This window comes from Hemiscyllium ocellatum, chromosome 31 (assembly GCF_020745735.1).
Source record: "Hemiscyllium ocellatum isolate sHemOce1 chromosome 31, sHemOce1.pat.X.cur, whole genome shotgun sequence".
In the NCBI taxonomy this organism is placed as follows: Eukaryota; Metazoa; Chordata; class Chondrichthyes; order Orectolobiformes; family Hemiscylliidae; genus Hemiscyllium; species Hemiscyllium ocellatum.
In genome coordinates this window covers 35,705,630-35,763,781 of record NC_083431.1, presented here as the reverse complement: position 1 = coordinate 35,763,781, position 58,152 = coordinate 35,705,630, and the positions used below count along the sequence as shown (strand labels likewise).

The window sequence follows — 58,152 nt, the reverse complement described above, 5'->3', positions numbered from 1 at the left end:
TAAAATGTCATTTACTCTCTTTAATATAGCAGTAAACAGCCAAATACAGTGTTTCCTTGGGTTAAAAATGAATAATGTTATTATCCTGAGTGAAATTATAAAGATACAGCATCAAGTATAAGGCTCTGTGAAATTACATAGGGCTTCAAATGTGCAAAATACAATGTGTTCAATATAAATCTACAACTTAAAGCCATGAGGATGTCCTGAAGCAAAAGGTTTTATCCTGAGAACACATTTATTTAACTGGTGCCTTGAAGCAACAACAGTTGTGAATATTGTAGTTATTGCTTGAGTTCTCATGAGAGAAAAAAAGAGTTCAGACCTATAATCTTCGTTTTATCTCCAACGTGTGGGCATACTTATAACTTATAAATTAAAACTTGAACACCTTTTTGTACCTCCTAAGACATGCTTGCTGGCTGGTTTAATTGGTTTTAGGTAAAATGTTGATTTTAACTCACCTATTGGCCGGGGGGTTGGGGGTGGGGTGTGGGGTGGGGGGTGGGGTGGGGGGGTGGAGGCGGGAGAGGTTGAGCCTTGCGAGGTAAGCATGGTACTTAAGGATTGTAGTGTTGAACTGTTTCCTGTGTTTCTTTGTTTTTCAACATGTTAGTAAGAAGGAGTAAAATGTTTAATTTCTTAACTTTCTTTTCTTTTTTTTTGCTTTGTACCAAGATTCTTTACAAAGGTACCTAGGCACTGGAAGCAATGACTTGTAAATTTTCACTATACTCACAAATTAGAAACAGAACTAGAATCCCTACAGTGTGGAAACAAGCCCACACCAACCCTCTGAAGAGTAACCCACCCAGACCCATTTCTCTACCTTTATCCCTGACTAATGCACCTCACCTACACATCCCTAAACTATGGAACCTTTTGCTACCCTTCTCCCCTGTTTTCCATTTTGCCTCTGCTTCATCCCTCCCCCCCCCCATCCTCCACGTATTTTGTCGCACAGCACTGGCTTCAGTCTTCGTCATTCACAGCTCCTAATCGCCCTATAATCGCTCTATGCACTGTCATTATCATCTCTTTATTGCTACCTTTACTTCTGGAGCCATGACTCACCTTCTCCCTGCTTCTCCCCTGTTTTTAGCTTTGACAAAGGCTCAGTTAGACTCGAAACATCAGCTCTTTTCTCTCCTTATAGATGCTGCCAGACCTGCTGAGATTTTCCAGCATTTTCTCTTTTGGTTTCAGATTCCAGCATCTGTAGTAATATGCTTTTATAGAATTGTTGGACATATTGGTCAGCTTGCTAGAGAGCCTCTTGTCTCTGCTCTGAAGCACCATTTACGCACAGGGCTTAGTTCACAACTTCAAGCATGTTCTTTCCAGGGAGAAAGTATTGATCAGCTCCATGAGAACTCTGATCGACCCAACCATGATGAAATCAAGGTCACAGCTTCCATTGGTGCTCAAGAAGCAGACACACATTTCAGGTACCATTGCTGCGCAAACATTGGAAAAAGGGCACAAGGGATAAAATTGGAGCTTCAGCCAAAGAAAGAGAAGATGAAAGAAAACAAAAGCATAGCATCTGTGTGTTGCTGAATCTCCACACTGAGTAGCTTCATGAATGTGACACTACAAGTCCTTTACGCATTGGTAACTTTTGCAAAAGACAGGGAACATCAGGAAGATCACAACAATTATCGATGTGAGTTTAGGTTCTTTTCCAAAACAAAGGATGGAGCTTTTTCATCACTGCACAACAGGATAATTGGAAACAAGAGGTTGCACCGAGTGAAGGCATCAGACCTGTCTGAAGAGTACCAAAGAGGTCATGTTAAAGGCTGAACTTCTAGGGCTAGATCATTGTAGACAAGTAGTTGTTGCAGGCAGCACTCACAAGAATCAATTGATCAATTCATCAGCAGCTGTTGTGACAAGGCCAGCGAGTGTGATTTTTTCGACAATAAACTGTCTGTGGGGATAATGGAGCTGCTAATAACTTTAATGCCCATTAAAGCTTCCCAAAAATATCCTCTTCAAGAAAAAGATAGATCATGACATTAAAACATTGTTAAAAGGTGACAGAAAATATGAAACTATTCAAACCAGACAATTTCTGTAAGCATTAGGTGCAACTATCATCCTTGGGATGAGAGACAGGGCATACAAAGCAAACCAACCGTTAGGAAGTGCATTCTGTTATACACAACATAAAGCTGCCCGATGTTCTAAGATTTTTGAATTCTAAAAAGATTCTAGGCTTGCCTACACATGAAATTGGTTTTAAAGTTACGAACAGAGGTTCCAGTCAAACTTAAATAAAAACATGTGCAAAATGTTGGCTTCACCAACAGGGAGTGAGCCAAAAATCTGCATAAACAAAAGCCCATCTATGAAGTTAACAACATGACATGCCAGGGTCAAGATTTATTGTGGAAAATAATCAGAAAGTGAACAAACTTCCACATTGTGAATGTGACATGCTGTATGAACAAAGTCAAGAGTAGAAGTTTTTGCCACTGCTAATATCAGCACGGTGGCACAGTGGTTAGCATTGCTGCCTCACAGCGCCAGAGACCCAGGTTCAATTCCCATCGCAGCCAACTGACTGTGTGGAGTTTGCACATTCTCCCTGTGTCTGTGTGGGTTTCCTCCAGGTGCTCCGGTTTACTCCCACAGTCCAAAAATGTGCAGGTTAGATGACTTGGCCATGCTAAATTGCCCCTAGGGTTAGGTGAAGGGGTAAATGTAGGGGAATGGGTCTGGGAGGGTTGCGGGTCAGTGTTAGGACTTGTTGGGCTGAAGGGCCTGTTTCTACACTGTAAGTAATCTAAAAGAAAATTGACAAACACATTCTCAAAAGGCTAAAGCTGATATGGGAGCCAGTGCAAACATCTTCCCAATCGGAATTCTGAACTAATTGGAATTCTGGATCATCGGAAGTATGGTCTGACATGATACAAGAAATGCAAGACACACTCAGGTATTTTGGGTAATATACAAATGAACTAAATAGCTTAAGATATACATTTTTAAAGAAAGAACAACTACTTGTCTACAATGATCTTCATTAAAAATTCTGTATTGTAGACAGAAATAAAAAACGTAACTGAGAGGAAATGGAGGCATGCTCGAGTCACAGCAAAACAAAGAGCTTGTCCACTGGGGGTCTTCAACATGCCCCAGGATCTTGAGTGAATTTATGGGCTAATATTCCTGTGTTATGAGGTCCAAGTCTATAACATATGCTGAGGAATATTGGGATTTAAGCTGTATGATATTTTAAAATATCAGTTGCTGTGAATTTTGTTTTCTAGTTTTTTTAAATTTATGACTTGTGAGTTTTCTGAAATTAATAATTAATTTTTAAGTATTCCTGTAGCAATGGTGATTTTTTAAAAAACAGTTTCTGAGACTTGGCTTTAGAATGAATGGGTTTAACTGTGCCACTGATGGATTTTTTGTTTATTTTAGATTGCTGAGACCCAGAAAGATAAAGGATGCAGCCTCAAGCTTTGTTAGAGACGTCTGAAAGTTTTATTTTAAACTTAAGTGAAACATCCATTGTTTAGCGAGGAAGATTTTTGCTTTCAGGTTTCCTTTGAATTTTGGGTAGTCATCTAAAGTCTTTGGAATAGATAACTGCACAGAGCCATGCTCCTGAGAAGAGAAGTGAAACAGGTTACCTTACAGTGAAGAATCAGTGTCAGGATAAAACCCTGAAGAGGTTATTTAAAGATGAATACATTTAACCTCAGGTGGATTATTGCTGTCTGCTATTCTGCAGGAAGAAGCTGCCTGCAGTTCTATTCTAAAAGTTGAACTCACAAGTGACTTAAACATAGAAAGAAAGAAAATAGGGGTAGGAATAGGTCAAGGTATAGATTTGCTCGCTGAGCTGTAGGTTTGATATCCAGACTTTTCATTACCTGGCTAGGTAATATCATCAGTGGCAACCTCCAAGTGAAGCAAAGCTGTTGTCTCCTGCTTTCTACTTATATCTTTCTCCTGGATGGGGTTCCTGGGGTTTGTGGTGATGTCATTTCCTGTTTGTTTTCTGAGGGGTTGATAGATGGTATCTAGCTCTATGTGTTTGTTTATGGCGTTGTGGTTGGAGTGCCAGGTCTCTAGGAATTCTCTGGCATGTCTTTGCTTAGCCTGTCCCAGGATAGATGTGTTGTCCCAGTTGAAATGGTGGTTTTTTTTCATCCGTGTGTAGGGCTACGAGGGAGAGAAGATTGTGTCTTTTTGTGGCTAGCTGGTGTTCATGTATCCTGGTGGCTAACTTTCTTCCTGTTTGTCCTACGAAGTGTTTGTGGCAGTCCTTGCATGGAATTTTGTAGATCACATTGGTTTTGTCCATGGGTTGTACTAGGTCTTTTAAGTTTGTTAGTTTTTGTTTGAGAGTGTTGGTGGGTTTGTGTGCTACTAGGATTCTGAGGGGTCTCAGTAGTCTGGCTGTCATTTCTGAAATTTCACTTCACTTCCGCTCAGCTCTCACCGCTCCCTGATACGAAAAGACCGTTGGCGTCGATGTAAGTTCTTAAATAACAATCACTTACCTTCCTGACCAGCTTTGCGCTCCGGCTTCACTTCCGCCCAGCTCCTGTCGCTCTCTGATGCGAAAAAAAAGATAGATAGATCTAGATGCCAACTATCAACCCTTCAGAAAACGAACAGGAAATGACATCACCACAAACCCCAGGAACCCCATCCAGGACAAACATATAAATAGAAAACAGGAGACAACAGCTTCGCTTCACTTGGAGGTCGCCACTGACGATGTTACCTAGCCAGGTAATGAAACGTCTGGATATCAAACCTACAGCTCAGCGAGCAAACCTACACCCTAAACCTCAACCTGAGTTACAAACCTTCACAAACCTTGCAGGAATAGGTCATTTGTTTCTTCGAGCCTGATTTATCATTCAACATGATCATGGCTGATCATCCAATGCAGTGCAGGCACATAATCCTTTATCTGAAATTCCAAAATCAAAAAAGTTCTGAAATCTGAAATTTTTTAAGTGAAGTGTGGACTGTCATTTTGGTGTGTGAACAGGTGACCCAACTCCACACTCACTTGAACCACGACACAGATATGACGTGGCGGCGTGGCCACTGACAGGTGTCAATTGTGTCTCAGCACTTGTACTATTCACACATGTGTGTTTGCTGTTAGCTTTTAAAAATTTCATTGACTCAAATCCGAAAGATTCCAAATTCTGGAAGACAACTGGGGCCAAGGATTTTGGATAAAGAATTGTGTATCTGTACTTTGTTTAAACTTTCACCACATATCCTTTGACCGCTTTCACCCTAAGAGCTATAGAATTCCCCCCAATTGTTCTAAACTTGAGTAAATATAGTCCTAACTGATCCAATCTCTCTTCATATGTCAATCCTGTCATCCCAGGTATCAATCTGCTAGACTTTTGTTGCACTCCCTCCATAGCCAGAATATTCTTCCTCAGAAAAGGTGGCACTGTGGTTCAGTGCTTAGGACTGCTGCCTCATAGTACCAGGAACCCGGGTTCGATTCCAGCCTCAGATGATTGTCTGTGTGGAGTTTGCACATTCTCCCTGTGTCTGTGTTGGTTTCCTCCCACAGTGCAGGTCGGGTGTATTGGCCATGCTAAATTGTCCATAGTGCTTAGGGATGTGTAGGTTAGGTGCATAACATAGGGCTTGGGTCTGGATGGGTTACTCTTCAGAGGGTCAATATGGACTTGCTAGGCCAAAGGGCCTGTTTCCATACCGTAGGGATTCTATAAAAGTGCATACAATACTCCAGGTGTGGTCTCATCAAATCCCTGTACAATTGCAGCAGATATCCCTGATCCTGTACTTGGATCCTCTTGCTGTGAAGGCTAACGTAACACTTGCTTTCTTACACCAACAGAGTTGTCAGATACAGGGACTTTGGTAAGAGTATTGTATGAGCATTATTTTGTGTACCATACAAAAGCTGATGTTTTTTCTTTGCAATTTATAAAGAACAAAGAACTTTGTGTATGGAAGCGGGAGAAGTGGGCGAGGTCCTTAATGAACACTTCAGATCAGTATTCACCATGAAGAAGGACCTGAAACAGTAAGATTAGGGAGAGCTATGTTGATATTCTAGGACAGGTCAATATAAAGAAGAAGGAGATATTGGCTGTCTTACAAAATATTAATGTAGATAATAAAAACAGAAATTACAGGAAAAGCTCCGGAGGTTTGGCAGTATGTTTGGAGAGAAATCAGAGTCAACGTTTTGAGTCCAGTGACTGAGGAAGGGGTCGCTGCACCTGAAATGTTAACTCTGATTTCTCTTCACAGATGCTGCCCGACCTCCTGAACTTTTCCCATCAGATTCTGCTTTTGTTTCTGATTTCCAGCATCCGTGGTTCTTTTGGTTTTTATTAATGTAGATGAGTTCCCATAGGGGTTAATGGGACCCATCCCAGGATACTGAGGGAGGCAAGGGAGGAGATTGCTGGGGCCTTGACAGAGAGCTTTCTATCCTCTTTAGCCACAGGTGAGGTCCCAGAATCGCCAATGTTGCTCTTTTGTTGGGTAACAAGGATAATCCAAAAAATTGTAGGTTAGTGAGCTTTATATCAATGATAGGGAAATTATTGAAGAAGATTCTTAGGGACAGGATTTACTTGTATTTTGAAGTGAATGGACTTACTAGAGATAGTCAGCATGGCTTTGTGCAAGGGAGGTCTTGTCTCACAACTTTAGTTGAATCTTTTGAGGAAATGGCAAATATCATTGATGAGGGAAGGCAGTGAATATTGTCCACATTGACTTTAGTGAAGTATTTGACAACGTCCCTCATAGTAGGCTTGTCCAGAAGCTTAAGTCACATGGGGTCCACAGTAAGTTGCATACAAACTTGACTTGGCCAGACGAAACAGAAAGTAGTTGTGAAATGGTGATTTTCTGACTGGAGGTCTGTGACCAGTGGTGTTCCATAAGGATCAGTACTGGGACCTCTGTTGCTTTTGAGTTGAGGTTCTGGGTATAGGTTTGCTCAGGGAGCTGCAAGGTTCATTTTCAGATGTTTCATCACCATACTGGGTAACATCTCCACTGAGCCCAAGGAAACCCAAATATATAAATAGAAAGCAGGAAATACCAGTGGCTGTTACAACTGAGTGACTTGCCAGATTATTTCAGAGGAACTTAAGAGTCAACCGCTTTGCTGTGGTTCTGGAGTCACATATTGGCCAGATCAAATAATGGTCACAGTTCCCTTTGCTGAAGCCCATGAGTGAACCAGATGGGTTTTTACAAGATTTGATAATGGTCTCAAGGACATTTAATTCCAGATTTTTCTAATTCCACCATTTTCGGTCATGGGGTTCCACCCCAAGTCCCCACAACACTACCTGAGTCTTTGGATTATGAGTCCAGTTATAATACCATGGGGCCAGTACCTCTCCCTAAGGTAACGGGAATCAGTGCAGACCAGAGCAAAGGACAGAAGAGCCTGCCTAATTTCTAATTGAGATTGTACTCTGGCATATGAGTACAAAGAAAGTGTTGCAATGTTTCAAAAAGATAAAGCATTCTCCTGAGGTCAGGACTATGTCTGTACTATAATTCTAATTGTCCACATATGTTACTGCAAAGACATTCTTCCTCAAATCTATCAGGTTCTCTTAGGCCTGACTACATTGTCTCAGGACTGTTCTGGCCTCTTCAGCATCCTCAGCGTTAACATTGACTCTCTCAGCATCTCCATCGGACTCTGCTTCTTCCTTATCTGGGGAGACAGTCCGCTGCCAATTCTGGAGTGCCATCCCTCCTTCACTGCCTTAAAATCCCCCCAGGCCACCCATTCAACAGCTATCTCTGAATTGACCAACTGGCTGGCATTTCCTTACTGTCCTGTAACTGGACAGGAGCTGGCAAGGCATGAACTCCCGTTACTGCACAACCTGGCATGAAAGTTCAGCAAGGGACAAACATGAGTAAGGCAAAAAGACCTTTCGAGCACCTTATCAATTTACTTCACCATCTCGAAGGGTCAGTTTATATTAACAAAAAGGTTTCTTTGTTCATTTACATTTTCCATACGTCATTCATCAGTTGGATGTGGTCAACAAACACTTCTGATCATTTTTAATCCCAATGTAAACATACTGTGATGTATAATAGATTAGCTAACCAGAAGGGAGCAGCAAGAATTCTTGTAAATCAAGGTGAGGTATAGCTCAGACCCATGACATGTCTGAACTTACCGCAAATGAAATGGTAGCTAAATATTCATGAATGATGAGGACATTGTTAAGACACCAGTTTAACAAGTTAGTGATTTAAAAGCTTCCTGCTGCAGATTTATCAGTAAAAGTACATAATTTAAGGAATGGTCATGTTTCCCAGAATCAGTGACACAGTTGTAGAAATGACAGATGAAGGAATTTGATGCGGACAAGTGTGAGGCATGCATTTTGGGAGATATAAAGATAAGGGAAGTATACAATAATAGCATAATACTTTGTAGCATCAACATACAGAGGGATCTAGCCATTCAGGTCCATCGTACCCTGCAAATGACAACACAGGTAGATAAGGTGGTCAAGAAAGCATATGGCATTAATGCCTTCATTGGTCAGGGCAGAGAGTATAAAAATTGGCAAGTCATGTTGCAGCTGTATAGTATTTTAGCTTGGCCATATTTGGAATATTGCATGCAGTTCTGGTCACCACACTACCAGAAGAATGTGGAAGCTTTGGACAGGCTACAGAAAAGGTTTACTGGGAAGTGGCCTAGTTTGGATGGCATTAGTTATGAGGAGAGATCGGACAACCTTAGTTTGTTTTCACATGAACGTTGAAGGATGAAACCTGATACAGATTTACAAAAATATGACAAACATGGATAGAATGGATGGGCAGAGTCTTTCTCCCATGGTAGAAATGTTAATTACTGGGTTTAAGGTAAAAGAAGGCAAGTTTAAAGGAGATGTGAGAAGAAATTTTTTTAACACAGAGGATAGTAAGTGTCCAGAATGTGCTGACAGAGAAGCTGGTGGAAGCTGATACAACAACAATGTTTAAGAGGCATCTCTGAATTGGCATAAATAAGCAGGGATTAGAGGCCTACAAAGGTAAAAGGTTTTCAGTTTAGAAAGGTAGGCTTGGAGGGGCAAATGGTCTAATACTATGCCATACTGTTCCTTATTCAATGTTTGTACTCAAAATACTAAGAGAAGCATTAATATTCATCTCATTTATGGGTTACATTTGGTTCACTTTATTTCTGTCAATGGAAATAAATACTTGCCCTGATTTTCCGAAGGTCAGATAATTGTTTTTGAAGTGCATATGGGGATCTTGCAGAATTCCCTGAATACTCTGAACAAAATGCCCAGGACGTTGAAAATTCCATTGAATAATTACTCTGTACCTGCAACTCATTGAAAATATCTATTTAAATCAGGGAATTTGGAGACTTCTGCACCAGTGAAGGAAATACTTGCTCAGTTACAGGTAGACAGTGACAACCTTGTCTAATTCCTCAACAACAGCTACCCAAATCTGCCCAACATCCCCCGGAACTTGATCCAACATCATCCTGCTCCTTTGAGACCCACTTCCTGTTCGCTGGACCTGCCCCCACCCACCCCTCGCTATCAGACCAGATCATTTCACTATGAATCCGAGCACCGCCCCCACAGGATCTGCTGCACCCATCCTGTCACTGGAGCTAAAGTCCCCACCACCATACCCAAATGCATCCCAACCCATCACCCCCGATCCTCCTTCCCCTGGGGAGGGGGCTGTTTCCTTATCTCTGTCATAAATGGATGATCCTTTATTTTTAAACTATAATCTCTAGTTCTAGATTTCTCACAAGTGGACAGATCCTTTCAATTTCCACCCAGTCAAGTCCCCTCAGGATTGATATCTTTCCATTAGGTCCCCTCTGGCTCTTTTACGTTCCAGAGGATACAGACCTTGCCTGTCTAGCATTTCCTCATGAGGCAATCTGCCCATTCCAGGTATTAGTCTAGTAAACCTTCTCTGAACTGCTTCCAATGCATTGACATCCTTGTGGAAGTACACAGACACACAGAAAAATCCATATGTGACTCATTCTAAATGCAAAAGTCCAAATTTAAAAATAAATAGAGTTTAAAAATTGCACATCCTACATCACAAAATGTATGAATTGATATGGGAAAGTACGTGAAGGTGAATTTGAAGTATATGTTAACTTCTTTTTATAACTTCTTCTCTGTTACTATGTTTCTAAATACATAAGTCCTGTTCGCTGGACCTGCCCCCACTGGGGCAGATTATGAGAAATCTGCTGGTTTTCTCATAATGTATATGTCTTGTTTACATTATTTTATTGTATTCCTTACTTTTAATTTAGACTTTCTTGCAAGTCTGAGTCATCGCACTCCCTTCTTATCAGATTAAAACTTTTTAAATGTCAGATTGTCATAACAAGACCAAAGCATCCCAATGTTGCCCCATTCTCCCCTAAACATCAGTGTTCTGTGCCAACTGCAATGGTTCTGTGACTTGTTTACTTACTCTAGAACATCCTAACATAATGAATGCAGTTAATTTTGCAGGTATGTTTTAAATCTTGCATCATGTATGCCCAGTGTACATGAATGACTATCTACCAATGCAGAGGACAAACATTTACTATCAATAGAAGTATGTCAGCTTGGATTCCAATTAGAGTCAAAAACGGAAATTTCTGGAAAAGCTCAGCAGGTCTGGCAGCATCTGTGGAGATAATGTTGGTCAAGTGACCTTTCCTCAGAGCATTCTTTACTTAAAATTAAATGAAATTTTTCAAGCAGCAGGTATTTGTCACAGCAGAGATATATTGTGACTGTGTACAATAGCTGCTGTTTGTGGAATGCAAAATATTGGATTTAAAAACTATTTGCACTTTTCATTCTAATTCTTTATTCTAATAGCATAAAGTTAAAAACTGAGGTTGGAAGAAATTGTTCGTAAATTTTACAAGAGAGAATTCCTTGCATGTCCATCGTACGTGAACTAAATGTTAACTCTTTGCCTTCTGGTTTGCATTTGTTTTTGATAGTTGGCTGTTAAATGTCATTTTGTATAACTTGTGTTTTCTTTTCATGGAGCTTGATATCTGGAGATTTGAAATTGTGGTGTGTGCCTTTGTTATTTTTAAACTTGTAAAGTTCAGTTGTGATCCAGATAAAGTATTTGATTTCACCCAGAGAAGGAAGAGGATTCCAGGGAAATGCAAATTGATTAAAGGAATATGTGGTTTGATTAGATTCCCTACAGTGTGGAAACAGGCCTTTTGGCCCAACTAGCTCTTCAAAGAGCAACCCATGCAGATCCACTTCCCTCTGACTAATGCACCCAACACTATGGGCAATTTAGCATGGCCAATTCACCTGACCTACACACCTTTGTGACTGTGGGAGGAAACCAGAGCAGATGTAGACACAGGGAGAATGTGCAAACCTAACACAGACAGACGCCCAAGGCTGGAATTGAACCTGGGATGCTGGTGCTGTAAGGCAGTAGTGCTAACCAATGAGCCACCACGCTTGTACTACTATTTTCCTTTCAAGAAAATATTAATTGTCTGAAGATAGAAAACCTGTTATGAAATGTTTATTTGGGATCTGTTACTCAAATTCTCCGTTGAATATATCTCTTAGAATTAATTAAAGTCATATCAACCCAGTTGAAGAAAGAAGAATTGAGTGAATCGACGTAACTTATTTCCTTTTTCCTTAAAATGCTGCTGTATTGGTGTTATATTTCGTTTGAGGAAAGAGTTTTGTCGAAATGATTAACTTCAGAACTTTTATGGTTCAATTATCATGTTTGGAATTTCATTTTCTGGCCAGAGTGAAATTCCAAATATTATTTAACAAATGGGTGAATCATCAATTCTGATGATAAGATCTGTTTGCATTAAATGTTCATTGGGGTGAATTGGTGCATTAGAGAAAAGAATGGAGAAAAGTTTGAATTTTGAATCATCAGAAGAGAAATTTTCTTTGACCAAATTATTTGAAGAGACGTTCTTAAATCTGAGAAAACCGATATCAGAGAGTTGAAAAAAAAACCAGAAAATTTCAATAAAGGACATAGGCTGAACAAAAAACCCAAAGAACTGTGGATGCTGAAAATCAGTCACAAAATCAGAAACAAATTTGCTGGAAAATTGCTGGAAAAACTCAGCATCTGTGGAGACAAAGCAGAGTTAACATTTCGGATCTAGTGACCCTTGTTCAGAATTGACGTAAGTTTTCCCTTTGTTCAGAAAAGAGCCTGAACACATTGCTTTTACCTTTGTTGATATAGTTATGTCCATGAACCTTTACTCCCTTAGTCTTGGATCAACAGTACACTATCTGCATAGCTTGGAGAATTTATAATACTTAATGTATTTTTTTTTATTATAGAGATGATTGAAGTAATTAGCCCATTTTTCCTGAAGAGGGGTGGATGCATACTGACTTGTTTTTCAGATAATTGCAGATACAGACGGATTCTTCAACAGCTTTGAATTTCTGAAATAAAAATAGAAGTTGCTGGGCAAGCTCAGTAGGTCTGGCAGCATTTGTGAAGAGAAATCATCATTAACACTTCGGGTCAGGTGACCCTTCTTCAGGACTGATGGTACTTGTCACTTTAATGCAGAAGATTTTGTGTGTGTTTGTATGCACATGTGTATGTGTATTTGTGTGTGCACACGTGTCTATGTGTGTGTGTGCGCACGCGTGTGTTGAGTGGTAAGGCATAAATAATAGGTGGGGATGGAGCCCAAACAGAGAGAAAAACCATTGGACTGACAAAGAAGTGGGTAGCAATCTGGCTAGGGGAGTGAATAGCTGTTAATGGAGACCGTTAGTGACGACCGTTAGTGGCGTTAGTGTGCAATGCTGAGTGTGATAACAAGGCCTGGTGTGTGGAATAGGGGACTAATTATTGAAGTCCATATTGAGACCAGAAGGCTGCAGGGTTCACAAGTGGAAAATGAGGTATTGTTCTTCCAGCATGCGCTGAGCTGTGCTGGAACACTGCAGCAAACCTGAGAGAGATGTTGGCCAGGGAACAGGGTGTTTTTTTAAAAATTGGCAGGAAATTGGAAGCTCAGTGTCTTTTTTGCAGACAGAACATACGTGTTCTATGAAATGGTCACCAGTCTAAACTTTGTTTCCCCAGTATAGAAGAGACCACATTGTGAGCAGTCAATACATAGTCATAGACTCATAGAGATGTATGGCACCGAAACAGACCCTTTGGTCCAAATCGTGCATGCTGACCAGATATCCCAACCTAATCTAGTCCTACTTGCCAGCACCTGGCCCATATTCCTCTAAACCCTTCTTATTCATATACCCATCCAGATACCTTTTAAATTCTATAATTGTACCAGCTTCCATCCTTCCTCTGGCAGCTCATTCCATACACATAGGGGGATGTCAGGGGTAGGTTCTTTACCCAGATAGTGGTGGGGGCATGGAATGCGCTGCCTGTGGGAGTGGCAGAGTCAGAATCATTGGTGACCTTTAAGCGGCAATTGGATAGTACATGGATAGGTGCTTAAGCTAGGACAAATGTTCGGCACAACATCGTGGGCCGAAGGGCCTGTCCTGCGCTGTATTGTTCTATGTTCTATACACATACCACCCTCTGTGTGAAGAGGTTGCCCCTTAGGCACATTTTATATCTTTCCCCTCTCACCCTAAACCTATGCCCTCGTTCTAGACCTCCCCACCCGAGGGAAAAGACTTCGTCTATTTATCCGATCCATGCCCCTCATGATTTTGTTAATCTCTATGAGGTCACCCCTCAGCCTCCGACGCTCCAGGGAAAACAGCCCCAGCGTGTTCAACCTCTCTCTATCGCTCAAATCCTCAATCCTGGCAACATCCTTGTAAATCTTTTCTGAATCCTTTCAGGTTTCACAACATCTTTCCAATAGGAAGGAGACCAGAATTGAATTCAATATTCCAACAGTGGCCTAACCAACGTCCTGTATAGCTGCAACATGACCTCCCACCTCCTTTACTCACTGTCAAGAGTGTGGTGCTGGAAAAGCACAGCAGGTCAGGCAGCATCCAAGGAGCAGGAAAATCGACATTTCGGGAAAAACCCCTTCATCCTGTACTCAATGCTCTGACCAATAAAGGAATGCATACTAAATACCTTCTTCACCATTCTATCTATCTGCAATTCTACTCTCCAAGGTCTCTTTGTTCAGCAACACTCCCTAGGACCTTACCATTAAGTGTATAAGTCCTGCTAAGATTTGCTTTCCCAAAATGCAGCACCTCACATTTATCTAAATTAAAGTCCATCTGCCACTTCTCAGTCCAATGGCCCATCTGGTCAAGATCTCATTGTAATCTGAGGTAACCTTCTTTGCTGTCCACAACACCTCCAAGTTTGGTGTCACCTGCAAACTTACTAACTATATCTCCTATGCTCACATCCAAATCATTTATATAAATGATAAAAAGTAGTGGACCCAGCACCGATTCTTGAGGCACTCCACTGATCACACGCCTCCAGTCTGAAAAACAATCCTCCACCACCACCCTCTGTCTTCTACTTTTGAGCCAGTTCTGTATCCAAATAGCTATTTCTCCCTGTATTCTAACCTTGCTGACCAGTCTCCCATGGGAAGCCTTACTGAAATCCATATAGATCACATCCACCACTTTGCACTCAACAATCCTCTTTGTTACTTCTTTAAAAAACTCAATCAACTTCGTGAGACATGATTTCCCATGCACAAAGCCATATGGACTATCCCTAACCAGTCCTTGCCTTTCCAAATACGTGCAAATCCTGTCCCGCAGGATTCCCTCCAACAAATTGCCCACCACCGACGTCAGGCTCACCAGTCTATAGTTCCCTGGCTTGTCCTTACCACCTTTCTTAAACATTGGTACCACGTTAGCCAACTTCCAGTCTTCTGGCACACCACCTGTGACTCTTGATGATACAAATATCTCAGCAAGGGGCCTAATAATCACTTCCCTAGCTTCCCATCAAACTGGATTGTGTGAAGTGCAGGCAAAGTGCTGCTTCACCTGGAAGGTAAGTTTGGACCTTTGGATACTGCGGAGGGAGGAGGTAAATAGGCGGGTGTTACACCTTCTGTGGTTGGAGGGAAAGCTCCCATAGGGCTGTGGGGGTTGATGGGGGTTGATGTTGGGAGTGAAGGAAAAGTAGAACCAGGTGTCCCAGAGGAAATGCTTCCTGCAGAAGGCTGACAAGGGAGGGGAGGGGAGGGGAGGGGGATATGTGTCTGGCAGTGGCAGCTTGCTGGAGGTGATGGAAATGCAGCTGATGATCTGGATAAGGAGACCCTGAGCTTCCAGTTGGCTGCCACTTTAACACACTACCCTATTTGTTGGCCAATGTCTGTGTCTCAGGTTTGCTGCATTGCTCTAATGAAGCTCAGCACAAGCTTGAAGGACAGCCCTCATTTTCCACTTAGGGACCCTGCAGTCCTTTGCACTCAATACCGACTTCAATAATCTTAGAGCCTGAACTGGTCTGAGACCTATGTCCAAGCCCACAACCCCCCCACACCAAGCTTTGTTATCGCATATCGAGTCAGAAAGTGTGGTGCTGCAGGTCAGGCAGTATCCGAGGAGCAGGGGAATCGGGCATCAGCCCTTCATCAGGAATGTTGGTGGGAGGGCACGCAGAGAGTTAAGTGGGGAGGGGTGAAGCTGAGGGGAAGTTAGCTGGGAAAGTGATAGGCAGATGAAGGTGGGTGGGTGATGGTGATAGATCAGAGTGGAGGGTGGAGTGGATAGGTGGAAAGGAAGATGAACAAGAAACACAGTTCAAGAGGGAAGTGCTGAATTGGAGAGTTAGATCTGGGATGAGATGTGGGGAAGGGAAATGAGGAAACCGGGGAAATTAACATTGTTGCCATGTAGTTGTAGGGTCCCCGGGCAGAAGATGAGATGTTCTTCCTCTGGGCGTCAGGTGAGTGGAGTAGGTGGTGGGAGGAGGCCCAGGACTTGCATGTCCTTGGTGGAGTTGGAGGGGAGTTGAAGTGGTCAGCCACAAGGCAGTGGAGTTGTTTGCTGCATGTGTTCCAGAGATGTTCCCTAAAACGTTCTGCGAGTTGGCATCCTGTCTCTCAACCTAGAGGAGACCACATAGTTATCCTATTTTCTGCCATTACACACTACCTCTTGTTAGCCACTAACAGTCTCCATTAACAGCTATTCACTCTCCTAACCAGATTGTTATCCATTTATTTGTCTGTCCAATGGTTCTTATCTCTCTTTGGGCTCTATCCCTACCTATCATTTACTCATTAACCCCTCCCCCCACCTTATCTTCTGCATACAAACTGCCATTTTCCCAGCTATCATCCCTCCGGACCCGAAATGTTTCCTCTGATTTCTCTACATAGAAACTGCCAGACCTGCTGAGCTTTTCCAGCAACTTCTGTTTTTATTTTGGATTTAGGGCATTCACAGTTCTTCAGCTCTGATTCAGATTTCTGAATTTTCTGCAGACTTTCAATGTCACAGCACTGTGATGGACAAATCATCCTTAAGCCATTAAACCATTTGTTAATAAAGTATACAGGATCCATCGTAAAAACATTAAATACATTAACCATCAGGCGTTTTAAAATGACAAAACCTGAAAACACTAAAGAAATTATATTCAGACATTCTAAAGCATTTAAAGGGATCAGTTACCTGAAATTTAAAAGGATTATGGAAAATAATAGAGAGTGTGCAGACAGTCTCAGTGGTTTCAATTCACAGAAGTAAAATGAATTACACTGCAGTGTCTTTCAAAGAAATAAATGAAATATTGAATTTGGATAATTCGATATTTTTAAAATATATCCAGAGTGATTTATCAAGTAACTTTTTTTCAAAAAAAGGCTTCTAAGGGAAAGAATGAATGTAGCATGCTGTTACTGAAATCAAACATGTCTGTTTGATTTCAGTTTTTAAAATATTATCAGAATATTTCATTAGACTTTAAATTTTTCCAGGGCTTAGGAATGAGATAGGTTGGTAATTAGTTGAATCACAAAACTGGATAAAAGAAGATGATTATAGGTGGAGATTGGTGACAGGAAAAGCTCAGTGGCAAAAAAAATTGGAATTAAGTAACAATGTCAATTGAGGTTAATACACATTCTAATGAAAGTGAAGTTTAAATGAGAAAACTAAACTGATAACTTTCTCCTTGACATGTTTGTGTCCTTTTCTTTCCTTTGAAGAGAAATTAATTTGACAATTGTGCTAGTGAATGCCTCGGGACTATATATGGAGAGGTAATTTAAAACCCTCACAGATCTTTTGATACGAGAGTCAAGAATATGTGACATTGTATTGGGATGTCTGTGTAAGTGTGCAAGACTGTGCCAAAACCAGGCTCAGGCGCAAAGGCTGGGAAATATTGAAGATTGTCTTTCAATCGTCTGCACCCACTTTTCAAAAGCTTCATATGAAATGGCGAATGAGGCCAGGAAACTAAGTGAACATGTTTATCAATAAAACATTGACACTTACTCGTTAGGAAACTGACTTTAAAACAACTGGGATAGTGCTAAACATATTGTTACCTATTTAACTGACCAACATTGCGAAAAAGAAGGAAACATTTAAATTTGAACAACCAAGAGCTTTGGAATTGGAACACTATGTGGACGGAGACAGAGGAAGGAGAGCTGGTGAATTTTAAGTACAGTACATATCTGATGTTATTTTACAGTTACTGAGTAAAGGGATCTGCAGATAGTGAACTGGAGATTAATGAACCAAATTAAGGAGCATAAATCTGACTCTATATTATTCAGAGGCAAAGCACAGTACAGTGTAATGAAGATTGGAACAAATTACAGAAATCGATAAACTGAAAAAAAATACAAGTATAGAGCCAAAAACAGCTATTGCTGGAAACAATCAACAGGTCTGGCAGCATCTGTGGAGGGACATCAGAGTCAACGTTTCGGGTCCTGTGACCCTTCTTCAGGACTGATGGTAGCTAGGAAAAAAATGTTTTTATGCTGTCATTGGGGTCAGGGCAAGGGGAAGGAGTAAACAATAGGTGGAGACAGAGCCTAGCTAAAGAGAAAAATAACTGGACAGACAAAGGAGTTGATGAAAGACTGCCTTAGAAAATGTATTGCTGCTAATGGGGACTATTGGTAGCTGACAATAGGTTGTGTGTGAGTAGCAGCCCATGAGATGCCAAGACTTGTTCTGAGGGGCTGGGGAAAGCATTGGGATAGGTGGTCAAGTCCAAAAATTGTTGAAATCAGTATTAAATCCAGAAGACTGTAGAGTTCCTAAGTGGAAAATGAAGTGCCATTCTTCCAGCTTGCACTGAGCTTAGCTGGAACACAGCAGCAAGCCTGAGACAGAGATGTTGGCATGGGAACAGGGTGGTGTGTTAATGTGGTAGGCAACCAGAAGCTCAAGGTTTGTGAAGAAAATATAGGTGTTCTGCAAAGTGGAGGCCACATTGCAAGCAGTGAATACATTGGACTAGATTATGTGATGTGCAGGTAAAACATTGCTTCACCTGGAAGGTGTGTCTGTGGCCTTGGATACTGAAGAGGGAGGAAGTAAACCAGCAAGAGTTACATCTTCCACGGTTGCAGGGGAAGGTGCCATGAGACTCTGGGGAGGTTGTTGGGAGTGAAGGGGGTGTAGACCAGGGTGTCCCAGAGGAGATGATCCTTACGAAAAGAAAGTGCTCACCTTCCATCCTACCAACCTTCACATAAACTACATCATCCAAAGACATTTCCATCACCTCCAAACGGACCCCACCACCAAGGATATATTTCCCTCCCCACCCATTTCTGCTTTCTGCAAAGACCATTCGCTCTGTTACTACCTGGTCAGGTACATGTCCTCCAACAAACCGCCCTCCTATCCTGGCACCTTCCCCTGCCACCGCAGGAATTTCAAAACCTGTGCCCACACCTCCTCCCTCACCTTCATCCAAGGCCCTAAAGGAGCCTTCCACATCCATCAAAGTTTTACCTGCACATCCACCAATATCATTTATTGTATCCATTGCTCCTGATGCGGTCTCCTCTACATTGCGGAGACTGGACACCTCCTAGCAGAGCGCTTTAGGGAACATCTTCGGGACACCTGCACCAATCAACAACACCGCCCTGTGGCCCAACATTTCAACTCCCCTTCCCACTCTGCCGAGGACATGCAGATCCTGACATGCAGATCCTGGTCCTCCTCCACTGCCGCTTCCACACCACCCGACGCCTGGAGGAAGAACGCCTAATCGTCCGCCTTGGAACACTTCAACCCCACGGCATCAATGTGGATTTCATCAGTTTCCTCATTTCTCCTTCCCCCACCTCACCCCAGCTCCAATCTTACAGCTCAACACCACCCTCATGAACTGTCCTACCTGCCTATCTTCCTTTCCACCTATCCACTCCACCCTCCTCTCTGACCTATCATCTTCATCCCCACCCCCATTCACCCATTGTACTCTTTGCTACCTTCACCCACCCTCCTCTCTGACCTATCACCTCCATCCCACCCCCATTCGCCTAGTGTACTCTATGCCACTTTCTCCCCACCCCACCCCACTTTCATTTATCTCTCCACTCTGCAGGTGCTCTGCCTGTATTCCTGATGAAGGGCTTTTGCCCGAAACGTCGATTTTCTGCTCTTTGGATGCTGCCTGACCTGCTGTGCTTTTCCAGTACCACTCTAATTTAGACTCTGGTTTCCAGCATCTGCAGTCCTTGTTTTTACCCTTGTGAAAGGCTGACAGGGAAGGGGATATGTGCATGGTGGTGGCATCCCACTTGATGTGGATGCCGGTGGGATGGTAGGTGAGGATAAGGGGGACCCTATTACTGTGGTGGGAGGGAAGATAAGGGTGAGGGTCAACGTGTAGGAGATGGATCAGACTCAGCTAAGGGCTCTGTCAACCACAGTGGCTGAGAATCCTGGTTGAGGAAGGATGTGGATATTTCAGAGGCCTCCTTGTCAAAACTGGCATCAACAGAGCAGTTGCAATGGTGATGGAGGAACTGGGAGAATGGAATAGAGACTTTACAAGAAGCAGGCTGTGAAGATGTATTGTCAAGTTAACTAGGAGTCAGTGCGTTTGTATTGGTTAATAGTGGTTAGCCTATCCCCAGAAATGGTAACAGAGGTGTCGAGGAAGGGAAGGGAGGAGTAAGAGATAGGCCAGGTGAAGGTGAGAGTGGAGTGGAAATTGGAAGTGAAATAAATAAATGTTTCCATTTCCAAAAGAGAGAAGGAAGCAGCATCTATGACGTCAAAGATATGCTGGACAGAGCGTTGTGGGTGGGGCTCAGAGTAGGACTATACATGTATAAATCATTTGACGAGAACATCTCACTCAAAGATCAAAGGAAGAATGACAAAGAACAATTATAAAAGAAAATTAAAACAACTCATAGAAATTATCATACCATATAACCTTCTGCATTACCTTCGTCAGGAAGACAAACTGCACAGTAGAATCAAACCAGGGAAAAACAAACTGTTAGTGACAAGAAAGTGACATCTGATTTGATGGGAACTTCACCAGCTAAGCTAAGACTGAGACATGAGGCTCCCCAAAAGCAGAGTGGTGGAAGCAGCTTGGGAACAAAGACCTGGCAGTAGATTCTCGACAGATAAATGAGAACATGGAACGGCTCAGGGGAATTGTGAAAGAGCTCACAATCAGAGGAGAGGAGACCAGGAGGATCAGGCTGGTTTGGGACGGAGAGCAATGGGAATGAGTAATTGCTAAAGTGATTAACCATCTGTTTGATCGAGAATGGGAGGATATTAGGAAGTTTAGGCACGGATGCTAGTGACATGCATATGGACTATGGATGATAGTTCAGATGAAGCACAATCTTAAGCAGCTGCAAATGGTGAAGGTACTTGTTTGGATCAACAGTACACAGCTAGCTGAGCTGATTAGAAATAAAGGGGACACTGGGTGATTGTACCCTAAAAGACCTAACAAGGGCCATCTTGTAGTTCCCAGCTGCAAGGTAAATGAAATCACCGGAACAGGGATGGTTCTGATGATTCCAGAGGTAACTGCAGAAATGAGGTCCTACCTTCACTACCAGATGGAAATGTAGGCATTCTAAGGAGACACCTCACTACAATACCACCTCACCAATATTTATGTGACATGGAAAAATGACATCTTATGTGGGATCTCCCTCAAAGGATGGAAACAAAAGGGGCAGGATCACCAGATGCCCAGTACAGAGGAAGCAAGGAATAACAGCAGGATAAAGTGGCAAACAGGTCGGTTAATAGGTCTAAGGTTGGCCATTCCTGAAAGGGTGGAATTGCTGTGGCAATTTATAGCAGAAGTGGCAACAAAATGGCTGAATTGCAGAATATAGCAATAAAATAGCTGAAGGAAGAATTGTGCTTAAGAAGCAAGATTATTATCAACTACCCTTGACAAAAAGATGACTTCAGATGCAGTAAGTAGTTGTTTTTGTTGTCGTTGCAGAAGTACAGTGATATAATATACAAACTAAACCCTGTGAAGGCCAATAGACCAGTTATGGCAAGAAGTGAAATAAAATCTGTGAGGAATAATTTTAAATAAAGTGACTAGTGCCATTCTGAAAGTTTGTAACAACAACTTTACATCCCTCCCAGACAGTAAACATTTCCCTCATAGCTGATACTTACCTTCCCTTTGTAAGTGTTAGGGATACCCATTTTTCTCAGTTAACATAAAATGGCTGCCCATGATCTTGACATAAAAATGGCTGAGAAGATTGTTAGCTGAGACAGTAATTTACACAGTCACAATTGTGACCATTGTATTCATGCCAACCAGATTAATGTCTACTCGAAATCGCATAATAAGGTCTTATTACGAAGATATAAAAAACATAGCCACTATTTACACCAAGAGGGCTCTGATAAGGTAAGCACTGATGAAAGCCCTCGTCACAATCTAATTTCAATTGGTCTTCAATATAGAATAGAAGGTAAAAAGTTTGACTCACATTAGTTAAGACCTTTGAGGTGATTGTAGTTGCATATTTGTATACACATGTATATGCATAATGTGTTCACCATCAAAAGATTTCTGTAGATGGTCAGCTTTAGACACTGAGATTGTTGTGATCATGAACATATCATGAGATCAAGGGAAAACATAGGGTTATCCATAAAGTTCCCATCATTAACCATGTAGTCAAATGATTAACTTGATTGGATATGTATGTAATCAATTACAAGTGTGACTAGTCAAAGGCAGGCTGAAAATATTTGTGTAAAAGTTTATGTCTTTCCTTTGTTCAGTGAAGAAGCAGCACAAGTCCCCAGAGGTTTCTCCCCACCGGTCTAACATCAATAAACTCTTTGCAAGTGGTCACCGGGTGTCAAATGATTTGTTTTGTCATTCCCCTACAACATTTTGATGTATATGGAGGCATGGACCACTGGTGAGTGAGACTGTGGGAGTACACCATATTTGTACTGGTCTATATCCCTGGCTTGATTGGATCCAATGAAAGATTCAGATATAGGATTGTGACAGGACACCACTCAGTTTGAAAGGGTGAAGTATACCAGGATAACAAGTGCTGTGGCTCGTGAATGATGATGATTACCTAGAGTGTCATCCTGATGTAGAACCCTCTGGGATGGTCAAGTTAACTGGGCACATAGCTAAGAGACCTTCGAGTATGGTTGTTTTGTAGTAGGACTGAAATGAAAAGGTCAAATCATGGCCGCGATTTGATGTAATCCTTACGCTAGCAGATAGTCACAGTCACTTGGAGCTCTGGCGGGCGAACAGCCAGTGAGTGGCATTCCATGACCCACTGAGCAGGAGCAGTGTGGAAGAGTGTCTGAGTTTTGCTGCCTGCAGAATGAGCCATGCTGATGTGTTTTCTCTGTTATAATGTGCACCCAGTTTTAGGAACACAGTGGCAGTGTTCCAAGTCACGCCTCAAGGATGGGATAAGGGGCCTCACAGATCCAGCCACTTGCGAGTCCACTACTCTTATAATCAATAATGGCCACCGCAGTAAGGCTGGGGTCTAGAGGGATCCCAAACACAATTCTGGGCAGACAAACATAAGAAATTAATTGACTGAGTGGTTAAAGTTAATTGGAACCCCATCAACCCACCTGGTTTGCAAAGAGGCTGGTTAAAAGAAGTGAAACATAGAAGCTGAAGCCTTAATATTACTTCTTCAAGCTCATGTAGAGTTAACAAAACACCTGAAACAATTGATAGAGAAGTAAAAAATGTCTCAAGTATATAGCTGAGCCTGTATTTGTAACTTAAGGTAGTCATCTTGACAATGTGAAATAAAAAAATTCTGGGATTTACCTATTAAAGAACGGAAACCAGCAAATCTGTTCTAAAAGATTAAAGATTTTAACAATCTAGGTTTGTTCACTGTATCATTTCAGCTGCATGAGACTGTGAGCTTTTGCTATAAATTCTTATGGTCTTGCTTCACAACCAGCTGATGAAGAAACAGCGCTTCAACAGATGGCGTTTCCAAATAAACCTGTTGGACAATAACCTGCTGTTGTGTGATTTTTAACTTTGTCTACTCCAGTCCAACACTGGCTCCTCCAAATCATAGATATTAAACTGTTTACTGCAGCTGTGTGGTGAGATTTCTTTACTAATTGCTGGTAAGAGTTTCTTTCATTCGTGCAATTTCATGCAAGTGCTGTTTTGTCAGTTAATTTCTTAAAGGGATAATGGCCCAGTTAAAAGGTAATTAGCAGGTACTTAATCTACTCAGGTCCAGGAGATGGTTGGTAATGGCTGATTAATACTATAATGTTTTGTGGAGACTTGATGGGGATGGTATTGTTCTGTATGCCGATAAGGTGTAGAAATGCACTAAGGGGTTTGAAAGAATTATTTTTTTGAATTTGGATGCAACAGAAAAACAGTTTTATGAATGAATGGATGAAACCTTGTTATTGTAAATAATAGGTTAGTAAAGGGTTATGAATGAATGAATGATCGGAACCTGGTATTAATGAATAAAGCAAGCTGATGAGTGAGTTAATACCAATTCTGTGAGATATGTTTTTTTCTTATGCACACACATCACAATGAGTCAAATTTTCTAACTATGTTAAACCGAATTACAGTAATTTATTGCAATCATCTGTAAAGGGTAGAAGAAATGGAACAGAAATTGAGTGACACTGAAGTGAACAGAATGCATGCAACTTTATTGTAAATTCATATAATCAACATTTTAATTTTTGATACTTTTGAGCGAAATAAGCATTTGAAAGAGATTTTAAAATGGTGATTCAAATAATCTATCTTACAAATTGTTGACTAATTATTTCAAAATGGATTCACTACAATTTCTCAGAAAATAAATGAAACATTTTCAACATCAACCATACTAATATAGGTCTACATAAATCAAAGTGATTGTCATAATTGACTTCAATTTTTTTTAGAACAAGTGATATATGTTTGAAAGCTGAAGAATATAAATCAGGTGCTTATGAAGAAAAATGATCAATCTTCAGTGTTCATGAGGATCTGTCTCGAAGAAACTATTCACAGTCTACCTACGATAAATGGATCTTACTGTCAGAGGAATGGTCAGTGGGGACTTGGGTAATGAGTGGGCTGAAGCTGCAGCTTGTATTGTACATCATTGTTAACCTAATGACAGGGCAAATAGTCTTTTCAACCTGTTCAGTGATGAGATTACACGCCTCTGAAGTTCTGAAGAAGGGTCACTGAACTCAACATGTTAACTCTATTTTCTCTCAGTTTCAACAACAATCTGCAAGTGTTTGATTAAGATTTTCAGCATCCACAGTTCCTTGTTTTTTCTTTCTTCTTGTTGGGAATTAGAGACCCTAACACTGTGCCACAAGGTTTGATGATAGCATATTTATCTCACTTTAAACCTTAACTTCTCTCTTCCAATAAATACCATCTTCAGATTGTTAATGGGCATGAAGGAGAATTCTTGTTAGCCAAGAGCTATCACAGGGCATCAACCAACGTTTGACAAAGCAGTACTATGAATCTGGTTTGATAACATGTCAAAGGAGAACAGACAGAATAATCATAAATAGGAACAGGTTAGTAACACTATGAAGCTAAAGAATTCAAATGAATGCCTTTATCTCTTTAATGTTAAACAGCAGCTGGCGATATAAAATTCACCAGATTCAGTTTCTCCCACAGTATTCAATCACTAACAATGAGTGATTGAAGTACAATTTCACCATGAATATAGAAGTCAGATTAGAGCAGATACAATGACTAACTATTTTTGTCCTTATTATTAATATTAGATATTCAATCTCACAGAAGAGTCTGTAAATGATCATAACTAGATATCCTGACCCAATATCATGATTATCATTAACTATAACAGATTCACGAAAAACATTCTGTTCTAGAAACCGGTCATGTCAGTGCATTGTGGTCAGTATTTACAGCCCAGGATATATAACAGCTCTTATACAGGATGGCTATAAAGTCATACATGAAAATTTATTGTCCTATTAACATCTCCATAGAATTGCATTCTCGAGACCAGAAAGTCAACCATCATATTGTAACCAGATGTTTATACCGTTTTGCAGGGCCTAGAGTTTGGTCCAGGTGAAAACTATCAGGCACAAATTTAACAGGAAATTTTAGATGGTTCATTCCTTTGTTACAGAAACAGATGGAGTAACTAAGACAGAGAATACGCCAAAAACTTGAAAGAGTACTATTGAGCACTCAGGAAGCAATACAAGTTTTCATGGTGACAATATTTGCATAATGAAAAGTTTGTAGGGACTTAGATTCAGCTGCAGAACAGGCTTTTAAAAAGGAGATTCTGGCATAGTGAACCAGTCACTTCCAATGTCTGCTCAATGTACTGAGATAATCTCAAAGGTTAATACAATGCTAAAATATATAACTAGAGAAACAGAAAATTAAGAGATTACACTGTGACTTAACAATGCACTGATAAATTGGGGATTGTATTCAGTTCAGGTCTGTGTACGATAATTACTAACACTCTGGAGCAAGTGCAAAGAGGTGTGATGTTAGTAATCCCAATGTTGATACAATGACAATAAGAATCAGGCCTATATGTACACACCTTGGCACATCTATGACGTATGCTGCAGCATACTGGAATACAGCTGTGAGGGATAGAGACAGATTGAATTCTGCGGCCGAGAGAGAGCACAGTTGTAGGAAAGTCTTGGTAATATTACCAATTTTAAAGATAGGACATTTTAATGTTGAGAAGGTTTTACAAATTATTTGAAATAATTTCTTCACTGACAATGTGAATCTTTTGGAGCCATTCCCCATGCAGTGTAAAGGAATAAATCGGGAACATTGAATATTTTGCTAGGAAGAATTAGGAGTGAGTTAATGTTAAGACAATTGGTTTCCACAGGGATTCTGAAGTATTAAGGTGATTGAAAATGGTGTGATAGTTACTGTATTAAAAGGATGTCCTTCAAATTGCCAATTAAAAGTGTGAAAGAAATGAGCATCAAATGTGACATTATTGTATTAATGAGACCTGTTAGAATTGACTGAGAGCATTTTCACTCAACCTGTTTATTTGAGTTCAAGAAAGCTGATAAATGTCTTGCTTAGCATTTTATTGTGGATTATTCTTTTACGATTCCCTCAACAGAACAAATGATGGGCTGCAGATAATATAAAACAGAATGCATAGTGCTGAGAGAATGAATTAAACAATTAATGTTTGCTGTGTGTTTCATATCTGTGAGTGTATTTCAGTGAGAAATGATGCTTGTGAAAATGTAATCTTCAATTGCACTGTTAACATATCAGCTCTTTGGTTGAATAATCCCAGCATTATCTTGGTATAATCTTGGGCAGGGGAGTTAGAGACTGAACTAGATCCTGAGATCAGACATCTGCAACAAGGATAGCTTTGTTCTATACATCAATCAGGAGGAGAATGGAGAGCAGCTTGTCTGTTGTAAATTAGGCTTCTGATTGCCTAATTCTGGTGACTGTGGAAATCCTGGAGCAGATCCTTCTACCAATGTACACGTAAAGATTGTTATATATGTCTAGAAGCAAAGGAAACACACTAATGCAACATACAGCCTGAAAAATAACTGAAAGGTGACATTATACCATTCTCAGTCACTAACCAAACTCGATCACCAATACTTAGCGAAATAATGGTGCTTCCTGATACAATACTTATCCTAGTTCTTTGTTCCAACAGATCTGTTCTATATTCTGTTACATTAGTTTTTTGAAGAGCAATTACTGCATTTCGACTCATTTCACAGTGAAATAAAAATAGATAAGCACCAGGTATCTGACAAGTGAAGATTCCAGTTTTACAGTTGAAAACTCCTTGATTATTGAAGATCTCCCTCACTCATGGAATTGATGTGCTCTTTGTCAGATTGGCTGTTTGTGGTTCGACAGAAAAGGCGGGATTTTCAGTTTTAACTTCATGTTCCATTGATCCACTGTGGTGTGGAGCTTTATAACTTTCATGGAAAACTGAAAGAATTGTAACAGTAGATCACCATGTTTGTTTGGATAGCATAAAATTCAACATTGATTTAACATTGCAACATTGATTCTCTGGAACCAGTATCAACGTTTACAGAACTAGAAGACCAATGAGAGATAATTTGTCAGGTGATCTGTTAGGTTGATAGTGAAAGTTATACATCTGCTGTGTCTATATTCAGAAGTTACATGGCACCAGCCTATATTGCACTGGACCTGACAAACTGCACTCCGAAAGCTTGTGTGATTTCAAATAAACCGGTTGGACTATAACCTGGTGTTGTGTGACTTCTGAATATAGTCCAACCCGTTCCAACGCTGGCATGTCCACATTGTGTCTATATTTAACATTGTTCACTCAATACCGTCCAATGGTACTCCCTATTCTGAGGCTCTGGATTTCAGCACTTACCTATACAGCCAGGTGGTTTTTGGTTCCACTTTCCATTACTCAAACAGGTTATCGTGTCTCCTCCCACCAGCTTAAATCCAGACTCACAACTATACTTGACTGAAGACTCACACATTGAGAAAAAGCCATGATAAACAACAGGAACTGGGCCACAGGGGGTCACTGTAGAGGGAGCAAACATATTAGATTAGATTCCCTACAGTGTGGAAACAGGTCCTTCAGCCCAACAAGTCCATACTGACCCTCCAAAGAGTAACCCACCCAGACCCATTTTCCTACATTTACTCCTGACTAATGCACTTAACATTATGGGCAGTTTAGCATGGCCAGTTCACCTGACCTGCACATCTTTTGTAATATGGGAGGAAACCGGAGCATCAGGAGGAACCCACGCAGACACGGGGAGAATGTGCAAACTCCACACAGACAGTCGCCAGAGACCAGAGTCGAACCTGGGTCCCTGATGCTGTGAGATAGCAGTGCTAAACACTGAGCCACCGTGCTGCCAATTAGGAGAAAGAAAGCCTAGAACTGCTGAGAATATTTGAAGCACTGTATACATCACAATACCCTTTTTAGACCAGAATCAGAGAATTAATACAATGCTGAAGATGGGCTCAAAGTGCTGAATATCCTATTCTCTTTGATTACACTGGCAGATTTAGTCAGCATTATGCACAAAAAAAACTGACTGATAATGGCAGCTCTCTGAAGACTGAGCCCAGTCCTTTTATTTCATACCTTGCACATGCTCCCTCCACGCACTCAGGTCGACCTGAGGGATGTTGCTGCAGTTTACAAATCCTATTGGAAATGAATGGAATTTAAAGGCTTTCTGAGGAAGGAACTGAATGTCTGTGTTATCACAGATTATTCTGGACAAAGAGGCGGCTTTAAGAGCCTGACGCTGGTGGGCAGGAAACGTTTCATCATTTTCCCACCAGAATCTGAAAAACAAAGAGAGATCTTTCATTGTCAAATCTCTGAAAGATTCAGATCAGAGCTAATTTATTGATTACAAACAGTATCCTGGCATTCCTGACTATAGGAACTGTAGGTAAAGCTGGGAGGGTTACGGATGTTCAATGAGCCCATGTAAGATTATGATGAGAGAGAGGGATTTGGATTTTCTGAATTGAAGGCACAGATTCAGTTTCTCAGTCTGGAGTATTAACAAGGGTACTTTGTTGTTATATTATGAGAGAATTGTTTTCCAAATGTATATCGTCAATTTCCCTGCTGCCTTGCAGTCAGTAATTTATTTAGTCTAGCAACCACATGGTAAGCAGCAAGTATTTTAGAGGCTAAATGTGATTTCTAACCTATGGGAACTAAAAACCATAACATTCTGAACACTGTTGTAATCTAATCTTACAAGACATTACTCTCACTCCTGTCATTATATATCTCCTGTTCTTAACTTAATCAGGTCCTATTAATGCCTAAAACTCTCTTGCATTTCTTGCTTTACTGCCCAGCACAACTAGATGGAGAGTGAATGATGCGTATTCCACTCTCCAAAGTGCTTCAGTGTCTGATCTGAATTTTATGAACTTGATTTTCACACATTACAGGGTTCACTTCTGAATGAAAGGACGCCTGAATTTCTCTTGAGAAGCTTCTAGGCAAAATGAGGGTGAACGATTTTGGGCAGGAATGCAGCAGTAATTGCAGAGCTGGGATTAAGCCCAACATTACCATATTTCCAAAGGCAGATCATATTAAAATCAACATCAACATCTCCAACATTTAAAATCATTCCTTTGGAAAAAGTTGTATAAATTATATTTGTTTATCCTCCCAGTAAATTTGGGTCTAGTCCTTTACCCCAATCATTTTAGTCTCTCTTTGCCTTCAAGACATATTCATCTTCATGTCCTTTTTCTTCTCATTATAATTTTGCACAATGATGGAAATCCATCACCATAATAAATCACAAATTTGGCTGCCAGATGGCAATTTTTGGCAGCTCTAATCCCTGATCTACAATTGTGAAGTGTAAACCCACAATGCGATGAATGTGAAAGCTTTCATTTGTTCTTGCACTGGTATTATTGTTCCTTACCTGTCGCCATTTCTCAGGTTCTTGAATTGTAGTCCCACTAAACAAGCCAACAAAGGGCCCACTCTGCCACCTTTTACGAAGGGTTCGGAGATTGCCCCCACCCACACGTCGATATTTTCTGGCGTTCTATACAACCTGATGAGCTCATCTGCTAACGTCCAATTCTGGAGAATTCGCCTGAGACCACCCCTACCCCTAGGTGTTGGAAGGCCACAGAATCTCCGCCACTCATTGTAACCTGTGAATACAAAGAAAGTTAAATGTAAAGTACAAAAGTCAACATTTTTTTCCTTCTTTTCATTCCTGGGATGGGGGCATCTCTGTCTGAGCCAACAGTTATTGTCCATTCTCAGTTACCCTAGAGAGGCTGGTGGTGAGCTGTCTATTGAACAGATGCAGTCCATTTTGAGTGGGTAGAACCATAATACCATTAAGGAGCGAGTTCCAGGATTTTGACCCAACCCATCCTATCAGAAGGATGTTGTGAAACTTGAAAGGGTTCAGAAAAGATTTACAAGGATGTTGCAACGGTTGGAGGATTTGAGCTATAGGGAGAGGCTGAATAGGCTGGGGCTGTTTTCCCTGGAGCATCGAAGGCTGAGGGGTGATCTCATAGAGGTTTATAAAATTATGAGGGGCATGGATAAGGTAAATGGACAAAGTTTTTTTCCCTGGGGTCGGGGAGTCCAAAACTAGAGGGCAAAGGTTTAAAGTGAGAGGGGAAAGGTATAAAAGGGACCTAAGGGGCAGAGAGTGGTGCATGTATGGAATGAGCTGACAGAGGAAGTGGTGGAGGCTGGTATAATTGCAACATTTAAAAGGCATTTGGATGGATATATGAATAGGAAGAGTTTGGAGGGATATGGGGCGGGTGCTGGCAGATGGGACTAGATTAGGTTGGGATATCTGGTTGGCATGGATGAGTTGGACCAAAGGGTCTGTTTCCGCGCTGTACATCTCTCTGACTCCATGACTCTAAAACTGAAGTGGTGATGTGTTTCAAAGTCAGGACAGTTATGCCAGAAAAAAAAAATACACAACAAACTTTGGTTTATGGGTGCACAATGCCTGAGGTTTGAATGATCTGCTGCTAGTGCTCTGTCAATGCCTTTCTGAAACGAAGTGAGCAAAGTGTCATTGAAAGTAAAAACTTGTTACTTGTGTCTCACCATAACCAGAAAGAGATGTGTGTATTTGAAATGTTTCTACTTAGTGTCTGTCTATTATGGTAATTTCTGAAGATAAGTATCAACAATACTGCAGCAAGAAAATGGCCTGAATGTGTATACACATAAATAATTATTGTAGAAAAGTGGCATTGTGCTAACATTATACCATTGACCAAGGAAGACTGCCAGCAAGGTAAAAGCATATTACAAAGATCATATTGAACCCAGCTTCGGAGGTTATATTGTACAAAGGCTCACTTATACTGGGCTTCTCTTAGAAATGGATCACGGTCAAAATAAGGTGAGAAATGCAAATGAAAGAGGATTAGACATGGTCAAATGTACAAGACTACTTAAAAGAGATAACCAAACAAAATGAAAATGAGAAAGGAAAGAAAAGGTAGAAGAGAAGAAAAATATTTTGATGAATTTTACACAGCATTGAGGGATAAATGTTGACTGAAATTTTTAATGAGGGGATAGATGTTAAAAAAATGGGCGGCACGGTGGCACAGTGGTTAGCACTGCTGCCTCACAGCGCCAGAGACCCGGGTTCAATTCCCGCCTCAGGCGACTGACTGTGTGGAGTTTGCACGTTCTCCCCGTGTCTGCGTGGGTTTCCTCCGGGTGCTCCGGTTTCCTCCCACAGTCCAAAGATGTGCGGGTCAGGTGAATTGGCCATGCTAAATTGCCCATAGCCTTAGGTAAGTGGTAAATGTAGCGGTATGGGTGGGTTGCGCTTCGGCGGGTCAGTGTGGACTTGTTGGGCCGAAGGGCCTGTTTCCACACTGTAAGTAATCTAATCTAATCTAAGTACTCAGCTGGCAAATGATGTGTGAATACAAGAGTTGCCAGTTCATACACCATGGGCTACCATATTCAATTTATGACTGATCCTTGGAAGTTCTTTTGACAAACAGCCACATTTTAAAGCACTCATTTTGCAATGCCATCAGCTGCTTCCTTCACTGGCACCCTCTGGAACATGTACTGGAAACAGACTGGAATTACTTAGTCCAGAGCCTGAAGTAATTACTCTGGTATGATGACACAATCTATAATAGTTCATCTGCAGAGAACAATGGACTAACAAGTGGCAAGGGACTCTTGTACCACCCAAGTACGAGGCAATGACTGTTTCCAAAAGACAGGAATTTAGTTATCTCCCCATGACATTCAATCACATTATGATCGCCTAACAGTCAGCAACTTCGTGGGAGATTACTATTGACCAGAAACTGAATGATGCCAGCCAGGTAAATACTGTCATTAATAGCAAATCAGGGGCTGACATTTCTGAGGCAAGTACCTCACTTCTAACTCCCCAGCGCTTGTCAACCACGTACATAAGGCACAAATCACAAGTGTGATGAAATACTTTCTACAGGCCTGGATGAGTGCCGCTCCGGCAACAATACTCTAGGAGATGAATACAATACAGAACAACTAATCCACTTGATAAGCTCTTTGAAACATTTGTGCTCTCTGTAAACAGCACATATGGACAGCAATATGTATCATACACAAGATGGAATATATTAACTAAGTTGGCCCCCTTCACCAGCAGTTTCCAAATCTATAATCTATATTACCTGTAAGGACAAGAAAATACAGGAAGGAATTCAAACAATCAAAGGTATTATTGTCCCCGAGAATGGAACATTGAAGCAATCTCTAATGATTAAGGACTGCACTCAGACTGGAGGGTTCATCTGAACCTTCACAAAATGTGTAGGATTGGTATATAATCCTGGATTTGGCCTTGGAAAAGCGGCAGAAAGTCCACCAACAGAGATGTTTCACCCAAGAGGAATGATGTCCAGGTGCTGGTGTTGGACTGAGGTGGACAAGGTCAGAAGTCACATGACACCAGGTTATAGGTCCAACAGGTGTATTTGAAATCACAAGCTTTTGGAACATGGTCCTTTGTCAAGTGAAGTGTCTTCACCTGATGAAGGTGCAGCGCTCCAAAAGCATGTGATTTCAAATAAACCTGTTGGACTATAACCTGGTGTCGTGTAACTTCTGATCTTCTGCAGAGGAAGACTGACATAGAGAGATAAAGAAAACCTTGCAGGCTTCACCAACCCATCCAAGTTCAAATATGAGAGGTAGATCTGGTGGGTCTTGAGACAACCAGAGAAGATATTGTAACTAAATGTTGACTGGCTCGCTTCCTTGAACGATAAAAGTTGTGACTGTTTTACTGGTTGTTCAACTTCTGTTTGTTTGTTGGCCTTGATGCTGCAAGATAGCTGGATAAATATGTTTAAGTGACATATAGATCAATGTGTTTGGATGTAGTGTTTTTCCACAGACTAGATTGCTCTCCGCTAACCTGCACTGGACACCAATATTCGCATCTACCTTTCCACATCATTGTTGAGGGAAATCAGTTTATCTCGAGGAGTGTAACCAATATGTTCCTGCTGGCTTCTTGATAATGTGGCTCCAGACACTGAAATTCTTGTATTACTTCACATTTTTACAAATTTGCATTTTGGAGTCTACCCAGTGTTTATTTTCCACTTACCTGGGAGCCCGTGATCTCGGGAACGCTGTAAATTCAAGGAACCCAGGTCCATGCCTAACTCGGTGGTTAGTTCAAACAGTCTCTCCCGCAATTCGTCGTGCATCATCCGACCTTGTACCTGCAATTTAGCTGGACTACCCACCAATCCTCGCATGAGGGGATCAAGTCCACCTAGTACCAGACAGCAAACAGTCAAACAGAACGTCTTAATCCATTTCCTAGTTCTAATCCTACTTTTTAATGTGCAATTGAGCATCAGTATTTAAAAGCATAAGAAATAGGAGCAGCCTCTTTAAACGGTTCAGTTAGTTCTATTATTCAATGATTAGGAGATGCCGGTGCTGGATTGGGGTTACAAAGTTAAAAATCACACAACAGCAGGTTATAGTCCAACAGGTTTAATTGAAAGCACTAGCTTTCAGAGAACTGCTCCTTCATCAGGTGGTTAATCAATCGTGATCCTGGGAACGCTGCGTATTCAGGGAACCCCAGGTCCATGCCCATGGTGGTTCATCAACCACCTGATGAAGAAGCGACGCTCTGATAGCTAGTGCTTCCAATTAAACCTGTTGGATTATAACCTGATGTTGTGTGATTTTTAACTATTCTTCAATGTAATCATGGCTGTCTTTTCGTATGAGTTCCATCTTCCTATACTAGCCCCATATTCTTTTGTTCACTGGCATTAGGCCAATTGATTTAAGATTTTCAAGGCCTCCAATATGGAGTCAGTAAATCTGGGGGTCTCAAGCCTGTTCCTACCTTTGCTGCCTTTAACCTTACAGTATAGGCAATTAATAGAAGCTTTGTATGTGAATGCAGCTCTTTGCTGAGCCCTTTTGTAATATTCAATCAACCAACAGTATAGCTCATGCCTATTTTGTTGTTCTATTCATTTAAATGAGGAGGCAGCACAAAGGTTACTTGCTGTTTGCCCTACAGGACTGAGCATAAACAGACCAGAGAAGCACACCAGCTATACAAAGGGACAGTGGTCAGTATCTCTTTCTCAGGTTTGAGGCAGTGCTTCAGCAAAGCAAGCTGGAAGAACAGCACCTCATTTCTGCTTGGGGTCTCTGTTGCCCTCTGGGCTCGATATTGAGCTTGAGCTCTCCAATGTCCTTACCCTGAACCCCACACCAGGCCTTGTTATCACATATTCTGCTAATATGCACAATCCATTGTTAGTCACTAACTGTCTCCATGAATAGCTATTCACCCTCCTAGCCAGATTGTTATTCACTCCTTCGTCTGTCCAATTATTCTCTCTCTTTGGGCTCTATCCCCACCTATCCTTTACTCCTTACCCCCTCCCCACCCCCTCCTCTGCATATATCCTGACATTTACCTCGCTGCCATCAGAATGGTTACTGGACCTGGAACATTAACCCTGATTTCTCACCCCAGATGCTATCAGACCTGCTGCGCTTTTCTGGCAATTTCTGTTTTGTTTCATTTTTTACTCTACCTTCCCATCTTCCAGAGCTCTGGACATAAACATTAACTGTTGGAGGTGCTGATTTTTCCAGGATTAAACTAATCCACTTACAGCTAGAAACTAGTTATAGTGTAATCATGAGACTATTTGCCCATTACTGCAAATGAAAGCTGCTCTCAGCCTCACTGCAATCTCTCAGGATGAGATTGCTGTCATCATATTAAAGATTTTGCCTACCTTCCTTGATCAGTCTCCCAGGAGTGAAGAAAGCCTCGTGCAGTAAAACGTTTCCGAATTTAGGGTGTTCCTGGTAGTTTTCATCAAGGCGGAACACCAGTGGTTTAATCATGAGATGACCAAGACGTAAACATGCTGTTGAGAAAACATTGGCAATACCGGGATCGACAGACTCATTATAGCCTTCATAAGGTGGGAGAAATACTTTTGTTGCATTATCTCCAATTACCAGGGGAAGATATTCTTTGTAGGTTATTATCTGTAGCAGTGAGAAACATGAAATAGAAAAGTAATCATTATTATGGGATCTAAAAATAATAACCTGAAAAGAGATGAGTAAATGTTGGGCTCAAAAATGATCTGTTTGTCACTGGGTGTTATTGGTTATAGCTCTGGCATAGACAGAAGGATTAAGGTACTGGCACTTTTAAGGTTTGGGAGTGAGAGTGAGAGCAAATTGCCGTTTACCTGAGACCTGTGCAGATACTGAAACTTCAGGAAGTAACAATCCGGTTTAGGAGATGCAATTTTTAAGTTCAGCCTTTTACCGCAACAAGGAGAACTCACAGAACACAATAGGCCATGTGATGCCTGAACAGGGACATTTCCTGTCTGACCTCACCTGGCAACCACTCTCAGTTTCAAGTTCCTCCCAGGTATCTTAGTCCCCAACTCCATTTATCTTTATGTTGAAATCTTTCACACAACAGGACTTGTTTGTCCTAGTATTCTTTAATATTAATTTTGAGTTTCCTGTTGTGATTTGCAACCTTATGCACAGTAAATAAGTTGCCTACATGGACCTTTGCCATAATTTTCATTAAACTCACCTTGACCTGTCTTCGTCCCCCAAAGAAAACACATTTTGCTTCCTTAAACTTTGGAAGATCACAAGGTAGATCTGGAATCCACTCAATTGTTCTCTCTGTGACTATTATCATCAATATCCAGTGGTTTCCAAGTAGTTATGGTCCTGATCTAATAGTTCGGACTAATGCTCTGGAGATTTGAGTTCATCCAATGACAGTAGATTATTTAATGTACTTAGTAAATAAATCTAAAAATATGTTTGATATCAGTAATGGTGACCTTGGATGGATTTACTGATGGCAATAGTAGTCTTGCCTGCTGATGGAAAACTGGTGGCAGTCCCAATTCGCTCTTCCTTTAGGAATGTTGAATTCATGAACTTAACATGGCATTAGTGGGTTTTCACTGGGATATTGGACCTGGGCTTGGAAAACACTACTAGCCTAGAGCTCCCAGTCAATTAGAGATCAATATCATGTCATTGTTGCTAATACCACCAGGAACAGGGCCAGTTGCCAATCAATGCCCAGGATCAATTATTGAACCCACACCAAAGGTGAGGGCTAAAAGTGGGCTGACAGATAATGAGATAAGGAAAAGGGGGCAGAGGAGTTGTAAGTGAGAATAGAAGACTTGTCTTCAGGAAACAACTCTTTCAGTGATGTTAGGTCCCCTGGAAGGGCCTGAAATGCCACTGAAGGAGAACACATATGGTTTCTCCACCCCCTTATCACCTCCAAAAAACTGTAGGCAAGCATGTACGTATGAGACAGCAGTGCTACTTAAACTTAATTCTTGAGGCAGCAGGAAATTCTGTCGGCCTCATGATAATTGGTGCCAATAGCATCATTTATGAGCCTAATTGATAACCCACCATGATTAAGCAAAGTTCATTCATGGGTCTAGTTTGTCAGGCATCTTAAATGTGGGAGATGTGGGAGATTGACATACAATCCATTCTTTGAATTGGTGGACCCTAAACCTAACCTTAAACCTTAACCCTAACCCTATCACAGACTTCATTAAATCCTACCTAAGAGTGTTCCCCTGGGAAAATGAGATGTTGCATGCATGCATGCCAGAACTGGTCAGGGTGAAAGGGTTACTTTTCAAAATCTGATGATACTGCAAACTTATACATTTTTAAAATACATTTCCACAACTTGCTGTGATGGGATTTGGAATTTAGTACGTGAGTTGAATTACCGTGACATTACCAGTGACACTTTCTCTGTACCTGCTGAAAAGCTCCCAGGATTTTTCTCGCTTCCTGGTAGGTTGTATCTCCGCTCCAGTGAGGATTCAGCTTCTTCAACTCTCTCGCTAAACGATTGTGTTCCCGGAGAAATAATGTGTGCATAGCTGTCAACCCCAGTTGCTCATTGACACGTACATCCCCTGTGAACAGGATCAGTGTTGGGCTCACCATTGTCTTGTTAATGATAGAGACAGAAGCATAAAGAGATATCCAACAGAGTAGATCCCCGAGTATGGATTAGATGAAGCAGTATGAGCAGGAGAACAAGGGGTTGAAGGAAGCATGAGAATGAGCCTTAGAGAGCATTCTCACAACTGGATAGTGCTACCCCTTCTATATAGCAACAATGAATCATCCTTAGCAAAGCTTAAAGTGGAACTCCACATCTGTTTTTAACAACTGTGGCCCAACACAAAACATGACTGCACTTCTTGATGAGAAATTTTCTCTTCCCAGTTTTCAAAAATGTAGCTGTCTTCTGTCTTTTCACTCTCTTACCATCTATCATCTTAGCTAACAGGATCTTTCCTCTCATTCATTTCACTTTTCATGTGCAACAAACCAGGTTTTACCTCTGTTTTTTGTCCTACTCAAGATAATCCATTGGTCTCCTTCTGGACATCAACAGTCCGTATCTGTCCTTCTGATTTTTAAGGTGAAAGTGAGCACTGCAGATGCTGGAGTTCAGAGTTGGGGGTGCAGTGCTGGAAAAGCACAGCAGGTCAGACAGCATCCGAGGAGCAGGAGAATCGACGTTTCGGGCGAAAGCCCTTCATCAGGAATGAAGCTGTGAGCCGAGGAGGTGCATCTCATCCACTTCCTGCACCTCCTCCCTTGAACCCCACCCCTCCAACCGTAACAACGACAGAAACTCCCGGTCCTCACCTTCCACCCCACCAACCTCCGTATACATTGCATCATCCTCCACCATTTCTGCCACCTACAAACAGACCTCACCACCAGAGATATATTTCCCTCCCCACCCCTACCTGGTTTCGTAAAGGCCTTTTCCTCCATGACTCCCTCGTCAGGTCCACACCCCCCAACAACCCACCCTCCCCACCGCCACCTTCCCCCGCCACCACAGGAATTGCAAAACCTGTACCCACACCTCCCCCCTCACCTCCATCCAAGGTCCTAAAGGAGCCTTCCACATCCATCAAAGTTTCACCTGTGCTTCCACACATGACATTCACTGTATCTGTTGCACCCGGTGCAGTCTCCTCTACATTGGGGAAACAGGACACCTACTTGCAGAACGCTTCAGAGAATACCTCTGAGACACTTGCAACAACCAACCTCACTGCCTCATGGCCGAACATTTCAAATCCCCCTCCCACTCCGCCGAGGACATGCAGGTCCTGGGCCTGGAGAAAGAATGCCTCAGGACCCTCCAACTCCATGGCATCAATGTGGGTTTCACCAGCTTCCTCATTTCCCCTCCCACCCTCCTTATGGCTGTTCCAACCTTCCAACTCAGCACTGCCCTCATGACCATGTCCATCTTCCTTTCCACCTATCGGCTCCACCCTCCTCTCTGAGCTATCACCTTTACCCCCACCTCCATCTACCTATCGCACTCTCAGCTACCTTCCCCCACAGCCCCACCCCGTCCCATTTATCTCACCACCCCCTTGGCCCAAAGCCTCATTCCTGATGATGGGATTTTGCCCGAAACATCGATTTTCCTGCTCTTTGGATGCTGCCTGACCTGCTGCGCTTTTCCAGCACCATACTCTCGACATCTGATTTATAAGCCAATCCTGCATTTCCTTTTAAATCTCATTAGGATACTTCAGCTGTTATTTCTCCCTGACACATATTAATATTGAGTCCATAAACAATGAACCATGTATTAGAGATGCTACTAAGATGTGTGGTTCTGAGAATTAGGGGGGGAAGAAATTAATTTATTATTCCCAGTTTTTAGGTGCAGAAAGGGGCTTGGGGCTTTAAACAGTCATAAACACATTTCCCAGTAACTTCTGTAACATTCAACTGCAAGCAAAATAACTGCAGATTCTGGAAATCTGAAATGAAAACAGAAAGTGCTGGCCTAACTAAGTACTGCTGTTAGCATTACCCATTTTCAACCTCAATGGTTTGTTGATCTGCCTAACTTGCCCATGACTACTAGGAGAAAAGGCAGCACAGGGCTGCACAGTAGTTTTAGATTTCTACACGGACTCTGGACATACTGCAGAAGCAGGCAAAAGCTGTATTATACAGAGACTGGCAGAACCACTTACAATTCTGGGAACATCAGCCCAGAATTTGGTGCTTTTATCTGTACGTTTGTCAATATGGCCACTGATGTTCTTCCAACTCAGACCGTGCACACACCCACCAAATTGCAAGGTCTGGTGTACAGTTCTTGCTGTTCAACCAAATTCTTACAACAATATTGCCTCACACCTTTCTAAGTAAATTCCTACAATGTGTGTTAAACCATTGTAAGGCTGTGTATATGGAAGGAATATCCCATTTGAAGGTAGCATGGGACAGGATTTCCTGCTACTCACCAGCTAGAAAACATGGAGTTGAATTTTCACTTGTGAAACAACTTTCCGCCATATTTCCACAAAGATTGCTTGAAATGGTGTTAAATGGTAAATATTCTCGTCCATTGTCAGAGAATTCCTCATTGACAGCTAATAGGCCAAGTTCATTAGTGAGGTTTCTGAGTTTGTAGGCCACACAGTCTGTGCTGCCATAGACTTCACTCACATCAATGAAAGATGTAAGTACGTTGATCTGCTGACGAGTGTTGACATCTCCAAATAATGCACCCAGCTTACCAGTGCCACACGCAGGAGCTGACCGGAAAAATGGCAAGCATGTGTCAGTATCTGTGATCCTGGTATCATTTTCAGGGATCTGTTAGGCAAGATGCAGAGTACTTTCAGAAACAGTTAACCACAAACTGTTCTATAAACATTAATAAGAGGAATAGAAAGGAGCTTCGGGTTGAGCAGATTAGTGATATTGCAGCTAGTTAGGCAGTGAAATCATTTAGCTGTAGAACACAGAGAATGAATGAAGTTTCTGTCTGGAGTTACAGGGTAAAAATTTTGGCCACGCAGCAACAATTCCTCTCCTGCTAAAGTTTAGTATGGTATAGTATGGTACAAACTGGAGATATCGGCCATCAGAATAGTAAAGGCTAAAGGAATAGACCCGGAATTTTGCACTCCTGAAGAAGTGGGGTATAAAATCTGCCATGTCTATTACTCCCATAGTGCTACTGGCATTTTGCTGTGGATGGATGGATAACGGGATTGATAGTGAACAGCTTGTGCTTCCTTGGGACCTTTGGGGTCCCTAAGTAGCCAAATATTGATTAATTGAAAGCCTTTCTCTGTTGGCACATGAGCACTCAGTCACATCCAGCCATGCTACATAGCCTTCCAGTGAACTTGAATGAAGGGGAGGGAGGGGTCCCTTCTATCAGCTGCCCTATACTGCACAGAGGGACATCCTTCTGGCACAGCCATGGCTCCTCAAGCGCCCAACTCCTGCAATCATGATCACCAGCATACCCAACATTACCTTTCTTATTGAATTTGTTGAGTCCTACCCTATCTATGATATTCTATTCAGGGATTGGCTGCACTCCCATCAGTCAACACCATTCTTAGTGTCGCTGCAAGGACTGAAGAACTATTGCCCCTTTGATTTTGGTGGGAGAGGTTTTCTGTGGGAGGTATCTGTTGAACTTAACAATGTGCAAAAATAGATTTGATGAAGTGGAGACAACAACTTGAGGAAATTAATTCCCTGCACAATGTAAAATTCAGTTATGTTTACCAAGGCTGGTAGAGCCAGGGGCAACCCCAGACATTCACTTCAGGAAAGGATGGTGGGAAACATACCACTGCCATGTAAAATCTCAGCCTTGAAGTGCAGTGTATTCCTGTGTTGGATCCTCTGCCCATGCAAATAAGGGATCAAAATATTTTCCGCTGCAAATTTCATCTGCCAGGAGCTAGTTGTCCACAGGAAACTGAGCCGACAAGTAATCTATTAACTTGTTAGTTATGTTGACCTTCGATCCAATAGGGTACCATCAAACATTAATTACAGCCAATCGATTTTCATTGATTTCTACAGCTCTCACCTTCAACTGGACTCTGATTCAATTGGAAGAAAGTGAGGACTGCAGATGCTGGAGATCAGAGTCAAAAGGTGTGGTGCTGGAAAAGCACAGCCAGTCAGGCAGCATCCGAGGAGCAGGAGAGTCGACATTTCGACCAAAAGCCCTCCATAAGCTTTTCAAACACCATACTTCTTGACTCTGATTCAATTGGAACCCCATCAGCTAACTCAGATGGATAAGAAAGAATCAATGGCCATTTTTTAAAGCGAGAACTAGTGAGTTTCTTAGTGTTCTGGGAGATGTCTATAAATTAGGACTCTCCTCTTTAATTGCTTCAGAGAAATTTTAGCCCATTACATACATGTCTTGAAAAACATAATTTGCCAAATTATTATCATCAGATAATTTGGCTATGGGTGAATTTTGTGTTTGTTGGATGATTTTGTCCAAGAGTACTTGGATAGATTATTGATCCAGGATTTCTTTCATTCTATTCAGGAAATCAGAGTGAAGACTCAAAACACTATTTCAGAATGAAGGTGAACAGAGCTCTTACCCGTATTGGGAAGCAGGGATTTCTTTGAATACAGGTTCTTTCACAGTCAATGCCGTCACTGAAGGTCCGGATGCTGGGAGAATGAGGGCTTAAGCTCAAATCATGATCAAGCCACTGACCCCACTGCATTAGCATGTGAGAGTTGTCTAGATCCATGACCACGGCATCATTGGGTGTTCTCAGGATTACATTTGACACTAGGCGAGGCTGGATGAGAAATAGAATACCTTCATTACAAGAAAACAATACAAAGGTTAATCTATCATCACACCACCTTTTCGGCATGCTCAGCTGCTATTCTCTGTGCTGTGTTAGTAAATAAGGGACTACTATTGAAGGCTGGAACCTCATCACAGCAGCTCCAGAGGTAGTCAAAAGAAGATGGAAATGATCTTCGACTGTCTCACAGACAGACCATTTCACAATTGGTCTGCAGTGTGGTCTTTCCAAATGAAACTGCAAACCTGCAGCTGGTTTGGCACTACATTAGGGAACAGTATTTTGTTCTGTGCCTGTACTCTCTAGGAATTGGGTTAATTTGATGCAGGGATAAGTCATAAAGGAATGTTACAGGATAAAAAGAGGTAAATGACCTTCATCCTATCTGACTGGATTGGATTTATTGCTAAGTGAAAGGACACTGTACTAACACACCCATTGCCTGCTCCCAGTAAGGTGGCGTTCTGTACAGTTGACAGTAGGTTTTTCAGTGAACCAGATTTAATTCTGCCTGAAGTGTGCATAGTTACCAGTGGCAGAACAGATCTTAATATTCGTCTGTTTGGGGTCCAGCCCAGTGGAAGTGAACACCCATCTTCATAGCGAGCTGGGCGCCATCGGGTGAGTGCAATATGGGATGATCCCAGGCGAGGCTTCTTCCTGGAAATCAGGAAAACAAAACATTCATTTCTTTACACGCAGGACACCTGATCCAAACGAAGAGTTTGAGGGGAACTGGCACAAGTGGTATTGCGATAAGTAAAGGACTAACAGCAAGTGACTGCTGGAAGTTTTCTGCAGTAATTTCCTTTCATTTAACATGGTAATTAACAAAATGCCTTTAAGCAGGATTCATAAATGATTATTGTCCCTGATCTAAACAGCTCAGGGCTAGTTGCTATTTTGGGAAGAATTGCTCACCTCACTTGCTCTCCCTTTCCATTGCTTTCATTAAAAAGGGAAATCACTTTGGGTGGAGAACAGGGAACCAATCAGCAATTGGTCCTTTCAGCCATTTACCAAACTAATGCTCATGGCAATAACAAACATGAAGCTCGTTTAAATGTAACTGATGGCCTTTATCTGTAACATCAGCACATTTATTGGTGTTCAGAGCCATTAGTTTTAGAATATTAGAAAATGTCAACAGTCAAGTCAATCATCATTGAGGGCCTCAAGTTCAGTTCCAAAGTCCACACAATAATCCACACCAAAACTGAGAAGAAGTGGAGATGGGTTGAGACAATCCAAGAAATTGTCATAACTTAATTCCAAAATGGATTTTATAATTGGGGAAAGAGTAAAAAGACTTCATCATTTTGAATCCAGGCTGATTTCACTGAAGTGTAAGTGTAATAAGGAAGAAGAGTTGGGTAGATGCTGAATTTGGAACTCTGACCAAACAAGAAGAAAGATTAAAAGAACCTTGAGTGTTGTATTGGTAAAATGAAAAGCAGCTGGAAAAATTATGAGCCCAGCAGAGGTTCAAAAGGTGCCTTGAGAGAAGGAACATTGACCAGTAGTGTGACAGCAGTTTACAAAGACCTAAGTTTTATGGAAGGTCAAGACTTAAGAAAGTTATTCTTGGCACAATCATGGAAGTTATGCTTTGTAAAGAAAACTTCAGAAATGGAAGAAATGTTGGACTTGTGTTTGAATGTGGAAAAATGCCAATAACTGAAGAACAATTAAAACAAATTCATCATAGATGGAAGTTATGAAAATTTTTGTTAGTTTTATTAGAAAGACAAAGAAGCTGCAGCCTGAAATCTCCAGGAGCAGGTGAATAAAGCAGGGAAAAATCTCCAAGCTGTGGAATTCCCCTTCCTGAATCTTCCTGTCTCTACCCCTTCTTATTTTCCATTTAAGATTCTCCTTAAAACTTAAATTCTTGAATAAGCTTTTGGTCATCCAGTTTCTAACTTTGCTTTCATAATGTTCCTGTGAAGGACCATGTGACGTTTCTGTACACATTGCCTTTAAGAGAATTCATCTTTAAAGATTCCATGAGCTGTTTGTGTACAAAATTGCAACCCTGCCTGACAATTTATCACCAAAATCAATTGTTCATCTATAATGTCTGCTTTTTAACTTACAATGTATTTTACTGCTTTAAATAAACAAGCCCATTGAGTTAATCAATCCCTGACAAGCCATTGATATTTAGACTATCATTAATTTTACATTTTTATGATATTAAACATCTAATATGAATTATTGGAGTACATTGTGAGTTGGTTTAAGTGCACTAGAATTTACTTAATTGTTTTTTGAGTCTCATTCAAAGTACATTGACTGTGGAATCTGCCACAGAATGAATTGATTTAAGAGCTACACCCATATTCATTTATTGACATTTTAAAAATTAATTCTTCAATTATTTAGGAACTTGGGCTTTTTGTAAAGGACCCATCCTAACTTCTTTGAGGTCCTTTGACATTATTTAAGACCAAGGCCAAATCTCACTACATCAGGAATTCTGAATGAATCATTCCATGAAAATGCACAGAAACATTGTCTTTAGAGAAGTGTGTATCTGTCCTTTCCTCACTGGGATCTTGAAAAGAATTGGCTGTGTTATTTTATAGACTCAGCTTATAGCTTGATTATAATAAACATTACAATGAAAACGGATATAGTCAAGTTTTACAATTGGTAGTTGATTGCTGAAATAGAAAAAATAGACAGCTGTCAATAACCTGTTGTTGCACACAGAGGTGAAGGTCCTGTATCTGTCTTCAAAACAGCCGGTTTCACATTTTGGGGGCTGACGTATGATTAGACAGCCTGTGACACGTGCAATGGCATCCAGGTCATCTGCCCTTAATAAATCTGCAGGAAACACACAATCATTACCCAGTCTGATCTCTGAGTTATTCACACACAAATTACACTCGTTGGACAATATTCTGACTTTTTGATGCAGCAAAGGCAGATACAGGTACAGTTAACAAATTCTTGAACCAATTGTCTTGCTACTGATAATAACCATCACGTCCAGACCTGGTAATATACCCACGCTGATGTTCCATACATCAGATTTCCTGATTATGGGCTTCATGCTGTGGAGGAGCCAGTATTGGACTGAGGTGGACAAAGTTAAAAATCTCACAATACCTGGCTTCAGCAACAACATGGTGATGTTTCAAAGTTAAGTGTATAGCTGGTTTACCTAAGTACCTCACTTCCATGAATTTTTAATTAGACACCAACCCAGCATCTCAATTACTTCTTCTTTCATAGTGATATTGGCATAAATTTTGTTTTAAAGGTAGATGCATACAACTCAATCATGCATTCTAACTAGCTGTAAATTCTGTCTTTACCTCATATTATTATCTCAGTGTTCATTGAAGAGTTTGGGGTAGTTTTTTTTTGTTGGCTACCAATCTCTCCTCATTCTAACTCTTTGCTTCTGTGATTTCCTTTTGCCATTTGCACATTTTTCCATTTCATTTCACTCTATCTTTCACTTTCTGTTAAGTTTTGCTTTGCTTGTTCTAGCTCAGTTGGCTGGACAACAGGAGTGCAATGTAGTGTGAAATGAACAGTATGGGTTCAATTCCCACACTGGATGAGATTACTTTGAAAGATTTTCCTTCTCAACTTTTCCTCTTGCCTGAAATGTGGTGATCCTCACCACCAGTCATCTCTCTCCAGTGAGAAATCAACGCTATGGTCTAGTTCTTTGTTCTGTTTCCTCTACCCTCGGTTTTTGGAACTGTTAGAGGTTACGACCTCTGACTGTCCACTATTCTTCTATCCCCTTGGATGGGAGACCCTCCCCAGCTCCCAAACAGGAGATGTTTATGAGAGTACAGCCTCTCACATTGGTCAACAGCTAGAGCTGGTACCCAATAAATCCACCCTGATCCTGCTCCTGCTGAAAGGATGGGACAGACTGACTGCAGAGCATTGGGGCAGGTATCTGATGCAAGAAGCAAGTCTTGAACTGAGCAATCCAGTAAAATGCAGGGTAAGCTGCTGAAATTCAGACAGGATATTGCCTCTTGGTTTACTGAATTCAATCACCAGCGCTGTTCCGCCTTGGCTCACACTCACCCTGACCCCTGCCTGCACCATCCTCCTGCAAACCCGGCTTTTCTGAATCATCCTCACATAGCTCAGTTTGTTATGGATTTGTAAAATCACAGGGATTTCTAAAACCAACCCATCATTCACTGGGAATGTTAGAAGGAGGAGACTGTATCTGCTCCAGGTCCCAGTCCCTTGTTCTCGAACTGACCTGTTGTATTCATTGAGCGTTTGTGGATTCGATGGACATGCTGCTGAATGAGGCGCAATGTGTTTTCCATGTACTCTGCTGACCGCACAACAACCCTGGTTTCTGCCACTGGGATTTTGAAGAAACGCAGGAGGTCAGCAGACTTCAAGGATCTTTTGCTTAGCCGCTGTTTATGGCTGGAAAATAATAGACACAGATCAGACAGAGATAATGAGGAATTCAGATCCTGACTGAAGTACTATAAGAATTAGAAATGCAAGCTAGTTGTCTGTACACAGCAATTGGAGTTTACTTGCTGTTATACAGGACTTTAGTGAATTCACACCTGGCTAACTGGTTGTAATTTTGGTCTCCTTACCAAGAAAAGATGTATTTGCCTTGGAATGATTGCAGCAAACATTCAATAGATTGATTCTCTGGATAAAAGGTCTGCCCTAAAACATGAAGTTGAGTGCATATTCATATACTCTGGAGTAGAGAGGTATGAAATGTGATTGCTTCAAAACGTATAAAACTCTTCATGGGTCTGACAGACTAAATGCTGAGAATTTTTTTTAACTGTTGCAGAGCAGAGAACTAGGTATCAATGTCTCAGAATAAGGGGTGAACCATTTCGGAATGAGATGTCTTTTCTCAGCAAATTGTGAATCTTTGAGATTCTCTACTCTGGAGACAGTGGATGCTCAGTTGTTGAGACATTTAAGACAGCAACCTGCAGAGTTTTAGACATGGGTAATCATGGAATATGGAGAAGCACTTGAAAGTGGATTAGATTTGGAAGTTCAGATTAGTGAATTGTAACGTAGACTTGAAGAAGCATATGGCCTCTCTGGAATCTAAAAACTTCCCAACACCAGGCATGCAAGAAGAAGTACATGCCTATAATTCCTCTATTGCACTACCATGATGAACAGAGTTTATGTTCATAAATAGGACTGATGAATAAAGAAATAGCAATGCTTTCTGATCAAGGCAGAATGATCTCTCCAACCAATTCCAGTTTGTACAGAATACTACGATGGTAGCAGAGCAACTTCCCGATTTACTGAATAATTAATCAATTATTATTCTGGCTGGGAATAGTGGTGTCATCATACACAGCCATAAATACTTAAAGAACTTTATTCTTTGAGTGAAGTTGGGATAGGTTGAACTGTAACTGAGCAAGTGTCCCTCATAATGCAGAGACTCATGTACCATTAACATAGAATGAGAGTCTGCCTCGGAGGTCAGTATGCCCAATTTATAGTGTTCTTGTGATAAATAAATTAATGTTTATTGCTGGAAAGTCAGCAATGTTGAAAATGAATCTTTCTGATTTCCTTATCTCATGGAGCATCATTCGATGCCAAAAAATAATCACCTCAGCAAACCTTCTTTACCATGTAAATTGTTTTCAGAACACTTCCCTATCAAGCCAAACTTAATTCTCTGGCCAATATGGGCCAATTCACAAAATTGACCTTTAATGAGTGTTAGCAGATTATTCAACAGTGCAGGCATTTTTTACAGGCCTTTTCATACCAAATATCTTCAATATTCTCAATATTCCGGTAGCTACCAGAAATGGAAATCCTAGCTGGTTAATGACTACCTGAGTTAGAGTCATTGTGTTGTTTGTATTTCCTGTATTGTAATGTCAACAGTTGTGCTGGGGCCTTCCTGCTCAGGACCCTTTCATGATTCAGGTAAACAACCTTTGGAGTTCATTCTCTGCAAATGTCCCTAATCCGTGACAGTATTCCTTTAAATCTTTAATGTCAATATAGAGAGAAGGACATTAACTATACACCACACCCGATCTTTGAACAAACTAGCAGAAAACAAAAAGTGTTCTCATCATGAACATGATAGCTCTTATTCCATGCAACTTCAACGAGTTGAGCTTTCCATGGAGAAGCCAACATGACACTGTTACAGAATCAAAGAACCTACATAATTCGGGTCTCCTTGTATGCTTTGTCCACCTGTTCAATGGCTTCACGTAAAGCTGTTTGTACAAATGGGCTGCCCAGGAATACGCCATCACCTACAATAGAAACAACAACTTTCAGTCAGACATGCTGAGAAAGGCCAAAGGCGGCTTTAATCTGAAATTTATTTCAAAAAGAGAGTGATAAAGCAAATGGAACCAAGTAATAGAGGCCTGTGACCAGCAGTGTGCCATAAGGATTGGTGCTGGGTCCACTGCTTTTTGTCATTTATATAAATGATTGGATGTGAACATAGGAGGCATAGTTAGTAAGTTCGCAGATATCAGCAAAGAAGGTTGTCTCAGAGTACAACGGGATCTTGATCAGATGGGTCAATGGACTGAGGAGTGACAGATGGAGTTTAATTTAGATAAATGCGAGGTGCTGCATTTTGGAAAAGCAAATCTTAGCAGGACTTATACATTTAATGGTAAAGTCCTGGGGAGTGTTGCTGAACAAAGAGACCTTGGAGTGCAGGTTCATAGTTCCTTGAATGTAGAGTCACAGGTAAATATTGGTCAGAGCATAGATTATGGAAGTTGGGAGGTCATGTTGCAGCTGTACAGAACATTGGTTAGGCCACTGTTGGAATATTGTGTTCAATTCTGATCTCTGTCCTATTGGAAGGATGCTGTGAAACTTGAAAGGGTTCAGAAAATATTTACAAGGATATTGCCAGGGTTGGAGGGTTTGAGTTGTAGGGAAAGGCTGAATATGCTGGGGCTGTTTTCCCCAGAACGTCGGAGGCTGAGGGGTGACCTTATTGAGGTTTATAAAATCATTAGGGGCATGAATAGGATAAATAGACAAGGTCTTTTCCCTGGAGTGGGGGAGTCCAGAACTAGAGGGCATAGGTTTAGGGTGAGAGGGGCAAGATTTAAAAGGGACCTAAGGGGCAACAGAAGGTGGTGCGTGTATGGAATGAGCTGCCAGAGGAAGTGGTGGAGGCTGGTAAAATTACAGCATTTAAAAAACATCTGGATGGATATATGAATAGGAAAGTTTAGAGGGATATGAGCCAAGTGCTGGCAAATGGGACTAGATTAGGTTAGGATATCTTGTCAGCATGGATGAGTTGGATTGAAGAATCTGTTTCTGTGGTGTACATCTCTATGACTCTAGATGCATTAACATTTTCTGGAGTGAGAAACAAGGTGGATTGAGCAAAAAGGTCAGTACGTGAAGCCACCTATAATATTGCTAAGCAGCTGACTTTTACTGTTCTCAAATATTATTACATTTTCCTAATATACACTTGGACGGAAAATGAGAAAAAGTAGCTTGTAGACGAATACATCACTTAAAATGGTATAGTATTTCTTACTCTTTACAGGCAGAGAGACAGGAGAGACTGAGACAATTAATCAAGATGAAAAATAAGGTTTCTAAAGACTGAGCTACATCCATCAACAGTATTCTTAACTTCATGCACCCTCCAAAAGAATTGCAATTCACTCAAACTGAAGTATTTCTTCCAGGGTAACTGTTATAATTTGCACAACTGAAAAAAAAAACTTTTCAAAGACAGAATGGTTCCGAGGAAGAGTCAACAAACTTGAAAAGTTCCTTTCTTCCAACAGATGCTGCTAGATCTACTGAGTTTCTCCTGCAATTTCTGATTTTGTTTCAGATGTTCACCATCTGCAGTCCTTTGTTTTGAAAAAGCTTTACTTTGTCTAACTTTAATACAAGGAACTTGCAGGAGGAGATCAGCCATTTTAATGACATCGAGCTCCACAAGACCCTGCTACTCATTTACCAACACTGTTATGGCGTCTTAACCATGTCAGTCTGGTCAAAGACACCCATTTTGTCGGAAGTTGCCTTTTGCAAAAGTAGTGATACTGGGTAAAACAACAACTGCTAATTAAAATGTGAAAATGGGAGTGGACATGTGTTATTCCTCAGCGTAAGGCCTACACTGAGAAACCGAGCAACTCAAATATCAGGGACCCATGAGCAGGCTATCAGTTCTTCAGTTAAATGTAAGAAGTCTTCCAGTTTAGGAATAAATAGCATTCTTTCTCTTTTTTTATCTGGTTCCATTGGGTTAATATGATTTTTGAAACTCTCCTTAACTTCCTGACAGCCTGGTCAGCTGCTGCCTAACTAAACAAACAAATTGGAAGATGTTGCTTGGAAGCAATCAGGAACAAAAAGGTTTGGATCAGTGTTGACTTTGACTGGTGCAGGCAGTACTGTTCTCTAATTTATAAATGACATTAAAGCCTTCAGTCAGCAGATGATAGTTTTCCCCATCAGCCTCCAGTGAAGACATAGCCTTCACAAAATAGACTGGCTCATCTGAGATTTCAGACTAGGATGATCAAATCCAGTAAAGGGGAGGTGATGGCCTAGTGGTATTATGACCGGAATATTAATCCCAAGACCCTGACAATGTGCTGAGGGCCTGAATTGGAATCCTGCTTTGGCAGAAAATGGAATTTGGATTCAACAAATATCTGTAATTAGGAGTCTAATGGTGATCATAAAATAGATGTCAGGGGGAAAAAAAACAGTTGTTCACTAGTGTCCTTTAATGCCTTCCTTGACTGGTGTGGGCTACAGACTCACAGTAATGTCGTTGACCTTAAGTTGCCCTCAGGGCCTTTAGAGTGTTTGGTAATAAATGCCGGTTCTGGCCTTTCGCATTGACACCCTGAGAATGAATAAGAAAAAATGCTTCCAGGTTCTCACCACTTAATGAAATGCAGGACAAAAATAGCAGCATTCTCTTTGAGCAATTCCAGTGGTGTTACCAGGAGAAAGGTTGTGGCAGTTAAATAGAAACAGCCTTACATTTCTTCACAATTTCTACTTTCCTGTCTGTAAGTTATTGCATCTCTCCACTCTAAATTATGGCTCCACCCACCTTTACTGGAAAATGCAGTTTCTCACCCACCTCCTTCAAAGATTCCAGTTCCCCTTCGCCCCATTGTACAGTTCAGATCCTCTCCTCCTCACTTCCAATTCTATCTGACCCCCTCTTTATGATCAATTATATCTTGTTCCATTATCAATTACAGTTCCCCCTTCAATTGCTCTCTCTCTCAGTGTTCAGCAAATAATTGAAACTGCCTACCCAGATGTATTTCTCCTACTGTAGTAATTAGATTAAATTCAATTAAAATTAACTTAGATTCTACTAATTGATCAGCACAAGGAATGTAAAATTTGAAGCCAATCACTATTGAAGCTAACAAACTAGTGAAATCAAGAATGTTGCATCAGTCAGTGTCCTGCTTTATCTGGCTGCCGACGAATTGTTTGTCAATATTTGAACTAATTAATTTCCTGGTAATCTATCTGGTGTAGTGTTAGAGGTTCTGACTGTTCTAATATTTGCATTGAATCATGGGAAATTTTATCTTCATTATTTTCATCATGACACACGATCCTAATGAACTTGTACAGAAACTTCAGGATAACTTCACCTTAACAAAACCGGTCCAGTCTCCATTACACCCAGAGTACTTTTTATCATTAGCCTCAGCTGAAACTCTCTGCCTATACTCATTGTTTGCAGCTTGTATTTATTTTAGAATTGATCTGATTTTTTTTTGCTGCAGATTTTAACATGATTCATTAACCAACCTAAGGATAAAGTCCAAAGAAATGTGATACTCGATTCAGTTTCTGTCTCCACAGATGTTGCCTGACCTGCTGGGTTTTTCCAAAACTGTTTATATTTGAAATTTTGAACAACTGCAATATTTTGCTTTTATCAACGCAATCAATTGACTTAAGGAAGATGTTTTTAACCAAAAAATAAATGATGAATCCATTTGAATGTTGGAGAGAGTCAGGTGAAATTCCCTCATTATTACCTAACATTAAATTCCTGCTTCGCTGTTCACACCTTTGTCCAAAACTCACTCAATGTCTGACTGTGAGCAATTTCCTTTGGCATATCCAGTTGAACAAGATTGTGCATTTGTTGAATATTGGCTATTAAGAAGTTCTTCTGTATCATTCTGTATCTGTAGAATAATTTTCTTATTCTATTTATCTTACTCTGTCTATAAACAACCTACAATGCTGGGACAGATAGTAAGGATGGAAGGAAGCACCAATGCACCATGCCATAAAAAGCCTGCCCTGTACCTCAATACAATTGGGGAGCCAGCCTCAGTATCATCTGGTCTGTGGTGAGGTCAGGCAGGTCTGGAGAGTCAGGCTCAATTGCTCCTTCTCTGCCAGGTTATATGAGAAAGATTTGAATTGCCAGTTTAGTCTCTTACCTGCACAAATTCCATCAATCTGAAGCAGAACAAATCCAGCAAGGAGGACACCGAAGGACCACAGAGAGGCCATTCTGAAAGAAGTGCATTACATGAGTCAGACATAGATTGAGAAGCCTTAAACAGTGATCATCAAAGTTCCAGAAGGCTATTATTATGGAATCTGATAGGAAGCATGAAAATACACAGCTCTGCACCAAATTAAGGTGATTGGTAAAATTCTTTGTGATTTCCATGTTGATTGGTAAAACAACCAGGGGGTGACGTAAGGAAGCCCTGTTTTATGCAGCGAGTAAGTTAGGATCTGAAAGGTACAATTTGAGACGATGTTGGAGGCATGTTCAGTTGCAGCTTTCAAATGGAAGTCAGAAAAGCAGCTGGAGACAAAATTGCATAAGGTTATAGGGAAGGAGCGGGGGAATAGGACTGGGTGAACTGGAAACAGTTGGCAAGGCCACGCTAATCCAAATGTCATCCTTTTCATGACTCTATGCAACTCTTTCATGCAACTCTTCTCTGACTCTATGACAATTAAATAACTGAACACATCAGATTTTGAAATAAGACTTGGGCCTGGCCAAACTTTTACCACAGTTTGTATTGTACTCTTACATTTTTTTTAACCATTCTGATTAAGGAGCATATTAACTCTGAGATTCCCCTTCCCCGTCAGCATAATCTGGCCGTGTTCATTCTCAGCCTCATCCCCAGTCTATTAAATGCTACAAGGCAAGAAGTTGCAAGATCTCTGGAAGTGGTATTCATGTTAGCATGATTTGAGAGGCAGATATACCTAAAACCAAGAGTCATATATTTGAACAGAACAAAAGAGCTAAATTAAAAAAAAATAAAACATGCAGTGAAGAAGCTATGGCTGAATGATAAGGATAAGAATGAATTCTACCTTTCTAAATAAGCAAGTTTAAACTGCTGAATGAAGTCTTAAATAAACAAATCAAAAAGGAAACATAGAGCAGAAGTAATTCCACAAATTCAGGAGGCAGTAAAAAAACACTTAGCCTGGATGATTACAAAGAGAGATAGAAAAAGTGATCAGAAAAGCAAAGTCAAACATCAATAAAAGTGCCAGAACAGAAACTAAACAGAGAATAAGGAATTATTTCTGTACCCCATCAGCCAGAGGGAACCACAGAAAAATAAATCCTGAAAAGATAGAAAAGACTTAAAGCTATGCAAACTTTCATCTCTCCAAATGTTCAAAACAGAAGGCATAACTAGCAGGTTTACCCCAAAAGGAGAAGCTTGTCATACTGACCTGAGGACCTTCTATTCCTTCTGCATGAATACTTCTGTGGATGCAGGTTTATATACAATTTCTTTAAGTTAAACATTTGCATAAAATGTTGACACTTTCCAGTTTGACTAGGTTCTAAATTAACTTAGAAACTATATGAATTAATTAAAATATGTACTATTACTTGTGTCAAATGGAATGAGGATGCTTCTATTTTAGGCACACATATAATTATCGGAAACATATATTCTGCACGAAAACACATGCAAGGATTATGTATTATTTTTAACACTTTCAGCTTCAGAACCTTGCATTTGCCACCTCAGATTAGGGAAAAAAGCTTATTGTCTAAATATAAGAGTGGAAAAATGGTGAAGGGCTACTGGTTATATGAGGATTATTCTTATTGGTTTCTCTCCTGTGTTTATGTGTCTTCAGTTTATGGGTACTTCTGGAGAGAATCTAATTCAAATGGGGAAAGTGGGCACAAGAACCCTTGATATGGTCTGTTTGGTGTTCAGCAAAGCTTTGACAAGATTCCAAGTTGCAGTTTGGTCAGAAAGATAAATAAGTGGGATCTCATGGGAAGTATCAAACTGAATTCAAAATTGACTTGGTGCCAGGATATAAGGGGTGATGGTCAACAAGTGAATTAGTCACTTGAAAGCAGGTCCATTGAGGTTCTACAATGGTCAGTACCAGACCCCTCACTTTATATTTAAGGTTTAGGACAAATCTAGGGTTCATGATCCACGGTTTGGGGGCTAAACAAAATTGGCTTATGTGATTCATTGTGGAGAAGAAAACTATAGACTGCAGGAAGCTGTAAGAAATCTCTAGACTGGCTAGGAGTGGGGGAAATGAGATGGGTAGGTCTGAGTGGTCATCCACCTACACTAGGCCTGGTCCCTTGATCATGCACAAATTGGTGCAGGTTGAGGAAGCCAATGCTGCCAAACTGACAACCTATGCACGCTAATTTAGTAGTCAGGTATTCAGACATTTTCTCATTTATCCTGGAACTGAAACAAATGCAGTCCAGAGGAAATGAACGACTAAAGTGCTCATTAATTGAAAACTTAAGGGCATTGATTGGCAGTGGGGTGAGAAATTTGAGCCTGGGCAATTCCAACCAAACCTTGACTTGGGAAGGCTCAGAGGTTTGTACAGCTTCTGGTCTGGTGCCATTGCTTATAATTAACTTCTCTTCCTGTTTCTAATCAAGTTTCCTCCAAGGCAGGAATATTGCATCAATTGATTAATGTGAGATTCAGCACATGAACTTCCTGTAGATTATAGAACAGAGATCGTTTATTCCACCAACTTGAAATCCTTATTAACTTTAAGGGAAGCACTAAATTTCAAGAAATGAATAGACATTCATGGCTGATGCTCCAGAACAGTTGTCAAAATCTTAACTTCTGATATTTACTGGAGAAGGTTCTGTTGGAAGAGTTCCTATTGCTCATTCCCATTAACATAAACCCAGATTTTAGAAATTACAGGCACAAACACAGAAATTGCTGGAAAACCTAAGCAGGTCTGGCAGCATCAGGGGAGAGAAAGCAAAGCTAACATTTCAGGCCCAGTGTCCCTCGTCAGAACCAATTTAGAAATTACTGGTTAGGGCACACCTGAAGTACAGTTCTGATAACCGTCATACAGGATAACTGCATTCTCATTTGGATAAGTTACACAGTTTGATATATCCCTGGTGGGAAGTTTATCTAAATTAAAATTCATCTGCCTATCCACTCCTCAGCCTATTGGTCCATCTGATCAAGATACCGTTGTAATCTGAGGTAACCTTCTTCGTTGTCCACTAGACCTCTAATTTTGGTGTCATCTGCAAACTTGCTAACTATACCTCCTATCTTCATATCCAAATAATTTATGTAAATGACAAAAAGTAGAGGACCCAGCACTGACCCTTGTGGCACTTCACTGGTCACAGGCCTCCAGTCTGAAAAACAACCCTCCACACAACCATCTGTCTTCTATCTTTGAGACAGTTCTGTATCCAAATGGCTGGTTCTCCTTGTATTCCATGAGATCTAATCTTGCTAACCAGTCTCCCATGGGGAACCTTGTTGAACGCCTTACTGAAGTCCGTATAGATCACATCTACCGCTCTGCCCTCATCAATCCTTTTTGTTACTTCTTCAAAAAATTCGCTCAAGTTTGTGAGACATGATTTCCCACGCACAAAGCCATGTTGACTATCCCTAATCAGTCCTTGCCTTTCCAAATACATGTACATCCTGCCCCTCAAGATTCACTCCAACAACTTGCCCACCACAGACATCAGGTTCACTGGTCTATAGTTCCCTGGCTTGTCCTTACCACCTTTTTAAAATAATGGCAGCATGTCAGCCAACCTCCAATCTTCCAGCACCTCACCTGTGACTATCGATGATACAAATATCTCAGCAAGGGGCCCAGCAACCACTTCTCTAGCTTCCCATAGAGTTCCATTTTCTGATTTAGATTTCCAAATAAAATATATGTGGTCCTTACTTTTAGTTAAGAACACACGAGTTTGGAGCAGAAAGGACTGGATGGAGTTACCTTTGAAATAGAATCTATTATGAAGGGGTCAAGATACTATATATCAGAAAAAATAAAGCCAGAAGCCAGAAGTCACTCTTCAACATGAACTGTCAACTTCATTTGTCATTCAGCAGAGAATTATGGAGAAAATATTTGCCCAAAAAATAGTGGAGTCTGGGACACATTGCCTGAAAGGGTTGTAAGGGCAAAAGTTTTCACTGAATTTCAAAAAGTCTTGGATCAGAACTTGAAGTGCTGTAAATTCCATTTCTAAGAGCTTGAAACTGGAATCGTGTCCGTGAGTATCACAGAGCTGTTACAGAGCAGAAAGAGCATTGTTCAGCACTGACTCATTCTCACATTGACATGATTGGCTTAAATGCCTCCTGTGTGCTGTGAGTGTTCTATGAGTCCATGCTGATTTGCTCCTTCCAGCTGCATTAAACCCCAGAAAGTGGGAGGAATTTTAAATAGATATTACATGTTCATTTTTACTGGCGAGAAAGAAATGGAGGCGAGAGAATTCAGGGAAGTAAATGTTGATGTTTTAAAAACAGTTCACATTACGGAAGAGGAAGTTTTGGAGGTCTTAGAGAATTAAAGGATAGGTTTCCGGGGCTTTTTCTAATGTATCCCTAGACTTTGTGGGAAGTTAGGGAGGCAATTGCGAGGTCCCTTGAAGAAATTCAGAGTGAGCTTGCCAATAGGACACATAATTAGCTTAACGGAGGGAGACAGAGAGGGATGGCAGAAGGTTGCTATCCAGACTGGAGGCCCAATACCAGCCGTTCCAGAAGGATTGGTTCCGGTTCCTCTTTTGCTTGTCATTTATATAAACTACCTCGATAACAATATACAGAGCATGGTTAGTAAGTTTGTGGATGACACCAAAATGACAGTGAAGAAGCTTCTCTAAAATTACAGAAGGATCTTGATCAAATGGATTGATTGGCTGAAAAGTGGCAGATTAAGTTCAATCTGAATAAATGCAAAGTATTGCACTTTGATACAACAAACAGGGACAGGACTTATACAATTAATGGTAGGGCCTTGGGTGGTGTTGAAGAACAGAGATATCTAGGGGTTCAAGATCATAATTCTTTGAAGTTTGCATCATATATAGACAGAATAGTTAAAAAGGTGATTAGCACATTTGCTTTCATTGCTCAGTCCTTTGAGTCTAAGAGTTGGGAAGTCATGCTGAGGTTATACAGGCCAATGGTAAGGCCTCTTCTGGAATATTGTGACCAGGTGTTACCCAGTGATAGGAAGGATGCTATTAAGCTTGAGAGGGTTCAAAAGAGATTTGCCAAAATGTCGTTGGGTATGGAAGGTTTGAGTCATAAAGGAAGGCTGGTTAGGCAGGGATGTTTTTCACTGAAGCATAGGAGGTTGAGAGTTGCCCTTATACAAGTTTATAAAATCAAAAGGAGTATAGATAGAGTTAATGGTAATTGTCCTTTCCCTGGGATGGGGGATTTCAAGACTAGGGAGCACATTTTTATGGTGAGAAGAGACATATTTAAAAAAGGCATGAGGATACATTTTTGATACAAAGGGTGGTTCGCATTGGAATGACCTTCCAGAGGAAGTGGTGGGCAC

The 58,152-nt window shown here is 41.0% G+C and overlaps 1 protein-coding gene across 1 annotated transcript; it reads right to left on the bottom strand.

Moving 5' to 3' along the window:
- Nucleotides 1–24,269: 24,269 nt before the first annotated feature.
- Nucleotides 24,270–54,045, bottom strand: LOC132830591 (eosinophil peroxidase-like). The gene is made up of 15 exons (XM_060848433.1): nt 54,022–54,045; nt 52,746–52,819; nt 48,467–48,560; nt 46,532–46,707; nt 44,985–45,117; nt 42,816–42,945; nt 42,067–42,273; nt 39,937–40,291; nt 37,394–37,554; nt 35,347–35,605; nt 33,672–33,842; nt 29,970–30,207; nt 28,646–28,851; nt 27,905–28,066; nt 24,270–27,480 (listed from the first exon to the last, which is right to left on the bottom strand). Exons 2-15 carry the CDS (start codon nt 52,816–52,818, stop codon nt 27,353–27,355), a joined length of 2,493 nt encoding a protein of 830 aa, XP_060704416.1. The 5' UTR covers nt 52,819; nt 54,022–54,045; the 3' UTR covers nt 24,270–27,352.
- Between the last annotated feature and the right edge of the window lie 4,107 nt (nt 54,046–58,152).

Excerpts from the sequence above, each read along its gene's own strand:
- LOC132830591 (XM_060848433.1), bottom strand. The coding sequence starts at position 52,818 with ATGGCCTCTCTGTGGTCCTTCGGTGTCCTCCTTGCTGGATTTGTTCTG. Across the intron at positions 48,561-52,745 it reads GATTGATGGAATTTGTGCAG|GTGATGGCGTATTCCTGGGC; the intron begins GTAAGAGACTAA and ends TTTCTATTGTAG. Across the intron at positions 42,946-44,984 it reads ACCTCTGTGTGCAACAACAG|GAAGAAGCCTCGCCTGGGAT; the intron begins GTTATTGACAGC and ends CCTGATTTCCAG.